The 71648-nt window shown below is 46.2% G+C and overlaps 4 protein-coding genes across 4 annotated transcripts; all 4 read left to right on the forward strand.

Moving 5' to 3' along the window:
- The first annotated feature begins 8437 nt into the window (after positions 1-8437).
- On the forward strand, positions 8438-9232 carry LOC129327682 (olfactory receptor 2T2-like). The gene has a single exon (XM_054976436.1). The coding sequence runs from the start codon at positions 8438-8440 to the stop codon at positions 9230-9232; it is 795 nt and encodes a 264-aa protein (XP_054832411.1).
- A 17795-nt stretch (positions 9233-27027) lies between these two features.
- LOC129327683 (olfactory receptor 2T2-like) lies at positions 27028-27963 on the forward strand. Its single transcript, XM_054976437.1, has one exon. It carries the CDS (start codon positions 27028-27030, stop codon positions 27961-27963), a length of 936 nt encoding a protein of 311 aa, XP_054832412.1.
- A 13302-nt stretch (positions 27964-41265) lies between these two features.
- Positions 41266-41853, forward strand: LOC129327684 (olfactory receptor 2T5-like). The gene has a single exon (XM_054976438.1). The coding sequence runs from the start codon at positions 41266-41268 to the stop codon at positions 41851-41853; it is 588 nt and encodes a 195-aa protein (XP_054832413.1).
- Positions 41854-49481: 7628 nt separating this feature from the next.
- Positions 49482-50345, forward strand: LOC129327685 (olfactory receptor 2T10-like). Its single transcript, XM_054976439.1, has one exon. The coding sequence runs from the start codon at positions 49482-49484 to the stop codon at positions 50343-50345; it is 864 nt and encodes a 287-aa protein (XP_054832414.1).
- The last annotated feature ends 21303 nt before the right edge of the window (positions 50346-71648 follow it).

Raw genomic sequence — 71648 nt, forward strand, 5'->3', positions numbered from 1 at the left:
CAATATGGGGTTAGCTGGTCATTGCAGGGGCAAATTTTGGGTTCCTTCCATGATTTGCCAATAGGAAGAAGAGGTTTTTTTGACTACATTAAAGAGATGGGGGAGGTATTTTGCAAACTAAATTATGAAAGTGCTGTTTAAGTCTTAACTAGGGTGATTACCAAGAGCAGCATGGACTTTGACAAAATGGTAAGGAAGCTGGTAAGGAAGCATCCAGTAATTTTACCTAAATCAGTATATTCCTTACCAGCTATAGAGAGCTGGGGAAGGGGCTTCACTGAGGCTGTGTTGATCATCTTTGAACCTAGAAGATTGGGGGTGGATGGGACTTGCGCAAACTGCATCTCACAATGCCACAATGGCCACCACTGAATCATTTAGCATAGTGGCAGCCAACAAGAGATTTAGATCTCCCCCTTGAAATGGTGACTGGTCTAAGTCCTGACCTACCAGCAAGTCCTATTTCCTCACGGAAACCAACAAAAGAAAAGGAAAAGGAAATTTTGTGTGCTGTGCTCCCCCTGCAAAAACAAAACAAAAAAAACCTTTCAAGTTGGCTTCAAATTTCTCACTTTGGATTTCTCAGCAAAAAATGAACAAAGGAAAATGAGCATTCTCCACAAAAAGCAGCATGGAAAGAACTCTTCATATTTGAATCACACACCACTGCCACTAAATTAAGATGAGCTGGGGGGGGGGGGGTGACTTTTCTTGCTGGAAATCTCCCTTAGACCCAAGGTTCCCTGGAAAACACATTGGTAATTGGTTGCTGCCATTCAGGCATCTCCTGAGAGCATCTGGACTGACCCGCCGAGAAGGTGCACTTCCAGTGCTGTACTAGATCAGTAACAACATAATAACAAAGTAACTATGGGGGTCCACCGAGAAAATTTTCATTATATCTTCAGGTCTTGGGCTTCAGAGGGAAATTTTTTACTGTGATTGCTTATTTCTGGGTAGGACATTATCAGTTTGGATTCAAATCTGTGTGTTTTCTCAGGTTCTGGAGTTCTCAGACCATTACTCCCAATGGCAAATGTATATAAGGGTCGAGGGCAGCTGTTTATGAAGATAATGGCACCAGATTTGCACAGAACACAGTCCTCCCTTTAAAGACCCCCTAAGTTTCAAGCAGATTGAACAGAGGGGGTTGATTTTACAGGCCACTAAAGTAGGTCTCTCTCTGCAGAGCTGCACTAAGTTCTCTCCACTAATTCCTAAAATGGCTTCAAGTAGCAGCCAGCAGGAGACCTCCAGTCAGCCAAAAGCATTTTCTTTTTGAAAAGCTCTGTTTGCATTCATTTCCCTACTATTATAGTGACTGATAATATTTTTACCTTTCACTGAAATCTCTGCATTTGCCACCCTTCCTTGTTGTAGTTAGTTGCCTGTTTCTTTTCTGAAAGTGAGAAAGGTTTCCATTTCAAACCACCCTCCTTTTCCATCAATCAGCCATTATTCTGTACTAGAAACAAAGCCCGTTGTGCAAATAAATACAATGGGATCTACAAAGCTGGGGCTGGGGAGGGCTGGCAGGGTGGGGGTGGGGTCTGGGAATGGCTGGCTGGCAGGCAAGGGTCTGGGAAGGGCTAATAGGCAGGAGGGGTCTGGGAAGGGCTGAGAGGAAGGAGGGGTCTGAGGAGAGCTGGCAGGTAGCGGGCAAGGGGAATTTGGGAAGAGGTGAGAGGCAGGAGGGGACTAGGGAGAGCTGGCAGGTAGGGGGGCAAGGGGGTCTACTGAGGGCTGAGATGCAGGAGGAGTCTTGGGAGGGCTGGCAGGTAGGGGGGCAAGGGGATCTGGGGAGGGCTGAGAGGCAGGAGGGGTCTGGGGAGAGCTGGCAGGAAGGGAGGGCAAGGGGGTTGGGGAGGGCTGAGAGGCAGGAGGGGTCTGGGGAGAGCTGGCAGGTAGGAGGCAAGGGGGTTTGGGGAGGGCTGAGAGGCAGAAGGAGTCTGAGAAGATCTGACAGGTAGGGGGCAAGGGGGGTCTGCGGAGGGCTCAGAGGCAGGAGGGGAGCTGGCAAATGGGGGCAAGGGATCTGGGGAGGGTTGTGAGGCAGAAGGGGTCTGGGGAGGGCTAGCAGGTAGGGGGCAAGGGGGGTCTGGGGAGGGATCAGAGGCAGGAGGGGTCTGGGGAGACCTGGCAGGTAGGGGGACAAGGGGGTCTGGAGAGGGCTGAGAGGCAGAAAGAGTCTGGGGAGGTCTGATAGGTAGGGGGCAAGGGGGTTTGAGATGCAGGAGGGGTCTGGGGAGAGCTGAGAGGCAGGAGGGGCCTGGGGAGGGCTGGCAGGCAGGGGGCAGGGATCGAGGTCAGGGAGGGCAGAGCATCCCAGCTCCAGTGGGGCTTGTAGAGCGATGGGTATGTCATTCTGTCCCCGTCGCCCTACGGCACGCCTTGGATCTGGCTGGGCTCGAAGGGCAGCGGGTGCCAATCTCAGAGGAGCTGGGGCTACAGGGCCAGAGTGACATGGCCGCTGTTAGAGCGGGGCCCGCTGCTCTTGGCCCCAGTGGAGTTTGCAGGGTGGCAGGCACGTAGCTCTGGCCCCATCGCCCCACGGTGCGCCCCAGCTCCAGCTGGGCTCGAAAAGCTGCTCCAGCAGGGCTCTAAGAGCGATGGCGAGCATGATGGCGGGCGCGTCAGTCTGGCCCCATCGCCCCAGCTCCTCCAAGAGCGGCGTGTCCCAGCTCCTAGCTTTGCCATCCACCGCCAGCAGAGCCCTCCAGAGGTCGTGTTCGACTGCGTACTTTTTATGCTGGTGCTCCAGTGCAGGCACACCAGTTTAAATGTGAGTCGTTGGAAACCCGCAGGGGGGTCTGGAGTTGTTTTTCAACCAATGTCATCTAAGTTGCAGCAGATCTCCCATGTTTCAAGCATATTAGACAAAGGATTTAAATTCTATGGGGCCCTGAGCAAGACCCCCTCCATCCATCATAATTGCACATCCATTATTCCTTATACGGGACTTTTTCAGGGTAGGGGAGCTGGATTTGAATTCTATGGGCCCCTGAACATGTATATTTTCTGTAGGAATTCTGTTGTGCACACCCTTAATTGAAACCCTGGAAAATACCGTCTAGCAAACTATGTAGCACCCAGGTGATCTGGCACATAGGGAAGAGATTCAACGAAACATCCCAGAAAAATGAATTGTATTAAGGAAGCCAAGAAATGTCTTCATAGAAAAAGGTTTATTATTGAAAAAGGGTTAAATAAAGGGAGGATTCAAAAAGGGGTAGGAAAGGGGACAAAACACTAAAAATGCAATTCTAAGAAGAGTGTTTCCAGTCAACTCTGTTTAGGATTGCACTGTTAATCAACAGCTGCTGGTGCACATGCTTTCTTTCTGGAGGCCCCAACTTACGGAATAGCCTGCCTGAGGAGGTCAGGAAAGCTCCCATTCTCCTGTCTTTCTGCAAACTATACAAAACTGAATTATTCAGGAAGACTTTCTGTTCAGATTATAGGTCTGTGTCCTAATAAATAGCTCGATGAGGTACCTTGGTAAGAACAGGAACTATAAATGATACTATTGGGTACTGTCTGCTGATGTAGATATGCTTATACTAAGTAGTTCCATGTTGCTAAAGATGTCATGTTAATGAATTATGCTTTGTTTCAAGAAAGGTTTCATTTGTCTGTTTGGCTTTATGCTTGTTTTCAAATTTTCTGCTACCATACCCTTCTGTATCTATTTTTGTTGAATGTCCTAACTGTTGATTGTATTGTATTTTGGTCTGTGAATGTCCTAGATATTGATTATACTGTATTCACTTGCAATGCCTAATGTAATCTACCTTGAGTCCCAGTGAAAAAAGTGGACTAATAGGAGGATTAGCAGCAGCAGCAGCAATAATAAACACAGGGAAGGGCACTCTATCACAGTATAATTTAGCCAAGTACACTTTACCTAGATGGTAGCAGATTCCTTAGAGCAGTACCAAGATAGTGGAGGAGTCCTTAACCCCCAGCCCACTGGTCTTGGGGGTCTCCAGATGTTTTACTGTTCCAAAGTGTGTATGTATATGTAAATGTTACAATAATGCTCACTGTGTAACCAGAATTTGTTATAGGTCTCCTGTGGGAAAATTTTGGTTTTTTAAAAATTTCTGCCTTTGTGTGTCCAAGGCATTGGGCTGGATCCAGCAATCTGCTGGTGCAAGAACAAGGGATGTTTGCACAAGGACTGCGAATATTCCACACTTCCCCCTCCCTCCAGAAGTCATTTGTTGTAGCATAGTGGTTAAGAGGTTGGACTGTGACTCAGCATTCTGCTGGCTCGAATCCCTCTACTGCCCTGAGTTCACTAGGTGGCCTTGGGTAAACCACTCCTTTCAGCCCAAGCTCCCTAGTTGTATTGTGAGGGATAATAATAACACTGGCTTTGTTCACCACTGAGTGGGGCACTAATCTGTCTAGAAGAGCAATATATAACTGCAGTTGTTGTTGTTTATTTATAACTCTAGGAAAGCTGATTTCACATGGAATAATGGCAGTGTATGTTGCTGGGCTGCAGTGAGGAAGGGGAATGGGGTAAAAACACTCCCTTCTCCCTCTTCCATCAGCTCTTCCATTAATGCATAAACCAGGTGGCTTGTGAGAAGAGGTAGGAAGTGTGATTTCATCTCCTTCCCTTCCTTACTGCATCCTATGGATTCACATCTCATGACTCCTGGAATCAACTTTCCTAGGGTTGGAAATGACTGCTAGGGGAAAGGGAGGTGGAGAAGATCCAAGACCACCTGTGCTTTCTGCTGATGGATTGCTGGATCCAACTCAATGAATATTACCCAAGACACCCATTATAAGAAAACTCTAAGCAAATTATTAATATTGTTATCAGGATGTTTTCCTTACAATTAGCAAGTGGTACCAAAATAGAACAAAACAGTGCAACACATGGGACATGGAACATAACATAACAGCAGCGTTTGCTTTTGTGCTGTAGATTTTCTTTGGGGAGTTTACCCTCCCCCCCTTGCTTTATATCTTATTCAGCTTCCAAACACGGAACTAGGAATGAAAAAACGCCATCTCTTCCTTGAAAGGTACTCCTGCTGTAGAAAGAGTCTCCTGAAGTCCTCTCTTTCTCTCTCTCTCTCTCTCTAGTGTTAACAGTATAGGTCAGTGTATCCTTTTCCTCTACCATGATCACTGATAGAAGAGTGCATTCTAGTACTACAAATTTCAATATGATCAGGGCAATAATAACTGCATTACTCTTTCCATTTCTATGCAGTTGTTGTTTAATAGATATCTGAGGGCTATGACTAACACATGCCTCTAGTTTTATGTTCCAGAAATTCCTTTCCAGACCAATGGAATTCCTTCCAGAGGGGTGAATGCAAATTTCTCTTGAAAAGGTATGTTACTTGCTTTTATTTTTTAAAAGCTTTTATTTAACTTGGTCCAGAGTTTAAACACAAGTATTTTATTTAAGTCCACTGGGACCAAATCGTTCCAGAATTGAGGCATAGGCCATTTTCTCATGTCCTAAAAATAGCGCCTTACTCACTGAATGCTGGGAGTTTTTCTGTTTGGTTTCTGATGTCACCATTTCCAAAATGGATGCAGGCAGTTTTGATTCTGTTTTTATGGCACCATGAACATGGCATCAAAACTGCCTGTGTCTGTTTTGGAAACAGTGATGTCAGAATCAAGCGGAAAAGCCACCAGCATTCAGTGAGTGGGCTGCTATTTTTAGGACATGTGGAAAAAGCCATAGACTTGATCTTTGAAATTTGTTGATATAAGCATCTCTTAGTCATATTTAATAATTTTACATCACTCTAGTTTCATTTTGATTTGACAGAAGGTTGAATTTTCAACAATAATTTGGGAGAATTTGCCACAGATTCATTCTCCAAATTCATTGGAGCCCAATATCATATTTTGATAATGAAGGTACATATTCTTTAGAATTTAGCTAGTCATTGCCAATTAACCATGCCCACACTGTCAAGATATTGACACTTTATCCTATCAAACAATTTATTTACTTCATTTATACCCTTCCTTTCTTCCCAATGGGGATCCAACATGGCTTACATAATTCTCCTCTCCTTCATTTGATCCTGAACAACCCTATGAGATAGGTTAGACTGAGAGGGTGTGTCTGGCCCAAACTTCTATGGTAGAATGGAGATTTGAACCCAAGTTTCCCAAATTCTAGTCAGAAACATTAACCACTATACTATATTGGCTCTCAATGTGATGATGTCAAAGCACAAAGAGACTGGAATGGACCCAATGGATCATTTCTGCTAAGTGAGGAACCGTCAGCTAGAGGAAAGAATTTTTTCTCCAGTGGAAGCCTGCTTAGTTGACGGGCATCTTTAGATCCAATCCTTTATTTCTCTGCAAAACTACTGAGAGTTTTGTATAAGGTATTTTTAAAAATCCAAAATTTCTAATCTTAACAGAACATTCAAGGACAGACAGGCCTAGTGTGGTGCCTGGTCTTGCTATTAATGTATCTTTTCTTGTTTTTACAATAAACCTTTGGTACTGGTTAAGATCTTCTCTGTACAGAGGTATTTGTCTACGTCAGTAGCTCAGATCAGTGCTAGGGAAAGGCAAGCTTAGCTTGAGGGTTACATCTACCCAGGCCTTGGTAAGTGGCCCCCCAGAACAAGGAACCGAGGTGCTGCTAACGGAGACCCAGAGAGAGAGAGGAGGAGGGGTCCCCCCAAAATATTTCCACAACAACTTGGATGCTCAGTTCTGGTTGCTATCACACATATTGGACAATGCACTTTCAAAGCAATTTAGCATATTTTCCTGTTGTTTCTCACAGGAAAAGTTGCAAATGATTGTTAAAGGGCATTGAAAGTGCATTATCCAATATGTGTAAAAGCAGCCTAGCCTGCACTCCTGGCAGATGAATGATTATTTCTGGGAGTTTCTTTGCTTGGGCAGCTCAGCTGCAGAATTTCTTTTCCAAGGAACCTCACTCGCCCCTCCCATTAGAAGGTTAGCAAACCCAATTTCCTTTGGTTGTTGTGGATTTTCCGGGCTGTATAGCCATGGTCTTGGCATTGTAGCTCTTGACGTTTCGCCAGCAGATGTGACTGGCATCTTCAGTGGTGTAGCACCAAAAGACAGAGATCTCTCAGTGTCACAGTGTGAAAAAGAAGTTGGCAGATAATTTATATCTACTCAGGAAGGTAGGGTTGGGCTGAGTCATCCTGTAAGAGTTTCCCAGGGTGTGGAATGCTAATGGAGGGAGGCCTCACTGTATCCTGAGGAGGTTCTTTTGCATATGGATTGGTGCTTGATATGCTAGCATCCAGACAAGAATAAAAGAACATGAAAGACACTGCAGACTTGGCCATCCAGAAAAATCAGCAGTGGCTGAACATAGCCTAACTCAAACAGGACACAGTATCCTATTCCAGGACACTAAAATACTGGACAACACTTCCAACTACGTCGTCAGATTGCACAGGGAAGCCATTGAAATTCATAAGCATAAGCACAATTTCAACAGGAAAGAAGAGACTTTAAGAATGAATAGAGCATGGTTTCCAGTCCTGAAAAACACCAGGCTAACTAAATACTCTATACCCGACAATAGCCCTGCAGAGAAGATTAGCATATCAAGCACCAATCCATATGCAAAAGAACCTCCTCAGGATACTGTGGATGAAACTAGACATGATGGTGCCCAGGGGTCTGACCTGTGAATGCATCCACAATTTAAAAGCTATTTAAAAATGCTGATCAGCACCAAGCGTTCGAGGCATTTTAAAATTGCTTTAAAATGATGGTGCCCTGACCTGGATAGCCTAGGCAAGCCTGATCATGTCAGACTTCAGAAGCTAAGCAGGGTCAGCCTTGGTTAGTAATTGGATGGGAGACCTCCAATGAAGACCAGGGCTGCAGAGGCAGGCAATTGAAAACCACCTCTGTTAGTTTCTTGCCTTAAAGACCCCGCTAGGGGTTACCATAAGCCAGATGTGACTTGAGGATACTTTCTACCACCAAAATGGCAGTAGTAGTAGTCACAGGTCAGACCCATGGATGCTGTCATATCTAGTTTGGCTCTGAGCTCCTTGGAAGTGTTGGCAATATAGGATAAATAACTATATAAGTATAGCAGAGCAATTCAGAGAGCATAGCTAATTGTGTGTGTGTGCATGCTGATGAGGCAATAAACTCACACAGAGTCCACTTACTTCAGTCAAGGAAATAAGAGTCCTTTTATTTATGAAGTCAGGAGAGGAAAAGAAAGCATAACATTAGTGTACTTCTCTCTCTTCATATAATTTTATTCACTTTTCAGATTGAAGAAACTGGAAAGATGAATGCAACATCCTGGACAGAATTTGTTCTCCTGGGGTTTCTCAGCCAAACAAAAATAGCCACCTTTGCTTTTGCTGCAATCTTCCTTATGTTCATTATAGCTTTGCTTGGAAATAGTCTCCTACTGCTGATAATCCGGATGGACTCAGCTCTTCAAACCCCAATGTACTTTTTCCTCAGTCAGCTGTCCTTTATGGATATGTGCCAAGTCCTTGTTATTGTCCCCCAAACAGCAGTACATTTGGTAACGCAGAAAAAAACAATCACACTTTTTCAGTGTGCTGCCCAGATATTTTTCATGCTGAACATAGGAGGAGCAGAATGTCTCCTTCTAGCTATCATGTCTTATGATAGATATGTGGCCATCTGTAGGCCCCTGCAATATCCAGTTCTCATGAGAAAAAGATTCTGTTTATTTATGTCAGCAGGTGCCTGGGTCACACCTTTTCCATATGCCTTGATAAAAGCCATTTATTTACTACTTCTCTCATACTGTGGATCAAATGTGATGAACCATTTCTTCTGTGAATTTCCCATTCTGGTCAAGTTGTCGTGTTCAGATACATCCTTCTTTGAAAAGGTGTCACTGTTCCTTGGTGGCAATTTATTTCTTCTCTTTCCCTTTTCAGTCATTGTAGCCTCCTATGTATCCATCCTTTTGCAGATCATGAAGGCACACCGTTTGGCTGAAAGAAGCCACAAAGCACTGGACACCTGCTTGTCACATCTATGTGTGGTAACCATCTTCTATGGGTCAGCCATTTTGAGACACGTAAACCCATCATCCTCTTACCCTGGTGAACAAGTGCAGATTTTTTCTGCCTTGTGTACAATTGCCACATCCACAGTGAATCCTTTCATATACAGCCTGAGGAACCGGGATGTGTTAGCAGCATTAGGAAAACTGTTTAGGAAGCGGAAAGTACTGAAATGATTTCAAGGGAATGCTGAAAGATAACCTAGAAATTTGAAATACTGCAAAATGTCATTACAGGAAAACTTTTCTATTTCCTTGTGCTATGACCCCCCTTAGATCGTTATGCTCTAGTTCATAGATGTTGATGTCTTCCTCTAGTAGATGTGTTTCAGTTTGCTGGCTGCTTTTATAATGTGATCATCTTAAATAATATTATTTTTCTGTAAGCTTTAAATGCATTCCATATCATTGGTCAAAATTAACTTCAAAAGTAACATTATGCAAAAAAAATTAAATCTATTAATTCATGAACATCTCTCTGAAAAAGACAAATTCAAGTTGGAGCAGCTCTGGGATTTTTCCAAAGTAGGCATTATGTCTGTCTGTCTGTTTGTCTGTCTGTCTGACTGTCTGTATTTATAGTACACCTTTCTCACTGTAACTCAAGGTGGATTACACAGTGTAATGCATCTGACGAAGAGAACTGTGATTCTCGAAAGCTTATGCTACAGTAAAGTTGGTTAGTCTTAAAGGTGCTACTGGACTCTTTACTATTTTGCTACTACAGACTAACACGGCTGACTCCTCTGGATCTATGACAGTGTAAGTCAATATGATCACAAGCTGGTGTACTCGATAAAAATATAATATGATGTGGATTACAGAAATTTTAAAAGAAGTAGTTGATCCCAGTAATTGATGGGCAACCAATTGAGTGACAGCAGAGTGAGAGTAATATGGTTGTTCTGCCTAGCTCCTGATAATAATCGAGCTATGATGTTCTGCACCAATTAGATTCTCCAAGTTGACTTAGAGGGGAGACATATATAGAGTGCATTTCAGTAGTCTAATTTTGATGTTACCAGGGCTAGGATCCAAGTGGCCAAATCAGAAGTGTCAAGGTAGAGGTCATCTTTTAGGCTAAGCATGTCTGGTTTCTTTTTTTCCCATTCCTTTAGATATCAGAACAAATCTGATAGCCATTGCATGTTTTCCTAAAAGTCATTTGAAAAAACTACTTTTAAATTGATCTGCGATAAAATTTACCATCAACAGTTATCTCAGATTTTTCACTATCCTTGATGGTTCATATCAGAGATCACAGTTCAGCCCCTACAAATAAATATATCATCTAACGTAGCTAATTGACCCTTGCATGTATCTACAAAACAATTATATAAAAGGCTAGCAATGTATCCACTGAAAATGTCACTGAATTAATAAAATATTATATGGCAATATGGGATTAGTTGGTCACTGCACAGCCAAACAGGAAGTTTTGGGTTCCTTCCAAGATTGACCAAAAAGAAGCAGAGTTTTTCACCTACATCGCATTTCAGGAGATGAGAGAGGTCTTTTGTAAACTAGATCTGGTAATAAGTGCTGTATTAATTCTAATTAGGGAGATTACCAGGAGCAGCATGTTGACAAAAATGGAAGAAAACTGGTAAGACTTGAAAGCATCCAACAATGCAGAGAAGTTTACCCAAACCAGTATCTCATTTCTGACCATTCTGAGAGAGGTGATGAAGGGGTTTCAGTGAGGGCTATGTTGATCATTTTTGAATCTAGGCTTGACATTGCCAGCCCTCAGCTGAAAACGCCCAGGAGACTGGGTGGTGGGTAGGACTTACAGAAACAAAATTTCACAATGCAATCACATCATTTACAGCTGCATAACCGGAAATGATGTGACCACTTGGTGGCATGTTGTAGGGTTTACCTGAAACTCTGTGGTAAAACCATAGGATTTCAAGTAAACTCTAGAGTGTCCTGTAATGCAGTGTAATATCTTCCAGTTAAGCAGCTAGAAGTGACATCATGGCATTCTGCATAACCTGACCAGCTTATTTGAATCTCAGTGAGTCATGGGGAGTATGGCCAAGAAGCCTTACCTTTCTAGGAACACAATTTTTGTGTTGATGATGAGAATTGGGTGAGCACTGATATCCAGCAGGCTACCTTCAGTTAAGGTAACTGCTCTGAAGAATAGGGTAAACATTAATGAGCTGCAGATGTGGATTAGACATGGGCACGAAGAGCATTACGAATGAAAAAAACCCACAAACAGCCCGTTTGTCTGTTCACGAACAAGCCGTTTGTGAGGCTCCATTCTAAACGAACAAGTGGTCTTTGCAAGCCTCGTTTGTTGCCTTCGTCAGCCATTCGTCAAGCCAGACAATCTGGGGCCTTTCAATCAATTCCCCTGGCAACAGCAGGGACTGAATTCTGTCTGAACTCCTTCTGGCTGTCCTTCTGGCTTTAACCCTTCAAAGTACTTCCAGCAGAGAGTCCCGTTTTTGCCACTGTGAACAGAAAATGACAACAAAGGGGGAGACCCATGCAAAATGCTTTTGCCGGGGTGCAATCTCTCTGAAACTTGGGGGGTCTTTGGAGGACAGTGAGGACTATGTCCCCCTGCAAATTTGGTGGGTATTGGACATTGGGAAGTTCAGTTTGTAACCCCTCAAAGTAGCTTAGAATCATAGAATCATAGAATCATAGAGTTGGAAGGGGCCATACAGACCATCTAGCCAACCCCCTGCCCAGTGCAGGATCAGCCTAAAGCATCTCTGACAAGTATTCATCCAGCCTCTTCTTGAAAACTGCCAGTGAAGGGGAGCTCACCACCTCCCTAGGCAGCTGATTCCACTTTTGAACTACTCTGACTTTGAAAAAGTTTTTCCTAATATCCAGCCGGTACCTTTGTGCATGTAGTTTTAGCCCATTGCTTCGCGTCCTACCCTCTGCTGCCAACTGGAACAGCTCTTTGCCCTCCTCCAAATGACAGCCTTTCAAATATTTAAAGAGAGCAATCATGTCCCCCCTCAACCTCCTCTTCTCCAAACTAAACATTCCCAAGGCCCTCAGCCTTTCCTCGTAGGGCTCAGTCTCCAGACCCCTGATCATTCTTGTCGCTCTCCTCTGCACCCTCTCGATTTTGTCCACATCCTTTTTGAAGCGAGGCCTCCAGAACTGCACACAATACTCCAGGTGTGGCCTGACCAAGGCAGTATAGAGAGGGGCTATGATCTCCTGTGATTTCGACGCTATGGACCCTTTGATACAACCCAGGATTGAATTAGCCTTTTTTGCCACCGCATCACACTGACTGCTCATATTCAGTTTACAGTCCACTCTTACCCCAAGATCCCTTTTAAATTAATTTCACATATACTACTGCCAAGAAGTGTATCCCCCATCCAGTATTTGTACTTCTCATTTTTGTGGCCCAGATATAATACTGTGCACTTGTCTTTGTTGAATTGCATTCTATTTGCAGCTGCCTACTTCTCCAGAGTATTCAGGTCTTGTTGAGTTTTAATTCTATCTTCTTGGGTGTTTTCTACCGCTCCCAATTTGGTATCATCAGCAAATTTAATGAGCAGCCCTTCCACTCCTTCATCCAGATCATTGATAAAAATATTGAAAAGTACCGGGCCCAAAACCGAGCTCTGCGGCACCCCACTGGACACCTCCCTCCAATCTGATGCTTCTGCCAGAGAGTCCCATTTTTGCCACTGTGAAGAGAAAATGACAACAAAGGGAAGGACCCATGGCTCATGCCTTTCCTGGGGTGCAATCTCTCTGAAACTTGGGGGTCTTTGGAGGACAGTGAGGACTATTTCCCCTGCAAATTTGGTGGGTTTTGGACATTGGGAAGATCAGTTTGTAACCCCTCAAAGTAGCTTCCAGCAGAGAGTCCCGTTTTTGCCACTGTGAAGAGAAAATGACAGCAAGGGGGGGCACACATGGATCATGCCTTTTCCGTGGTGCAATCTCTCTGAAACTTGGGGGTCTTTGGAGGACAGTGAGGACTATGTCCCCTGCAAATTTTGGTGGTATTGGACATTGGGAAGGTCAGTTTGTGGAGTGTTTAAAGGGCCCTGCCCCTTGCATGTGGTAGGAAAGGGCCCTTTAAACTATCAGCTGGCAGGCGGCAGGGGGGAATTCCCCCTGCCACCTGCCAGCTGATAGTTTAACGGGATCTTTAAGGGGCCACGAACACAACGAACATGTTTGTAAACTGGGTCATGTTAGTTACTGTTAGTTGTATGTTGTTTGTGGATGGCAACAAACAACGAACAGCTTGTTCGGAGTTTTTTTTCCATTTGTGCCCATGTCTAATGTGGATTCACTATAACAATCATTTATTGCCTGGATTGTCTTGTTCACAGAGGAAAATTCTGTTGCAAGTAATTGCTGTAGCACAAAAATAGGACAATGTACGGATGCAGTCTAAGACTATGTAGCCAGAATTTGTTATATATCTCCTAAGGAAAACTTCCAAGTTATTTTGATTTCCATTTTTCTGTGTTTAAAGCATTGGGTTGCCTTCAGCAATCTGCTGGTCCAAGGATGACGGATGTTTACACAAGGCCTGCAGATCTTCCATACTTCCCCCTCCCTCTAGAAGCTATTTACAACTCTGGGAAAGCTGATTTCACACAGAGTAATAGCAGTATATGTTGCTGGGCTGCAATGAGGAGGGGGAATGGGGTAAAAACACTCCCTTCTCTCTTTTTCATCAGTTGCGGGGAGGCTGTCAAAAGTGGTAGGAAGGGTGATTTTGCCTCCTTCCTGTCCTTCCTGCCTATCGATTCAGGTCTTCTGACCCCTGGAACCAACTTCCCTGGGGTTGGAAGTGACTGTTTGAGGGAGGGGAAGTGGAGAAGATCCATGATCACCTGTGCTTTCTACTGATGGATTGCTGGATCCAACTCAATGAAAGTTACCCAAGATACCCATTATAAGATGTTTCCGAGCAAATTACTAATTTAGCTTTCAGGATGTTTTCCTCACAATTAACAAGAGTTACCAAAATAGAGCAACACAGTGCAACACATGGGACATGAAAAATAACATGGATTGCAACAGAGTTTGTTTCTGAACTGTAGGTTTTCCTTGGGGAGCTTAACCCCCCCCCCTTTATATATTATTTTGCTTTCTAACACTAAACTAGGAAAAATCTCCACTGTCTCTTCTCTGATGCATCTGATGAAGAGAACTGTGGTTCTCGAAAGCTTATGCTACAGTAAAGTTGGTTAGTCTTAAAGGTGCTACTGGACTCTTTTTGATTTTGGTACTACAGACTAACACGGCTAACTCCTCTGGATCTATGTCTCTTCTTTGAAAGATAGCCCAGCTGTTGAAAGCTTCTCGTGAACTCCTATTTTTATATTCAAGGAATTTCTTCAGAGTGTATGCACTAGTACACAGTACTGGCACCTTTGACACAGTACCAACACCTCTTTATGAGGTACCAGCACTTCTTAGGTACCTCTGGCATCCAGGACTTGTGCTGAGAGGGGAAAACATCATAAGCACTGGTGCCTTTTTTTAAAGAAAAAAAAAGCACTGGTTATATTTAGATTGTATTAACAGTATCGTTTAATGTATCCTTTTCCTGTGCCATGATCACTGATAGTAGAATGCATTCTAGTATTACAAATTTCGCCATGATCAGAGAAATAAAGAACTGCACAGCCCTTCCCATTTCTATGAAGTTGTTTAATAGATGTCTGAGGCCTCTAGCTTCATGTTCCAGAAATTCCTTTCTAGAGCAATAGAATTTCTTCCAGAGGGATGAATGCAAATTTCTCTTGAAAAGGTATGTTACTTTTAGTTTTTTCTCAGTCTTTTACTTTTCTTGGTCCAGAGTTTAAACACAAGCATTTTATGCAAATCCACTGCTATCAAATCAATCCAGAACCAATGTCATATTTAATCATTTTATATCACTCTGTTTTCTTTTTAATTGAACAGCAGGTTGAATTTTCAATAATGACTTGGGGGAATTTGCTTGAGATCATTTCTTTTAATATCATATCTTCATAATGGAGATACATAGAATTTAGCTAGTCAGTGCCAATTAACTAAGACTGACCATGTCCACATTGGCATTTCATCCATCCACCCACCCATCCGTCAGTTTGTCTACTTCATTTATACCCCTCCTTTCTCCTCAATGGTGACTAAAGCAGCATACACCATTCTCCTCTCCTTTGTTTATCCTCACAGCTACCCTATGAGGCACATTAGGCTGAGAAAGAGTGACTATCCCAAGGTCACATAGCAAACTTTTATGGCAGAATGGAGATCGAATCTAAGTTTCCCAGCTCCTAGTCCAACACTTTAACAACTACACCATGCTTGCTCTCAATGTGATAGTGTAAAAGCACAAAGAGACTTTGGAAGGACCCAATGGATCCCTTCTGCTAAATGAGGAACCATTCAGCTAGAGGAAGGAAATTTTTTCTCCAGTCAAAGACTGGTTAGTGGAAGGGCATTTTTGGATCCTATCATCTAGTTTTCTGCAAAATTAGTAAGACTTTTGTATAGGAGTTATTAATATTTTGAAAAATCTAAAATTTCATAACAAAACTACATTCTTTCTCAGTTCTGGCTGCTTTCATATATGTTGCATGATGCACTTTCAATGTACTTTATCAATAATTTGCAAGTGGATTTTCCTGTTTCCCATAAGGTAATCCCATCACAAATGATTTCTAAGGGTCACTGAAAGTGCATTATCCAATATATGTGAATAAAAACCTGGCAGATGAATGATTATATCTCCTCTGTTAGAAGTTTAGGAAACCCAGTTCCTATTCATTTCTAGTTTGCCATCTATCTATCTATCTATCTATCTATCTATCTATCTATCTATCTATCTATCTATCTATCTATCTATCTATCTATCTATCTATCTATCTATCTATCTATCTATCTATCTATCTATCTATCTATCTATCTATCTATCTATCTATCTATCTATCTATCTATCTATCTATCTATCTATCTATCTATCTATCTATCTATCTATCTATCATCTATCTATCATCTATCTATCTATCTATCTATCTATCTATCTATCTATCTATCTATCTATCTATCTATCTATCTATCTATCTATCTATCTATCTATCTATCTATCTATCTATCTATCTATTGCAACTGTGTTCTTCAGCCACTCTCCCATCTTTATCTTTCTCCTGCCTTTGTCAGCCCACCTGCCTACAATGTAAGAGTGAAAGAAAGAACTTCCCTTGTGAGAGGAATTACTTTGCACCCATATTTTTTTCACATTTCTGAGCTGCTTCCAACAGCAAATATTTTCTCTCTCTCTCTCTCTCACTCGCTCTTATTTTCCCCAGCCATCTACTGCTTCAAAGGGTGGACTCTGTGGAATTATATCTGAGGTCCTTTCCCTTCCCAAACCCTGCCATCTCCAGGCTTCATCCCCCCAATCTCCTGGAATTTCCCAACTTGGAAATGGCAACCCTACCCCCCCAGTAAGAACAGCAAGAGGAAATGGAAAGTTTTTCTTTCTATTTTACTGAGTAGTAGAATGAGCAGGAGTCCAGTAGCATCTATAAGACTAACAAAATTTGTGGTAGGGCATGAGCTTTCCTGAGTCAGAGCTGTGATTCATGAAAGAGACTCTTTCTCTTTTCTACTGCTACAGACAAACTAATATGGCTACTCATCTTTTACTGAGTAGTTTGTCTTAAATTTAGGTCAAGTATTGATTATCTTTTCAGGCTGATCTTGCACAATCTTTGCTCTTTCTCTCTGTCTCTTACTTATGCACATCCCTTTTTCTACCCCTTTCTCCAAAATTGGTACTCATTTTCAAGAGTTGCTTCTCTTTCTCCCTCTCTCTTTTAAATCCTGGAAAGGTATTCCTTCTCCACTCCCAGGCTCTCTTGGATTAAGTGGAGGATCTTAAATGCTTGGAAGAAAATATTCTTTTTAGTGATTTTTTAAAAAAGAATTCCAATGGAACTGCGGCATCCTCTCAAAAGTCTTTGCTTTTCTGCCTGCTCCTTTAACTGTCCTTTAACCCTGGATTCCAGAGTGTGATGCCTCTGGGGAAAGTTTGGGGTTTCTTGGTGGTCAGAGATTCATCTTTTGCTTTTGATGCATGGGGTGCAATTGTTTATGGGACAGGTGGGCCCCTCTGTGTGTGTATGTGCGCGTGCATGTGTGCTCTCTTGAGAATTGGGATGATGTGTTTGGGGTGAGGGAGTGAGAACTGGGGTGATGCCCAAGAGGCATACTGCTTGCTTTTCTGTGGGTCTCTCTAGATGATATGTTTCTGCATGGGCAAGCAGTGGTTTTAACATGCTCCATGCAGTCAAACATCAGCTGAAGGGAACTACTACTACTACTACTACTACTACTACTACTACTACTACTACTACTACTACTACTACTACTTTCTTCTTCTTCTTCTTCTAAAAAAACTCAAACAAGCTCAGAATGGCACCCCAAGGGGAGGGAGTGCATCTGCCTTCCCTCAAGACATTTTCTTTCGTGAAAACAGCACATGGGAGGGGGGAGATATTTTGCCAACTTTGTTGTTCCACATGGAGAATCGAAGCACAAATGCTCTACATGGAGCTACAAAATCAGTGAAAATGGCATTGTGGGAGAGCAGGAGCCTTTCCTCCCACTGTGGCACTGTTCTGAGCTTGTTTGAGCTCTCCTTTAAAAAAAAAAAAAGCAGTTCCCCTCAGTTGATGTGGGACTGCAGGGAGCACATTAAAACCTGTGCATGCCTATACAGAAACAGATTGTCTAGAGAGACCCTCAGTTTCCAGCATGCTGTACCCTGCCTCAAGCCCTAACTGATCTGGTTATATTAAAAGATCGGTGTGTGTGTGTGCGTGCAATTTCATTGCACCACAGCCAGAAATTATAACAGCTTATAGTTCGCTTGTCTCACTTAACGTATCTTTGCTTATTGTTGATTTATTGACTGCTTTTCTCACTGAGTTGTGATAAAACGTATCTTTTTATTGTCTGTTCATCTCACTGAAAACAGACTTATGAACCACTGACTCCTTAAGTTGTTCCATGGATTTTGAGTAATATAAATAAATGTACGTATACAAAAAAAATTTACAATATAAAAAGGACTGTTTTTTAACTCGCTCATTCTTTAGATATTATTTATTTATCTAAAATATTTCTGTGTTGCTTAGAAAATGAATAGGGTCTCCAAGGCAGTGAACATTCATGAGAATTTTTTAAGGGAAAAAAGAGCATTGCATGTGTGCATGTTTGCATGTACAAAAGAAAAATGTTGTTTGTGAATCAGTCCATAATGAGACAGAAGATATAAGGATTCATACATACATACACACACACACAAACAATGGCAGAGAAACTGTTGTTTTGGGGTTGTTGTGTATGATGCTCTGAGAAATAAACACCACCACCACCACAATCAATTCATTCTAGGCTATTCCTTGTTATTGTCATAGTTATTTCTAATTCCATTAACTGTTTTCAGGAGAAGAAAGCTGAACATGAGTGGAAATATTCAATACTTGATTCAGCCACTGCTATTATTCACCTTGCAACTTTGCTACCCCCGCTGCTATCCAGTGACTTAGGCAGTGTGATTTCATAGTCAAGAGTTTTGGTCAGGGAAAACTGAATCCAGGACCCCTCTCTTTGCAGGAACTCACATTACTTGTTTTCTTTGCTAATCTTTGCCACAGAATTATTGTGAGGATACAATGAGCCGTACCATGTATGCTACTCTGAGGCTCAAACTAGATGTGATGGTGCCCACAAGTCTGAGCTATGGATGTCATTGCCATTTTAAAGCTATTTAAAGCTGCTGATTAGGACTGAGCCCTTGTGGTATTTTTTAATTGCTTTAAAATGGTGGTGATGATGTCCCCTGGTCATACTGTCTCATCTGGTTTGGCTCTGAGTTCCTTGGGGAAAAGGATAGGATAATAATGAAATGCATAAATCAGGGGTGGAGAGAAAAGAAAGTATAACATTTGTGTACATCTTTCTCTTCAAACCATTTCACTCTTTTTTCAGACTGAAGAAAGCCAAATGAAGCAGAAACTGGAAAGATGAATGCAACATCCCGGACAGAGTTTGTTCTCCTGGGGTTTCTCAGCCAAACAAAAATAGCCACCTTTGCTTTTGCTGCAATCTTCCTTATGTTCATTATAGCTTTGTTTGGAAACAGTCTCCTTCTGTTGGTAATACGAGTGGACTCAGCTCTTCAAACCCCAATGTACTTTTTCCTCAGTCAGCTGTCCTTTATGGATATGTGCCAAGTCCTTGTTATTGTCCCCCAAACAGCAGTACATTTGGTAACACAGAAAAAAACAATCACACTTTTTCAGTGTGCTGCCCAGATATTTTTCTTGCTGAACATAGGAGCAGCAGAAGGTCTCCTTCTAGCTATCATGTCTTATGATAGATATGTGGCCATCTGTAGGCCCCTGCAATATCCAGTTCTCTTGAGAAAGAGAAACTGCTTATTTATGTCAGCAGGTGCCTGGGTCATGCCTTTTCCATATGTCTTGATAAAAGCCATTTATTTACTACTTCTGTCATACTGTGGATCAAATGTGATGAACCATTTCTTCTGTGAATTCCACATTTTGGTCAAATTGTCATGCTCAGATACATCCTTCTTTGAAAAGGTGTCACTGTTCCTTGGTGGCAATTTATTTCTTCTCTTTCCCTTTTCAGTCATTGTGGCCTCCTATATATCCATCCTTCTGCAGATCATGAAGGGACACCGCTTGGCTGAAAAAAGCCACAAAGCACTGAATACCTGCTTGTCTCATCTGTGTGTGGTGACCATCTTCTATGCGTCAGCCATTTTGAGACACGTAAAGCCATCATCCTCTTACCCTGGTGAACAAGTGCAGATTTTTTCTGCCTTGTGTACAATTGCCACATCCACAGTGAATCCTTTCATATACAGCCTGAGGAACCGGGATGTGTTAGCAGCATTAGGAAAACTGTTTAGGAAGTGGAAAGTACTGAAATGATATCCAGGAAAAGACAATACAGGATGTTTATTTTATCTAAGGCCCCACCTTTTTTTGAATTGGAGCTTGCAATCTCATGAAAACATTTCTGTTTTCATATCCTGCAGTCCCTTTAGATCATTAAACTCCAGTTCATAGCTGTTGAGGTCTTCCTCTGGTAGATCTGTCTCAGAATGCTGGCCAGCTTTATTGTGTGATCATTTAAAATAAATATTCCTTTTATGTAAGCTTTAAATGTATTCCATATCATTGGTCAAAACTAACTTCAGAGGTAACATATTGCAGAAAAATTCATCAATATTTAAATTTATATATTTATTTCTACCCCATCTTTCTCACTACGATTCAAGGCAGATTACACAGTGTAAGTCAATATGATCAACTAGCAACAAAGCCCGTTGTGGGAAAAAATATAACGGGCTCTAGAAAGGGGAGGGAAGGGTGGGCAGGCAGGCATTCCCTCCTTCTCCATCACTAATCCTGGCTGGATAAAGGCAGGGGGGTGGGCATTGCCACCTGCCCTGCACCTGATCCCAGCTGGGTGATAGCAGGGGGCAGGCATTGCTTCCTGCTCTGCTCCTGATCTTGGCAGGTTATGGGAGGGAGTGGGCATTTCCATCTGCTTTGCTTTTAATCTGAGCTGGTGAAGAGGGGATGGGCATTGCCACCTGCTCCACTCCTGATCCCAGCTGGGTGATGGTGGGGGGCAGGCATTGCTACCTGCTTTTCTCCTGATCCCAGCTGAGTGAAGGCAGGGGGTGGGCATTGCTTCCTGCTCCGTGCCTGATCCCAGTCAGGTGAAGGTGAGACGGGCATTGCCACTTGCTTTGCTCCTGATCTCAGTTGGGTGAAGACAGGGGATGGGCATTGCCAACTGCTTTGCTCCTGATCCCCACTGAGTTAAGATGGGGGCTAGGTGGGCATTGCCACCTGCTCCACTCCTGATCCCAGCTGGGTGAAGGTGGGGGGAAGGCCTTTTATATAGTAGGATGACTGGAGCATTCAGTAAACAATACAATAGGTTATAGATTGCAGAAATTTGAAAACATGCAGAAATCTGATACAGAGCTGAAACCATGCTGAAACAGAACACAGGCAATTTTACATAACATATAGCAGAACACTGGGGTGGGGTGGGGGACAGTTACGTGACTTTAATGAATGGGAAGCAGTTGGTGAGTACATTTACTGAGGGTTGGCGGAGTGCAAAGGAAAGGGTGCCTCCCACAATGATGGTGTAGGAATGGGAGGGAGTACTCAGAGCACCTATCTGGTGCCCTCTTGAGCTGCTGCCAGGTAGAAAGAGTTAGTGCTGTGTGCAATGCTGTGCTGTTAGTGCAGGTTAGGTTGCATGGCACTGCACCATCCACTTGTCTAAGCCAGCAAGTGTCTTACAGAAAGTGAACACTTTGCTTCAGTTCATGTTATCTTTATGTTGCTGCTTCAAGTGGACAAATTCCAAATCTTGTGTGAACCAACAGCTTAGGGTTGCCAATCTCCAGGAGAATTATAATTGACCTCCAGGACATAGAGATGCATTCCTGTGGAGAAAATGGCTCTTTTGGAGGGTGCACTCTGTGGAATCATGTTCTAGGGTATGAGCTTTCAAACGTCAAGACTATTTCTGAAGAAAGGACCTTTCTATGGTTGCTAACCTCCAAGTGGTGCAGGCAACAAGTCTGGGAATACACAATAAGCCAACAATTCTTTTTCTTTTTTCTTATAAACAGTATATTAGTGCAAAAGTGCAAAAGTGCACATCTGGATTTCTCTTCAGCTTGGACTGGGGTCACCCCTACTTCTAATATTGTGACTCTCCGTTTGTACATTGCTGAGTCCCCATTGTGGGTTTTCATGGTATTCCCTATTGACACTGCTTTCATTTCATAACGACTTGGACAGAAGACTCAAGAGATCTTATTGTATTTATTGTATATTGTATTTATTCATTTGCACTTTGCACTTTTGCACTAATATACTGTTTATAAGAAAAAAGAAAAAGAATTGTTGGTTTATTGTGTATTTCTGGACTTGTTGCCTGCAGTTCTTACTATCCGGGTGTTTTCCCTTGTTGTGTTCGTAACCTCCAAGTGGTGGCTGGAGACCTCCCAGAATTACAGTGCATCTCCAGATGACAGAGATCAGTTTCACTGGAGAAAATGGATGATTTTGAGGGTGGACGTTTGGGTATTATACCGTGCTGAGGTCCCTCCCTGCTCCAAACCCCACCGTTTCCAGGCTACACCCCCCAACTCTCCAGGAATTTCTCAGTCCAGAGTTGGCAACCCTACAACAGCTTCAATCTTTCATCCTCCTTTGTACAGGCCTCATAGAGGGACTGTGGGGGGGGAGTTCTGTCTCATCTGTCTCTGAAGGGTCTGCACTGTTACTGTGGGGCTGCATCGGTGGGGAGCTCTAGTGTGTGCGGTTTCTAGTGAAAAAAGGATTGTGTCAAACTTTCAGATAGGTTCCCCTAATTAGCAGCTTAGGTATGAGTAGTTCCCCCCTCCTGGTGTCTTTTCTTCAGTAACTTCTAGCAAGGAGCAACCAGTTACAGATAACTGAGCTTACTACATTTGAAGTGCTGTTTCCCCACCTTTAGTAGATAGGAATAAAAAACACCAATAAAATTTTAGCTGCGCTCAGCTTAGCAGCATCACCCAAAACAGTCTTCCTGTCTCAGGTAAGATTAGCCGGAGTTTAAAACAACCCTAGGTTGCAGTTGGTCTAGGATATGAGTGGCAAGCCATTTAAGAGGGTCCCTGAGGTACAGTCATTGAAGGGCATAAGGAGAAGATGGGGTGAAAAAAGGGAGAGGGGGAGGCCTCTGGTTCTTCTCCCATCTGGAGAGCAGCAGCAGAGCAGCAGCCCAGTAGCAGCAGCAACCCTCCAGTAGGAGAGTACAGGGTGGTGCTTCAAAAGGCACTCACTGCTAAGGCTGCTACTGTCACTGCACCTCCTCTTCTGCTCTGCTAGCTGCTAAGGGTCTGCTGCTTCCCCCAAAACTCCAGCATCCATGACTGAACAGTAGTGGAGGACAAGAGGAGAAGTCTCCTGGGATGACCACCCCTTAGAGGTGGTGACCCGAAGACCACCCCTTAGGAGCAGAAGCTTGTGGAGGGGCTGAAGAAGGGGATTGGCACCCATTTTCACTTGCCTCCAGAGTCTAGCAGTCTTCCTGAGGTGAGGAAGGAGGGGCGCCCAGGGTGTGAGGAAGAGGTGGTGCTTATAGATGTGAAACCTCAACCCCTTCCCCCAAAGGAATCTCCTTATGCCCTGACCAGACACTGTATGTCTCCCAGCACCTCATAGGAGATGGCTGAAGAGGCACCCATGCCTGGCAGATAGCAAGGGTCCCATACACCCCCATTTGTCCTCGCTAAATATTGATTCCCAGAAATTTGCTATAAGTGGACAGGACCACCACATATGTAGAAACATGCTTAATTCACCACAACCTCTCCAGCAATTTGTATTTCTACTTTCATTAAGTGGGCTATCCTAACTGGGGTCAGATACCACCTCTGAAACATAGAGCTCCAACTTATTAAAAAAAAATCTTTATTTTATTTGCTTCATTTGCACCCTGCCTTTCTCCCCAATGATAACCCAAAACAGCTGACATCATTCTCCTCCCCATCTTATCCTCAATAGACATGGGTACGAACAGAAAAAAACCCCCGAACACCCTGTTCATCATTCGGTGCCATCCACGAACAACGAACAATGAACATGGACTGTTCCTGGACATGTTCGTTGTTCATTATTCGTGGGGGCCAGAACCCCCAACCCCCCCCACTTAGCCCCCCTCTCCTCAAACCCACTTACCTGGCCCTTTAAAGATCCCTTTAAACTATCAGCTGGCAGGCGGCAGGGGGGAATCCCTGCTGCCTGCCAGCTGACAGTTTAAAGAGCCCTTTCCTGACATGTGCAAGGAGCAGGGCCCTTTAAACATCCCACAAACTAGCCTTCCCAATATCCAATACCCACCAAACTTGCAGGGGACATAGTCCTCACTGTCCTCTGAAGACCCCCCCAAGTTTGGTTGGCAGATTCCCCCCCCAAGATGGTGACGAAAAGCAGAGCCCCGCTATGGGCAAATCCATCTCGGCTGCCTTGCAGGGAAAAGGAGAGTCTCTTGAGGAGCTAGTAAAGCGGTCGGTCATTGAAGCCATAAAGCCCTTTGTTGACAAGCTAAACGAAACGGATCAAAGGGTTGGCTTAATTGAGAGCGAAGTGAAAACCATTAAGGAATCAGCGGTGGGGGCGGAGAAGTCTGCTCGGGAAAACGCAGCACTCATGAGGGCAACAAACAAAGAAGTAAAGCTGTTGGAGAACCACCTGATCGGGCTGCAAGTGGAGCGTGCTCAGACAATACTGCGTCTCCAAAACGTGAAAGAGGAGGAAAATGAGAATTTAAAGGATCTGGCATCGGAACTTTTGGCGGCACCCGCGAAGGCAACTAAAGAAGAGTTAAAAAGCGCCATTTTGGAAGTCCGCCGGGCTTCTTCAAAATATGCAACGAAGCGTCAGCTGCCTCGCGAGATTATTATTGACTTTTCATCTAAGAAGATTCGGGACACCATCCTATATAATTCATACAATGCGGACTTGGATTTTCTGGGCAATAAGGTTAAGATATTGAAGGACGTTCCATTTTTAGCTCGGAAAAGAAGATTTAAATATAAAAGGTTTGCAGCTCTTCTGAGGAAACGTGAAATAAAATACAAATGGTTATTTCCGGAAGGCATTTGGTTTAGCTACAAAGATCAAACCTACAAGATAACATCAGAAGATCAGCTAAGGGACTTTGAGTGTAAACATCAAGAGTTTCAGCAAGAAGAGGATTTTAAGCCTGAAGGGGGAGGGGAGAAGGGAACGAGCACAGCGACTGTAACTGTTCAGAGAGAACTGCGACCGAGACCCAGGGTGGGGAAGAAGACTTAATCCTGATTGTAATCTGTATTTTATAAGGTCTACCAATTTAACAGCATTTTACAAAGTTTTAATTTTAAACAATTGCAGTATGAAGGGAATGCATTAATTGTAGATGTAGTGTCTGTGTTGTTATGTGTTGTTTCTTTTCCTTCCCTCTGTTCCCTTTCCCCCCCTTCTGTAGTGTTAGTAATTAAAAATAAAAAAAATTAAAAAAAAGACCCCCCCTAGTTTCAGAGAGATTGTACCCCGGGAAAGGCATGATCCAGATTTGGGTCTGTGAGGGGCTAATGTGGGGATTTGGGTCTGTGTGTGGCAGCTGGGGGGGAATTGGGTTTGTGTGGGGCTGTAAGGGGTGGACTTTGGGGGCTGAGAGCACCTACTTGGGGAGGCCATGAAATGGCCCCCCCAAGTGGGAGCAGGCTGAGCCTTGGTGGGGGGTGGGAGGAAAGGTGGGAGAAGGGCCCCTGAGGGTAGGGGGCATTTTGCATGCAAAATGCCACCCCTGGCAAGACAAGCCTCCCCCAGCTGTAGTAGAGAAAAGAGCACCTACTTGGGGAGGCCATGAAATGCCCCCCCCAAGTGGGAGCAGGCTGAGCCTTGGTGGGAGGTGGGAGGAAAGGTGGGAGAAGGGCCCCTGAGGGTTGGGGGGCATTTTGCATGCGGAATGCCACCCCTGGCAAAGGTAGCCTGCCTCTTCATTTTTCCCCATAGGAAAAAATGAATGAAGATCAGCAGCAGCCTAAAGCTATGCCCTTTTTAAGGTGAGGATAGGGGGACCTGATTTGGGGGGGAATAACATGGCCCCCCAAAGTCCAATCGTTCTGAATCTTGGGGGGTTGTTAGGGAGGAGTTAGAGGAAGGTCCCCACCAATTTTGGCTTGATTCGGTGGGAAAATGTTTCCCCCAGGCGTCCGGGAAGACGGAGGCATTTTCCCATTGAAAAACCCGAATCAACCCGAATCAACCCGAATCGATTCGGGTTATGGCGATTCAGAAAACCTGAATCGATTCGGGTTTCCCGAATCGATTCAGGTCTCCCCGAATCAACCTGAATCGGGGTGATTCGGGTTTTTTTCAGGTTTCCAAAACCCGAACTGCACACCCCTCGTTTTAGCTCTTTTCTTTTCTGGAGAACGTCAGTGGGTAGATCGTTGTATACGTGAACTGGAGTGTCATTAAATAGTAAAGAGCCTTTTGATCTTGCTTCGCTGATTATTTTTTTTCTAATGATGGGATCTGGCACCTCAATTATGATGTCTCTCGGCGTGCTCCTTTTTTTATGCTGGATTGCGGATCCAATGCAGTAAGCTTTAGTTACAAATTGAGATGGTCCTTCTTTAATGCCCAGTAGTTTAGATAGCCAAAAATTTAGTGTTTTGGCTATATTCTCGTTTTCCATAGCAGACTCTTCAATTCCACGAAGCTTGAGATTTTTATAACGAGCTGACACCTCCAGGTAAATAATTCTTTCCTCCTGGTGTTCTAGTTTGCTGCAAATGTCTCTCACGTCTCTTTGAGACATGATGCTGAGTTCCATAGCATTTTCAGCTGTTTGATTTGTCTTTAGCAGTTCCAATTTGATTTCAGCTAGCTGTGTAGTCAGTGGCTGAATGAGCAGCGTCATTTGTTTGAGCAGATTTTGTTCCAGTTTTGCGAACTGTGCTTCTAAAGAGTGATCAGTGGGTTTTGCTGCTGCGTTTGCTCCCAAAAGTTTTCCGTCGGCCATTTTAAGTAGCTCGGCCTTGCTGTGTTCTTGGAGCTCGATCTGTGCTGTGCTGCAAAAAAACTGCTGGAGATTTTTTGCTGATTTAGGGTAGTTCTTCTTTTCCCCCTGCATCTGTTTTCTCATAATATGTTAAAAGGTGAGCGTTATCAGCTGTTTTCAGGGTAAAAAGGGAGGGAGAAGAGGGAGATCTTTCAATGTGCATCCATACCCAAAGACTCCGATGCCACGCCCCACGAAACTGTTAGCGTAGCTTGGATTTTTGTGTAGCATTTTTGTTACCTCCTTATAAATGCTGTCGTTCTACCTTTAGGTGAAATCCAGACAAAGAAGTGATGGAAAATGAGAATATAACATCTTGGACAGAATTTCTTCTTGTTGGGCTTGTACATCAAAAATCACCCAGCATTTTGTTTGCCATGGTTCTCTTCATGGCTTCCGTTGCTGTTCTGGGAAACTGTCTCCTCCTGTTTCTAATCCAAATGAATTCTACCCTACATACTCCCATGTACCTTTTCCTTAGTCAACTGGCCTGCATGGATATGGGTCAAGTCTTCATTGTTGTCCTTAAGATGTCAGTGAACTTTTTAACCCAGAGAAACACCATTTCACTCGCAGGGTGCGTGGCCCAGATTTTCCTCACTCTGACTATGGAGAGCTCAGAATGTTTTGTCTTGGCTGTCATATCATATGACAGATATGTGGCCATCTGCAGACCCTTGCAATACCCAGTCCTCATGAAGAGAACAATCTGTCTTGCCATGACAGTAGGAATCTGGTCTTCATCATCCCTTCTGATTATGGTTGTGACTATTTATGTAAGATTTTTGCCTTACTGTGGGTCCAATGAGATCGACCATTTTGTCTGTGAGTTCCCAGCTCTGCTGATGTTGTCCTGTGCTGACACATCTGCCTTTCAAAAAGTAACATATCTTGGCAATGTGTTGACACTTCTTCTACCCATTGCTGTTATCCTATCCTCATACATAGCTATCCTTGTGCAAGTTTTGAGCATGCGCTCAACCGAAGGAAGGTACAAGGCTTTGGGAACCTGCTTGTCTCACTTGTGTGTGGTGGGCATCTTCTATGGGGCATCCATGTTGACATATGTCACTCCTGTAACTTCCTATTCAGCACAAAGATCCATGATTTATTCTGTGTGCATCACTATCGTCCCGCCAATGCTGAATCCTTTTATATGCAGCCTGCGGAATCGAGATGTGCTAGCAGCCCTGAGGAAACTATTGATGAACTGTGCATCTGAAAAATAATTTTTCATCATTGATCTTCCATATAAAACGCAGTTTGGCCCAACAAACAAAATGTCATACAAGTTCTAAATTGGACAAATAATTCAGGGCCTCATTTTGAATGTCTGAACTTTTAAAAGTTTTATGTTTTGTTTTGGAAAAATGAATATAATATACTTTTAAAATGATGGCTGCACTGTCAAGAGAGAATCCAGGTGTCTGGGTGAGTGGGAAACAGAAGAACAACAAAAGGTGAGAAAGTGGCCTTTAAAAAAATCTTGTAGCATCTTGGATTGCTAGACTGCAAACTCTTCATGCCTGATTGACCACGTTCCCTTATCAAGCACTGTCCCCATGGGATCGTCCCTGGGATAATTAATTGAAATACACTTGCAGATACAACCTTTCTGCATGAAAGAACTTACAAGATGCATTTATATATGAAGCCAGCTTTGCATCCTCATTCTGCCATGGAAGCTCAATGAACGAACTTGAGTCAGCCATTCATCATAACCTACCTTGCAGGGTTGTTATGATAAAATGTAGGGAGAGTGATGTTGTAAGCCCCTTTTGGGCTCTCATTGGGGAGAAAAGTGGTATACAGGTTATCCATACATCTTTTAAAAAGCTACTTCACCCAACAGATTTGCTTGTTGATGCATAACTTTAAATTTCTTTGGCCTTTGGGCCAAACTGTGTTTTATATGGAAGATCAGTAACCAGATGCCCAAACATTTTCATTAATACTAAAAACCAGATGTGCAAGGAGTTGTAAGAGATATGGCACTGATGGAGAAGTGTTTAACTCTTTAACCTTTCTCCATTTCCCCTGTGAAAATCTCTTCCCCTCCTCCCAAGTGCTATTAGCTGCAGTGGTAAAGAAGACAAGCATCCTATGGATTTTCACAGCATAAAGCTTCATATTACATTGCATTCAAATGCACAGCCTTTCTTGTGCAAAAAGCCCCCCCCCCAAATAATGCAGCCCCTCGTTTTTGAGGATGTCTTCTTATGCTATCTGATTTTGCATTTTGTAATACACCTTGAGTATCAGTGAGAAGAAGACTCACCCTGCGGCTGCTCACAGCCTCGGCAGGGAGTCTCCGTTTGCCGCCCCGCCCGGAGGAAAGGAGGCAGGCTCCCTTCCTTCCCGGGCATCCGGGCATTGGCCAGGGGGCGGAGCCAAGGGCCGTTTTTCGGCGGCTCTGTCTTCCCCTGGCCGCAGTTTTGCAAGAGCTCGGATAGGAGAAGGACGCGTTTTGCTTCCTCTCCTCCCGAGCGCTTTGGGGGCCGCAGCTGAGATTGCTCGCTGGGGAGAGGGAGCGCGTTTCGCCCTGCTCTCTCCCGGGAGTTGGGAAGGCCTGGGTGTTGTTTGCTCGGCCTTCTTTCCGCCGCGGTTTCTTTCTGGCCGCGGTGGATAGCAGCGCCCAGGTTTTTTTTTTTTTGGCCAGTTGCGGCCGCTTTGAAAGGGCCATAATCGGCCCTATTGCGCACCATCGCGGCGGCTAGGGGAGCTTGCGGCGGCGGAGGAGTCTTGGCGGCGGTGGCAACGGAGCCTTTTTGGCAGCGGCGGTAGCTGTGTTTGGGGGCAGCAGCAGCGTTTGCTGCCCATGGGGCGGCCCATTTGGGCGGAGCAGGGGTATTGGGTGTTATCCCCGTGCACCTTCCTGCTCCCCTAGTGGGCCGGTTAAGCCCCCCCCTTTTTGTGATCCACGTTGTATATGTAAAAAAAAACAAAAAAAAACACGCACACACGCGCACACACAGATTTGCCTGCACCCCCCCTCCCCTCCATCCCGCTCTTCTGGCCTGGGTGGTGGTTGGAGGGCTGTGGATTCCCATGTTTGGGGGCTTTAAGAGGCCTCTTCCCATACTTAGGGGTCACTGTGCCTTCTGCCTGCCTTATTACTTGTGGCAGTTGGTGGCATCCATTTTGTCCCTGAGCTTCTGGCTGCTGTGGGGGCATCCATCTTATTACACTGGGAGACTAGGCAGCGCCACCTGGTGGCTGTTGGGGAGCAGTGACCTGCTGAAGTAGTCAGCATATAGGTTGCTGCCTTTAGCTGTGAGCCTGTGGCATTGAATAGTGGTTAAGAGGGTAGGCTGTGAGCCAGTGAGACATAATTAATTCATTAATTGGGTTGGGACGTTTTCTGGCGCGTACACAGTTATAATGCCTTCCAAAAAGGGATCTGGCCCATCTAAGGGCAAGCAGCCGGCTAAGCGCCCTGCAGTTAGGAAGCCCCCGCCTACCATTTCCTCATCAGATGAGGACGACAGTGGGCCCACTAGGCGTGAGCTACTAGAGAGGCTTGCAGCCTTGGAGAGGGTCAAAGGACATGGGCTGTTAGCGGCGCCGGTGCGATCACGGCGGGCCGCTAAGAAAGTGCCCAGGAATGAATTTTATAATGATTTCTTCTCTCGTCTGTCTGCTCTGGAGGGCTCGTCCAGGGAGGCGGCTGCAGAGGAGGGTCCTTCGACCGCGTTACCCGAGGGCACTTTGGAGGTCGAGGCGGAGGTGACGGATGATGTAGGTCAGGTGGCCATAGCCGTGGAGCCGCCTTTTCCTGAGGGTAAGTCGGCCATGCCTCAACAGGTGGCCAGTTGGCCGTGGGGTGTTGTGGGGCAGCAGGAGGCGGCTGGGGCATCCCAGCCGATTTCCTATCCCTTGCATACGCCTGGCTGGCCTGCTCATGATTCTCTCGGCCAGGGCGCCCCTCCTGCGGCATTTCCTATGGGTTCGGGTTATGCCTCGGGCCATCAACCTTATGGCTTACCGACCTATGGGGGGCCTACCAGGCTGGGCAGCCACGGTATGCCTCTTTCCACCCTGGGGGGGTATGGGGCTCATTTTAGCTCCCTCCCTTTGGGCTTTTCCCCATATGGCACTGTCCCGTATAGTGCTTTGCCACCCGGGGACACTGCATTGCCGCTGGGTGATCATTTGACCCAGGCAACCCGGGAAAAAATTATACGGGGTGAATATGTGGACGTTTTTACCCTTCTCTTCAGGGAACTGGAGAAGAAGGATAAAGATGACATAGATGACAGGGATAAGGAAAAGATCCGGCGCAGGCGGATTGACAGGTCCTGGGGTCACTGGCTGCCTGGGTTCCTTATCTATGCGGGGGTCTTGGCCAGGGTGCAGCCTGCTCGGGCTCTCCCCCTGTTTCAATATATGAATATTGTATACAGGGCTTATACTGACTTCGAGGGGGTGGCTTGGCTACGCTATGATGAGGAGTTCCGCATGCGTGCGGCTATGACCCCGAGCCTTCCCTGGGATCAAATATTGATCCAACTTTGGGTCCAGGTGATGGGCCCCTCCAAGTCCATTATTGAGGACAGGAACGATAGTGGTCACGTGATTATTCGGCCCACACAGGGTACAGGTTCCCGCACCTCCGCGGGGCAGCAGGTTCAACCACGGCTGCTCTGCTGGGACTTCACGTCCAGAGGAGTGTGCAACCGGCGTGTGTGCAGATTTAGGCACGAGTGCCCCAACTGTGCCGGCCCCCATGCCCATTCTGCCTGTCCGAGGGGACGACAGGGAGGTCAGGGGGGAAAATGTTTTGGGGGCGGCGGGGGTAAGCAAGGGCCTGGAAAAGGGGCCCAGCCCGGTAAGGCTGAGGGTACTTGAGCGGTTGCTGCAAGTATATCCGAGGCGCAGGGACGCTGACTATTTACTTTTAGGTTTTAGGTTTGGATTTCGCATCCCTTTTCAGGGCCCCAGGACACCTTTCATGGCAGCCAACCTTAGGTCAGTGGCTGGCATGGAAGAGGTAGTCCGACGTAAAATTTTGAGGGAGTGTGCTGAGGGCAGGGTATTAGGGCCTTTTGATGCCCCACCTGTCCCGTCCCTGAGGGTCTCTCCTTTGGGGGTGGTGCCAAAGAAGGCGCCGGGGGAGTTTCGCCTCATTCACCACTTGTCTTTCCCCAAAGGGAGATCGGTGAATGATGGCATCCCCGATGAACTCTGCTCGGTGCACTACACTTCCTTTGACCAAGCAGTCAAGGTTGTGCGCCAGTGTGGGGTGGGAGCTGAGATGGCGAAGTGCGATATCAAGTCTGCCTTTCGCCTGCTCCCTGTTCACCCAGAAGACTTTGATCTTTTGGGTTTTGCATTTGAGGGCAAGTTTTATATGGACAGGGCCCTTCCTATGGGGTGTTCCATATCTTGCTCTGCTTTTGAGCGCTTCAGTTCCTTTCTGGAATGGGAGTTGCGTCGCCGCTGTGCCTGCCCAGACACCGTTCATTATTTAGATGATTTTATGGTATCTGGGCCTGCTGGCACTGGGCAGTGTGCCAGGCTACTGGCAGGGTTCATTGAGCTTGCGGAGGAACTGGGGGTTCCCCTGGCTCATGAGAAAACGGAGGGACCAGCTGTTGTCCTGACGTTTTTAGGCATTGAACTGGACACAGTTCAACAGACCTTGAGGTTGCCACTGGAGAAAGTGGTAGACCTTAGAGCCAGGTTGGAGGACTGCTTGAGTAGAGACAAGGTATCTCTCCTTGAGTTACAGCAATTGGTTGGCCATTTAAACTTTGCCTGTAAGGCAGTAGCGCCTGGGAGGGCTTTCCTCAGGCGGCTGTGCGATGCTATGGGGAACTTGCGGTTGCCCCATCATCGACTGCGTATTAACAAGGGGATGCGGGAGGATTTATTGGTGTGGAAGGAATTCCTTGCCACATTTAATGGGGTGACTTTTTGGAGGGAAGATCTGCTGTTAGAGGCTGAACTCCAGGTCACCTCGGATGCCTCCGGGTCTACGGGCTTTGGAGTCTTTTTCAGGGGGCATTGGTGTGCTGACCAATGGCCTGCAGATTGGGTAGCCCAGGAATTGTCCAAAGACCTTACGTTTTTGGAGTTCTTTCCCTTGTTAGTGGCCGTGTGGTTGTGGGGGTCTCAGCTGGCAAACCAAGCGGTCCACTTTTGGTGTGACAACTTGGCTGTGGTGCATGTGGTCAACACCATGGCATCTCGGTCCCCCAGGGTGATGCGGCTGGTAAGAGCCTTTACGTTGAAATGTTTACAGATGAACATTTTGTTTAGGGCCAGGCACGTTCCAGGTGTTAACAATGGTGTGGCAGACGCTTTGTCTCGCCAACAGATGGAACGATTCTGGCAGCTTGCCCCTTGGGCCGACAGGCAACCAGCAAGGATGCCCCAGGAGCTGTGGGAGCTTGGACGGCGGAAGTAAATAGAGCCATCCAGCTGTCCATTGCCCCCAGCACACGCCGGGCCTACGACCGTGCGGTAGGGCAGATCTACAAATTCAGGGCGGCAGAGGGGCTCCAGCAGTCGTGGCCCATCCCTCCTGGACACCTGATGCACTTTTGTGTAGTGCAGCATGGGAGGGGTCTTTCTGTTAAAACTATCAGGGGACAGTTGGCGGCTTTGGCCTTTGCCAGCAAGGCACACGGCCTCCCTGAATTCACAGGTGTTTTCAGGATTAGAAAAATGTTAGAGGGGTGGGCCAGGGAAGTTAGAACGCCAAGTGACCCCAGGCAGCCCATCTCCCCTTCTGTTCTGAGGGGGCTGGGGACCGCTTGGGGCGAGGTATGTTCCTCGGCGTTTGAAGGGAAGCTGTTCCATGCAGCTTCCTTGACAGCCTTCTTTGGAGCTCTGCGAATCAGCGAGTTAGTGGCCTCGTCCCGTGAGGATGCTTCTGGCCGTGCCCTGGCTGCCAAAGATGTTAAATTTGTAGGGGATACAGTCTCTCTTTCAATTAGGCGGTCCAAGACGGACCAGCGACAGCGAGGGAGCACTTTGCTTCTCGACTCTTGCGATGAGCAGGAGCTATGCCCCGTTAAGGCCCTCAGGGAATATGTCGCACTTCGTGGGGATGACCAGGGGGTCTTGTTCCGCCACGAAGATCAGTCCCCACTGACTAAATACCAGTTTTGGGTGGTGACAGAGAGGGCGCTTAAGAGAATTGGCCTGTCAGGGGTCAAATTCGGCACCCACTCCTTCCGGATTGGGGCAGCCTCGACACCTGGGCCAAGGCAGCCCAGAAGTGAGAAGAGTGGTGACTAGCCCAGAGAAGGAGGCATGCAGCCTGTGAAAGATGATCCTTGGTCTAGTTGAGCCACGTGGCAAGGGAAAGGCAGTGTCTGGCCAAACCACACATCATAGGGGAAGAGATGTCTGGCCTTCTAAGCATGAGGAGGAGGCACCCAGACCACCAGTTGCCAGCCTTCAGGTGGGGCCTGGAAATCACCTAGATCAGAAATAACCGATATTCAGAGAGATCAGTTCCCCTGCAGAAAATGGCTACTTTGGAGGGTGGATTCTATAGCATTACACTCTTCTGAGGTGTCTCCCCTACCCAAACCCTGCCCTCCCCAGGCTCCATCCCCATAGCTCCAACAATTTCCTAGTCTGGAGATGGCAACCCTAAATATTGCCTATTCAGCAGAAGTTGGGCCTTTCCTTGCAGAGCCTCCATTAGCTGCCCTGAGCCTTTCAATGACATGTAGCTATAAGCATTTTGATTTTTTTTAAAAAGTGGATGAAGCAGTAGGGCCAAAGCAAAGGCTAAAGGGGCTGGCCACATGGCCCATGAGCCACAGGAGATAACGAGCACAGGAACAGCAGACATGTATTGAACAAGTGAAAACATTTATACTTCATAGAGAATGAAGGAACATCATGAAGGGGACAAGGTAAATTGGGGAAAGTTTAAGCAAAGAATATGCAGTATAGCGGGATGAGGAAAAAGCAGATCCCTCAGTTGGCAAGGACATGTGCTCCTAGCATATCCTGGCAACTAGTGGAAGATTTAGGGGCAGGGACATGGGGGGTGGCTGTTGGCGAAGATGTGCCATCACTTCTAGGAACAATATCAACCTCTCTAGGAACTGCTGGAAATTCCATAGTAAAACTATAAAAACTCCAGCAATTCTTAGAGAAGACTGACATCACTTCCAGGTTTTCCCTGGACGTGATATCACACTGTTGGGTTGATGGTCATTTTTCAAAAAAATTCTCCCGCTGCTGCTCTGAGCCATCACTCTGAGTGGTTGCAGGAAATAAGTGTGGGGTTGGGAGATCCTCTACTCCCACTGTGGGCTGGTATGCCTAGCATGCATCAATTACAGCCTCAGTCCATGTTTCAGGTGTGCCTTGACTCTTGAGGTCTGATGCTGCAAGTTGAATCTACTGATACCAGAACAGAATAGATGGTTTTCTGTGGGGCACATTCTGGGCTGTTTTCGCACGCGCCCGTAAGATCTCAAAGTGAATATGCTAGGTTAAAAAAGTGGGTTAAAAATACCATATTTAATGTATTGTTGAAGGCTTTCACGGCCGGAGAACGATGGTTGTTGTGGGTTTTCCGGGCTGTATTGCCATGGTCTTGGCATTGTAGTTCCTGACATTTCGCCAGCAGCTGTGGCTGGCATCTTCAGAGGTGTAGCACCAAAAGACAGAGATCTCTGTCACTGAGAGATCTCTGTCTTTTGGTGCTACACCTCTGAAGATGCCAGCCACAGCTGCTGGCGAAACGTCAGGAACTACAATGCCAAGACCACGGCAATACAGCCTGGAAAACCCACAACAACCATCAATACCATATTTACTCGAAAGGAAGATTTCCCTGAACTTACGACACCTTCCCTCTCAAATGTTGTACACCTAATTTTATTATTGAACATAACTTATGGGAAAATTTATTTATTTTATTTATGTCAGTTATAGTCCGCCTTTCTCACTGAGACTCAAGGCGGATTACGTAGTGTGAGAGTAGTACAATCAATATCAAGGACATTTCCATACAGTGTCAAGGATATTTCCATAAACGATGCTGTAGGGTAAATAAATACAAGTTTACAAAGACAGAGCATTAGCAAGGATCCAATACCGAGTTGAAGAAATGCTGAAACAAAGCACAATCAATTCTAGAGCTGACTTTAGACAACATGAAACACAAGTAGCGTTTTTTAAAAAATAATTTGGTTTTGCATCGTTTGTGGAAAGTCAGGAGGGTGGGGGCTCTCCTGACCTCCTCAGGCAGGCTGTTCCACAGAGAGAGCCTGTGCATGGGCCGCTGTTGATTTCGCTCATGTGCAGACTGGTGAAGCTGCTGTGGAGGAACATAGGGAGGGAGGCAGTCCTGTAGGTATGCTGGGCCAAGGCTGCCCTCTCCTTTTTTTGATGGCATATCTGGAAGAAAACTAGTCTTACATTTGAGCAAACACAGTAAATGAAACCAAAACAAGGGTATAGTGGGGAGAGATGGTGGGGGAAAGTGGCAGGTGAGGAAATAGTTAATGTTCCCTTCCATTCCTCTCTTTTCATACATCATTCTTCATGTTATACAGCAGGCACAGAGTTGGAACCAGTGTACTGAAGAAATGTATAGGTCCACAATTAAAACACTAATATCTGACAGGAAAAAGGCGAGGAATTTCCATAAGAAAAATTTACTGAACAAGAAAGTAGAGGGGTGGCAAATTCAAACTTCTGTAACTGCATCTTAATTAAAATCTTGGCATAAATTCCCTCAGGGTGGTGAAAGCCAAGAATTTGTCACTGGAGATTTTAAAAAGGAGGTGATGGAAGTGGTGCTACTGATTTGGATGCAACAAAATGAAAAGACACTTTCTGTGTTCTTCTACAACTCGTAGACTCTCTTCTTTGCAACATCTCTCCCACCTTCTGACTGGGATATAAAGGCTCAGGGATCTCCATTCCTATTAGTATCTGACAGAGGTGGACTCTCGAAAGCTTATATGCTGAAAATCTTGTTGGTCTTTAAGGTACTACTGGACTCAAAGCTTGCCCTACAAACAGTGAGTTAGAGTAGCTAAATAAAACTTTCAAAGTACAAACTTAGAAAATGTCAATTAAGAGACAATTTTTTCCAAGTCAGAAAATCTACTGTTTTTGCTAGTGATCTGAAGTCAACAAGTTTAAAGTTTATTATTTTAGATATTTTAATCTGTAAGAAGGAGTTTTAAAAAATCCTTCAGCCAGGAGTACTGGTCCTAGTACTTTTCATGGTTTGCACTATTAAAACATTTTAAATTTTTCAAAATGAAGTACAGCATTTTAACATAAATATTTATATTTTGCAGCAAATTGCATTAGAAAAACACACACACATATATATGCAGTATCTGGGAACCTATGATAGAGGTGAAGCTTTAATAAATTAGAACATTTAAACTTTTCCTCTGATTATTTGCAGATTTGCCAGTTAAAAATCTAGAACGGGTTTTCTGTCTGCTCTTGTGAGCATATGCAATTGGCTCAAATACATGATTCTAAAATTCTGAAGCACAAAAGAACCTGTGTAGTACAGCAATTAGAATCTTGGCCACAAAAGATCTGGGTTCAAATTATTGCTTTGCCATAAAGCTCAGTGGGTGTTCTTCTGCCATCACATTCTCTTAGCTTAATCTACTTGACAGGGTTGTTGTGAGGATAAAATGGAGGAAAGTATCATGGATACTTTCCTAATCTCCTTAGAGAAAGGGTGGAACAAAAAAAACATGAGTTTTATAGAAGGCATACCTTCTTTGTAATTTGATGTTCTGTAATGACAATGCCATTTTTTATATACACACACAAACGATGACTTAAGGGCAGACAAAGCAAACATCATCAAACAAATGATTTGCTAAACAAGCAAATGTATAGACTTGTTTGAAGGGGGTATTTTATTTACTCATACTTCTATGTGGCATGTTAAAATGTGGATAAAACGGGTAAGCTGTTAGATCTGAAGGAGAATAGTGGTTATGTGGCTGGGCTGCAAGTCAGCACTCTGCTGGTTCGGATTCCAGTATTCAGCAGATGGCCTTCCACTCCTCTCAGCCCCAGCTCCCCAGCTGTATTGTGGGGATAATTATAGCTCTGACTTTGTTCACCAGTCTGAGTGGGCACTAATCTGTTTAGAAGTGTGCTTATATAACATTAGTATTATTATATATTAAATATTTTCAAATTAATGAAAATTAAAACATTTGTTATTCATCGGATTTAGGAAATACACAGGTTTAAAACTTGTCTCTAAAGCTCACTTTAGTCATTTTCTAATCCTTGTTTTAATGTTACAACTTCCAAGGCAGAGAATAAAAATAACATGAAGACACAAGTTAACACATCAGTAGATTCACGGAAAGAGACAATAGTCAGGAAATAAACCAAGTAAAATTTAATAGGAACATAAACGATTACCATCTTAACAAAAAAAAAGACTTTAAATGAGCCAGAGTACTAAATCTGGAAAACTCAGTAGCCAATTGGCTCCATAATTTGGGATCTATGACTGAGCAAGCTTTCCCCAAAGGAGAATAAATAGAAGGTGAAACTTCAGGAGTTTTGTCTGTATTACACTATTGAGGAAAGATTCATCTAGGAGAAGGCGTTCTTTCATGTATTCTGGACCCAGACCCATAAAAAGCTTTAACGGTAAGCAATAATATCTTGCTTTCATTTCAGACATAAACTTCCAGTTGTTAGAAATATAAATGTGTATGAAATCAGGATTTTGTTTCATGCCATATTCTGAGTTATGGGCAGAGTATAAAGTTATCAGAGCCTTGCAGAATTTTGAGTTATGCCCCAAATTTATTATTTTTAGTTGAATATAACTTCAGGGTAATGTGCATGTTAATAACAACAACAACAACATTCAATTTATATACTGCCCTTCAGGATGACTTAGCACCTACTCAGAGCAGTTTACAAAGTATGTCATTATTATCCCCACAACAATAATTACCCTGAGAGGTGGGTGGAGCTGAGAGAGCTAGAAGCTGTGATTGACCCCAGGTCACCCAGCTGGCTTCAAGTGGAGGAGTGGGGAATCAAACCCGGCTCTCCAGATTAGAGTCCCATGCTCTTAACCACTACACCAAACTGTTGTCCCCACACTTTATATAACTGTTGTCCCCACACTTTATATATCAACACTGAGAAGTAGATTAGGCAAAGAGGCAGTAATTGGTCCTTTCCACCAGTATTTTATTGTTTTGTTAGTTCACGTAGATAACTACAGCAAAAGCTGCATAGTCTGTTGATAAAAATAGCATCTAATCCTATGCCACTATTAACTGCATTATAATGCAATCTACGCAAAACCCAAAGGTTTGTCATTGTGAAGGTAAAATGGAGGAGGGAAGAATGGTGTTGTGACTGCTTTGGCTCCAGTGTGGTGTGAGTATAAAAATATAAGGGAAAGCTTTCGAACAGTTTTTCTCTCAAATCATGGGAGAGGATGCAAGATGGCACTTGGAGCCATATCCTGATTCACTGACACTATCATCTGCACTTTTTCATAACTTTCTGTTCATTGCCCTTTTTCTTTTTCCTTAGCTCTCCTCCTTTAATAATTAATAATTAATTTTAAAAATGTATTATTTTAAAAATAATTTTAAAAATGTATGTACCTGCCTTTCTCCTGAGCATCTCAGGACCCAAGGTGGTTTCTGTCAGCTGCAAGAAATGAAAGCACTGGGCAGAAAATCTGAGAGAAATCTGTATTATTTAGGAGTTGTCCCTGCTCCAAGACCAGGTCAGGCCTTGGTAGCAAAAGGAGAAAAACCGGACCATTATGTGTGGAATACCTGTGTAACATCCATCCAGGTGGTGGATCACTACTACTAGTGTCCTAACATTGCAAGGATATGTTCTTGATGCCGGTATCACATTTAAAGCACACCATGGGCTACAGGACTGAAAAAGGTCTAATGCCTGGACATTTCTTCATCACTACAGAAATAGAAATTCTGAATCGTACACAGTCCTACCACATCTCAGCTTTAAAAAAAAATGGTAAAAGACTTCAGTAATCTTGTTTGCGGAGGGAAGGCAGCATGGCATATTCTGATCTTGTCAGATCGCAGAAGCTAAGCAGGGTCAGTACTTGGATGGGCAACCAATAAGAAGTCTCTGCAGAGAAAGGCACTGGCAAACCACATCTGCTTGAAAGCCTTGAAAACCTAAAAGCCCCTTGCTGGGGTTACCATAACTCAAGCAGGAAAAAGTGAAGATATGGATTTGCTAGGAGGAAGGAAAGGGGGGAAAGTGGGAGAGGATACAAGGGGAAGTGAGGTACCCCCTGCAAGTCCTTATGGGTTCTACACTGCACAACTGGGCTAGGCTCAGCTAGCACTGCACAACTTGGCCAAAGGTTTCCTGGAGAGAGGATGCCAAAGGGAGGGAAGCTCAAAGACAGGGGGCAGACATAGGTAGGTTGGCTGGTGCTTGGGAAGGAGAGAAGGAAACAGAAAAAGAGAAGAGGCTATAGGGGCTTTCAGAGAAGCTAAAAAGGACATTGGGGGATTATTTACCACTTGATGTAACTTACCTCCGTGCAATGTAAAACTTTACCTGCCCATTTCCACATGTTAAGCCTCTATTACAGGGGCAAGACCCAGATGCAACCATCTGACCCAGCAGCTGAGGATTTTGAAAAAATAATTTAATAAAAGAACATCCTTATAAAATAATTCAGTGTTCAGGATAATCTGAGATGCATTGATTCTCCTCTGCTGCCGCTCCCCTTTACTGTGTGATGGTGAATGCCCTCAAGTCATCGCTGACTTATGGCAACCCCTGGTGGGGTTTTCTAGGCAAGAGATTAACAGAGGTGGTTTGCCATTGCCTGCCTCTACAACCCTGGTCTTTGGTGGAGGTCTCCCATCCAATTACTAACCAAGATTGACCCTGCTTAGCTTCAGAGATCGGACAAGATCAGGTTACTACCAAACTACAAATCAATAGGATTCTAGTCCCAGCCACCCAATTTGAGTTCAAATGAATTAGAGTGTCACTCTGCTAACCTACAGCTGAAAGCTTATTGCGAGGGAAAAAAACAAAGACTTCTGTAAGGATTTTTTAAATTTTAAATGCAGTTTTTCAGAGATAATATTAATAACATTTTTTCTTGAGTTTTGTCACAGCATTTAATGAGTGATTCCATTATCTTGTTATTTTGAGGTGAAATCCTGGCAAATGATGTTACAATGGGAGAGGAGAATACAACGTCTTGGACAGAATTTGTCCTTGCTGGTCTTCTATATCATAGGACACCCGCCATGTTTCTTGGAATGAATCTCTTAATGTTCCTCATTGCTTTGATTGGCAATAGTCTCCTTCTGATTCTAATTAAAATGGACTCCGGACTACAGACACCAATGTACTTTTTCCTCAGCCAGTTAGCCTTCATGGACCTATGCCAGGTTCTCTCAATTGTTCCTCAAACAATAGTGAATTTTGTAACTCAGAAATACACTATTTCACTCTATGCATGTGTCGCACAGATTTTCATCACATTGGCCTTGGGAGGAGCAGAATGCCTCATCCTGGCTACCATGTCATACGACAGGTATGTGGCCATATGCAGGCCTCTGCAGTATCCAGTCCTCATGAGGAGACAAATCTGCTACATCTTTTCTATGGGGGTCTGGTTTTGGTCTTCTGTACAGGCTTTGACGTGTTCCCTTTATGTACTGCCTCTTCCCTACTGCAAGTCCAATGTGATTAAACATAACATGTGTGATTATCCAGCCCTTGTTCAGCTGTCCTGTTCTGACAATTCTGCCTTTGAAAAAGCAATCTACCTTGGGGATTTCCTGGTATTTCTCATCCCAGTCACGGTCATCCTTGCTTCCTACATAGCCATTCTCCTGCAAGTCTTAAGGTCTCGCCCGTCAGAGAGAAGCCACAAGGCCTTGGGCACCTGCTTGTCTCACTTGTGTGTGGTGGGGCTCTTCTATGGGGCATCCATGGTGACGTACATGACACCTGTATCCTCCTACTCAGCACAAAAGTCCATGACTAATACCATATTTAATACTGTTGTGCCTGCCATGATGAACCCTTTCATATACAGTCTGCGAAACCGGGATGTGTCAGCAGCACTGAGAAAACTCTTTGCAAAATGTTCATTGCACAAATGATTTGGCAGGGCAAGGTAGACCAAAGAAGCTCTTTTTGTAATCTTTGAGCCTGCAGCAGAGCTCAATGTAATAGATAGCAACGTATGATAAATGTAATAGATAGCAAATTTTGCCAAGCTTTAATTACCATTACAGGCAATGCTAAAGACAAATGTATCCAGGATGGTGGTGAACTCACATTATTTCAATTGTCGACTAACATAATGATATATGTGGCCCTAACCAATAGGGCTAGTCATATAGATTTGTTGCAGCAAAATCAAACAAAACTTCAGTGTCATGTCAAAGATTAACAAATGTATTCCAGCCAAATCTTTCATGAGTCAGGGCTCACTTCATCAGGGGATGGAAGTTTTTAAGGAACCACTGGATTAATAAAATTCTAAACCTTACATAATTTCTAATAAAATTTTATTTTGATTATAACCGTCATATCCTGGTGGATAGCTTTTGAAATGTACTTATTGGATGGAGCAGGACACAATGTGGTCCATATACTCTCCCCTAGGAACCCAATGTTCAATAGTGGAATGGATCTGGGTTCAAGGAGACTAGGGTTGCCAACTTCTAGATGGAGTCTGGAGAATCCAGTCTACAGAGATCAATTCTCCTGGAGAAAATGGCTGCTTTGGAGGGTTGACTCTATAGCATTATACTCTGCGAAGGTCCTAGCCCTCCCCAAACAGTACCCTCATCAGGCTCCATCCCCCATCTCCAAGAATTTCCCAACCTGGAGTTGGCAACCCTAAGTATTGTCCATTTACCATCCACCAAATGTTGTGCCTTTCCTTATCTGTTCCCGTTATCTGCTCTGAGCCTTTCAATGATATGTGGTTATAAACATTTTGAAATAAGTTCCTTTAAAAATGGATGAAGCAGTAAAGCCAAGGCTGGCCACTTGGCCCATGCGCCACAGGAGACAATGAGCACAGGAACAGCAGACATGTATTGAACAAGCAAAAACATTTATACTGCACAGTGGATTAAAGGCTGCATGAAGGAGACAAGATAAGTTGAGGAACGTTGAAGCAAAGAATATGCAGTACAGTAGGATGGAGAAATGGCAGATCCCTTGGTTGGGAAGGGCATGTGCTCCTACCACTCCCTAGGATTGCCAAGCACAGCCTGAAAACTAGTGGAAGGCCTGGGGGCAGGGACATGGGGGGTGGTTGTTGGTAATGACGTGACACCACTTCTGGGAATGACATCACACCTCTCTAGAAATTGTTGGAAACTGTATAATACAGCTATAGAAACTCCAGCAATTCCTAGAGAGGATTGACACCACGTCCAATGGCTATTAAAACATTTTTTCTCCCACCACCACGTTGAGCCACACTCTGAGGATCAAGCTAGACATGTGGGTTTTTAAAGATTTGGCTCTAGGAAAGAGGTCCCCTCCTCCCCCGATTTTTCTGTTCCATGTGGAGAATTCTGTGCATGTGGAGCAGTAAAAATAAGAACCCTCCCCCTGCTATTTTAACACGGGCACATGGCTTGAGAGAGGAGGGAGGAGCCCCTCCTCCTCCCTTGGAGGGTCTCCTTTATTTTTTAACAGCCATTCCCAAAAGCTGCTGTGCGGCTGCAGGGAACCCGAGTTGGATTTGAGGAACCCAGACCCAACTTTTTAAAAACCTGCACATCTAGCTTGACCCATAGTGGCCGCAGGAAATGAGTGCGGGGATAGGAGACACCCTGCCCTCAATGAGGGTTGGTAAGCCTAGCCCTGCCAATAACGTTGTTTGCACCAATCACAGTCCCAGTCATTGTTTCAGGTGTGCTTAGACTCTTGAGGTTTGATGCTGCAAATTGATTCCAATGATAACATTACAGAATACAAGGCCTCTTGCAGGGCACATTCTGGTTGGTATGGTGGATTAGGAATCCCAGAGGAGCATTTGGAATTTCATACTAAACGTGGTGCTGGGACCTCAATAAAGTGCAGTCCAAAATCTATTCTACGGGGAGAAATAAAAATAACAAAGAAGGACATTGGAAGGTGCACACAGATGCCCTTGGGGTTGAGCAGCATTAACCAAAACTTTAGGATAGGAGTATGACACATGGTGCCACTGAACACAGGCCGTGTGTTGGTAAGGATAAACCAAGGCCAGTAGAATCATTGAGTTCAAAGCCAAGGTGATATTGCCCAAATAATGGTAGAGCATCCCACCCTTAAATAAGTTAAGAACTTATGACTTAGATCTGCCGTTTAAATAAACCACTTAAACCCAAGTCTGGTTGTCTTGTATCTTCATTTAGGGAGGGTACTAATATGAACTATCCCACCCTATATCATAAACCAGCTGAGGCTTAATCCATGTAGGAAAGGTCTCATGGTCAGGGACACAGCTGATTGAAAATTAGGTGTTTAGCTTGTTTTGAATGTGGTTGGACTCTCCATAACACTCAGATTCACATTGTTGGTATATTCCTAAAACTAGTGCTGCTCTTAAATGTTCAGGTGGCACTAGTGGTGGGTCAGTAGTGTTTTTTACTAGCTAAGGATCAACTATACCATTTCCTTGCTGAGAAAATTTTGGTCTCACAAACCAGGTATTCTGATTTATGTGGGGTAGCTCTTGAAATGTGTTCAGGAGCTAAGGATTATCCAAATCCAAGCCTTTTTGTTCACATTATATCTCCTTATGGATAGGCTAGGCTTAAAAAGTTGGTTATAAATACCACATTAATTTGAAAGGAAGATGACCCTGAGAACCATTTTGGTGTAGTGCTTAAGAGTGTGGGACTCTAATCTGGAAAGCGGGTTTGATTCCCCACTCCTCCACTTGAAGCCAGCTGGGTGACCTTGGGCTAGTCAGCTCTCTGGAGCTCTCTCAGCCCCACCCACCTCACAGGGTGTTTTGTTGTGGAGATAATAATGGCATACTTTGTAAACTGCTCTGAGTGGGCATTAAGTTGTCCTGAAGGGCGGTATATAAATTGAATGTTATTGTTTATTGTTTATTTATTGTTTATTTATTGTTTATTTATAGTTTATTGTTTATTGTTATTATTATTATTATTATGTAAGACACCCTCTCTCCCAAATGTTATACCCAAAAAGACATTTATTATTGGACATAACTATAAATTGTACGCAAATTTAAGCTGATTCCCTCCTTTTGTTGTTGGAATATTTGGGAAAAAACTAGTATTACATTTGAGTAAACACAGTAAATAAAATCAAAATAAGTGTATAGTGGGGAGGGTGGGGTAAAATGGCAAGTGAGGAAATGGTCAAAGTCCCCTTCCGCTCCCCTCTGTTCACACACCATTCTTCATGCTATGCAGCAGGTGCAGAGTTGGCACCAGTATACTGGAGAAATGTCTAGGTCCACAGTTAAAACGCCATTATCTGACAGGAAAAAGGAGAAAAATTTCCATAAGAAAAATTTACTGAACAAGAAAGTTGAGGGGAGGCAAATTCAAACTTCTATACCTGCATCTTAATTAAAGTCTTGGTGCAAAATTCCCTTAGGGGGTGAAAGCTGAGAATTTGTCATTGGAGATTTTAAAAAAGGGGCGATGAAAATGCTGCTACTTATATGGATGCAGCAAAATGAAAAGGCACTTTTTATGTTCTTCTACAAATAGTAAACTTCCTTCTTTGCAACACCCCTGCCACCACCTTGCTGGGATATAAAGGCTCAGGGATCTCCATTCCTATTAGTATCTGATGGAGCTGGATTTGCGAAAGCTTATATCCTAGGAAATCTTGTTCGTCTTTAAGGTATTACTGGACTCCAATTTTGCCCTCCAAATTGTAAGTTAGAGTAGCTAAATAAAAATTTCCAAGTAATAACTAAGAATGTAACTTAGAAAATGTCAATTAAGAGACAGAATTTTTTCCAAGTCAGTGAATATCTACTGTTTTTGTTAGTGTCAAAAAGTTTAAAGTTTATTATTTTAGATATTTTAATCTGTGAGATGGAGTAAATTAAATCCTTCAGCCAGGAATACTGGTCCTAGTACTTTCTATGGTTTGCATTATTAAACCATTTTCAGTTTTTCAAAACAAAGCACAGCACTTCAGCATAAATATTTCTATTTTGCAGCAAATTGCATTAGAAAAACAGATATAAACATTTTTGAAAGAATCCAAGTAGATAGTTCAGGGAACCTCTGATAGCATTGAAGATTTAATAAAATCTTCTACAAATAGTATACTCTCTTTTTTGCAACATCCTTCCCATCTTCTGGCTGGAATATAGGGGCTCAGGGATCTCCATTCCTACTTGTACCTGACAAAGGGACCTTGCCTCTCAAAAGCTTATACCCTGGGAAATATCATTGGTCTTTAAGGTGCTACTGGACTTAAATCTTGCTTTTCCAATAGAATAGCTAAATGGAGATTTCAAAGTGATGACTATAGATGTAACTTAGAAAATGTCGGTTAAGAGACCATTTTTTCCAAGTCAGTGACTATCTACAGTTTTTGCAAGTGACATGAAGTTAAAAAATTTAGAGTTGATTATTTTAAATATTTTAAACTGTAAGGAGTAGTAAAGAAAAATCCTCCAGCCATGAATTCTGATTCTAGTATTTTCATGATTTGTACTATTAAAATGTTTTCAATTTTTCAAAAAAGTGCAGCATTTTAGCATAAACATTTTACAGCAAATTGCATTAGAAAAACAGATATAAACATTTTTGAAAGAATCAAAGTAGATGTTTTGGAGAACCTACGATAGAGGTAAAGATTTAATAAAATGAAAACATTATAACTTTACCTCTGATGATTTGCAAATTTGCTTGTTAAAAATCTAGAGAGCCAGCTTGGTGTTGTGGTTAAGAGCGCGGGACTGTAATTTGGAGAATCAGGTTTGATTCTGCACTCTTCCACTTGAAGCCAGCTGGGTGACCTTGGGTCAGTCACAGCTTCTAGGAGCTCTCTTAGCCCCACCCACCTCACAGCATGATTATTGCTGTGGGGATAATAATGACATATGGTTGTTGGGGGTTTTTCGGGCTATATTGCCGTGGTCTTGGCATTGTAGTTCCTGACGTTTCGCCAGCAGCTGTGGCTGGCATCTTCAGAGGTGTAGCACCAAAAGACAGAGATCTCTCAGTGTCACAGTGTGGAAAAGATGTAGGTCATTTGTATCCGAAACGTCAGGAACTACAATGCCAAGACCACGGCAATATAGCCCGGAAAACCCCCAACAACCATCGTTCTCCGGCCGTGAAAGCCTTCGACAATACAATAATGACATACTTTGTAAACCGCTCTGAGTGGGTGTTAAGTTATCCTGAAAGGAGGTATATAAATCGAATGTTGTTGTTATTATTAGTTTTTCTATCTGTTCTTATGAACATGTGCAGTAGACTTAAATTCTTAAATTCTGAAGCAATAAAGAGCCTGTGCAGTACAATAGAAACTTGGCCTTAAAAGATCTAGGTTCAAATTGCTGCTTTGCCATGAAGTTCATTGGGTGATCTTGGGCCATCACATTCTCTTAGCCTTAAACTACCTGACAGGGTTGTTGTGAGAATAAAGTAGAGGAAAGTACCATGTAAACTGTCCTAATCTCCTTAGAATAAGAATGACACAAAAATAATTGTTTTATAGGAGGCATACCTTCTTTGTAGCTTGTTCTGTAATGACAATACGTTTTTCATACATACACAAAAATTGTGACTGAAGGACAGGCAAAGCAAACACAATCAAATCGACAAGCAAATGTATAGACTTACATTGAAGGGTGTATTTTGTTCACTTACTCTTCTGTGTGGCATATTGAAATGTTGATAAAATAGCTAAACTGTTATATCTGGTCTTGCAGAAGTATTAAATAGTTTCATATTCATGAAAATCAAAACATTTGTAGTTCTTTGGATTTAGGAAACATACAGGTTTAAAAACTGTCTCTAAAGCTCACTTTAGTCTTTCATTTTGAAACGTTATAATCCTTGCCTTTAATATCACAACTTTCAAGGCAGAGAATGAAAATAAAGTGAAGAAACAGTTTAAAACATCAGTAGTAGAGCTATTGAGAAGAAACAAGAAAAACTTAATAGGAACATAAACTATACCATTTTGTCACAAAATAAGACTTTAACCATGAGCCAGAGTCCTAGATCTGGAAAACTCAGTAGGCAATTGGCTCCATAATTTGGGATCTATGACTGAGCAAGCTTTCCTCAAGGTAGAATAAATAGAAGCTGAGACTTCAGGATTTTTGTCTGTACTACACTAATGTGGAAATATTTCTCAAGAGGAGGCATTCCTTCATATATTCTTGACCAAGACCTATAAAAGGCTTTAACGGCAATCAACAACATCTTGCTTTCATTTCAGACATAAATTTCCAGTTGTTAGAAATATAAATGTGTATGAAATCAGGATTTAGTTTCATGTCACATTCTGAATTTGCACAGAGTACAAACTTCTATATACTTACCAGAGCCTTTTGAACAATGGCCCATATTGATTATTTTTAGTTGAATTTTCCTTCAGTGTAGTGTGTCTGTTCTCCCCAGGCTTTATAGTCATAACAATACTGGGAAGTAAATTAGGCTGAGAGGTGGTGATTGGTCCTTCCCCCAAAGAGTTTATTGTTTTGCTTGTTCATGCAGATAACTTTCTGGCAAAATTTATGTAGTCTTAAAGTATCAGATTATATGCTGGAGACTCAGGTTCAAAGCTCCATTCTATCATGGAAGCTCATTAGGTGACCATGGGCCAGTAACTCTCTCAGACAAACCAGCCTCACAGTGTTAGGGTTGGGAATTACTGAATATTTGGGGGTGGAATATGGGGAGGGTAGAGTTGGGAGAAGGAAGAGGGCTGAGCAGTAATGTGATGCTCTTCAATCCATCCTCCATATCTGCCGTTTTCCCTGATATCTATATTCTGAAGATCAGTTGTAAATCTGGAGGAACTCTAGACCCCACCTGGACGTTGGCAAACCTGCTGAAACTGAGTGGAAGAGACAATGAGGGTCTCATAATCACACATGATGTAGTGTCTCTTCCAGTGAAAGCTGGAAGTGGCATCACACCTCATGAGGAAGTGACATCACACCTCATAAGGGGAAAAAAACCCTGCCGCCTGCCAGCTGATAGTTTAAAGGTACCTGCTGCTTGCAAGGCAGGAAAGGGCCCTTTAAACTGTCAAATACCCCTATCCCTACCACTGCTAAGTGGCCGGAAAGGAGCATTTAAACCCCATGAACAACGAACCATGAACTGGTTCGTAAACTTGCCCCAGTTCATGCCAGTTTGTGCTTCCTGGTTCGTGAAAACCCATGAACCATGAACGTCATGGTTCGGTTTTTTTGTGGTTCATGCCCATCTAGTCACCACTCCCCTTTACTACCAAACCACAACCAGATAGGATTCTAGCCCCAGCAACCCCATTTGTGTTCAAATGAATTAGAATGCCGGTCTGCATACCTACAGCTGAAAGCTTATTGTAAGAAAAGATTTTTACATTTTAAATGCAATTTTTCATAGATAATATTAATAATGGGGGGGGGGGCTTGATATAGCCTTTAATGACTGATTCTGTTATCTTGACATTTTAAGGTGAAATCCTGGCAAATGATGTTACAATGGGAGAGGAGAATACAACGTCTTGGACAGAATTTGTCCTTGCTGGTCTTCTATATCATAGGACACCCGCCATGTTTCTTGGAATGAATCTCTTAATGTTCCTCATTGCTTTGATTGGCAATAGTCTCCTTCTGATTCTAATTAAAATGGACTCCAGACTACAGACACCAATGTACTTTTTCCTCAGCCAGTTAGCCTTCATGGACTTATGCCAGGTTCTCTCAATTGTACCTCAAACAATAGTAAATTTTGTAACTCAGAAATACACTATTTCACTCTATGCATGTGTCACACAGATTTTCATCATACTAGTCTTGGGAGGAGCAGAATGCCTCATCCTGGCTACCATGTCATATGACAGGTATGTGGCCATATGCAGGCCTCTGCAGTATCCAGTCCTCATGAGCAGACAAATCTGCTACATCTTTTCCATGGGGGTCTGGTTTTGGTCTTCTGTACAGGCTTTGACGTGTTCCCTCTATGTACTATCTCTTCCCTACTGCAAGTCCAATGTGATTAAACATAACATGTGTGATTATCCAGCCCTTGTTCAGCTGTCCTGTTCTGACAATTCTGCCTTTGAAAAAGCAATCTACCTTGGGGATTTCCTGGTATTTCTCATCCCAGTCACGGTCATCCTTGCTTCCTACATAGCCATTCTCCTGCAAGTCTTAAAGTCTCGCTCGTCTGAGAGAAGCCACAAGGCCTTGGGCACCTGCTTGTCTCACTTGTGTGTGGTGGGGCTCTTCTATGGAGCATCCATGGTGACGTACATGACACCTGTATCCTCCTACTCAGCACAAAAGTCCATGACTAATACTGTGTTTTATACTATTGTGCCTGCCATGATGAACCCTTTCATATACAGTCTGCGAAACCGGGATGTGTCAGCAGCACTGAGAAAACTCTTTGCAAAATGTTCATTGCACAAATGATTTGACAGGGCAAGGAAGACCAAAGAAGCTCTTTTTGTAATCTATGAGCCTGTAGCAAAGCTATATGCAACAAAAAGCAACTTATAATAACAGAAAGAAAGATTTCTTAGCTTTCATTACCATTACAGGCAATGTAAAAGACAAATGTATCCAGCGTGATGAACTTGTTGACTAACATAGTGCTGTATGTGGCCCTAAATAAAATTTTAGTGGGCCAGCCATATTGGTTTGTTGCAGCAAAATAAAACAAGACTCCAGAGTAATAAATGTATTCCAACAGAAACTTTCATGAGTCAGGTCTCACTTTATCAAAGGATGGAAGTATTTAAGGAGCCCATTGGATTGCTAAACAAAATATTAAACCATATATAATTTCTAATAAAATTTTGTTTTGATTATAACCCTTATATTCTGGTGTATAGCTTTTGAAATGTACTTTCAATTGGATGGAACAGGACACAGTTGGTTCATATACTCTCTCCTAGGAACCCAATGTTCAATAGTGGAATGGATCTGGGTCCAAGAACTAGGGTGTGAGGCCTGGAGAATTACAACTGAACCCCAGACTAGACATGGGCATGAACTGCATTACGAACTAAAAAGCCCCACAAATCACCTGATTGTCTGTTTGCGAACTGGCGGTTCATGAAGGTCCATGGCCAATGAACCAGCATTTGCCACCCCAGTCGGAATGAAGAGACAGACGTCACTGTTTGGTACTAAGGGCCACTTTTATTAAGATAACAATATTTATAACCATAACTATCAAACTGCGGCAAGGGCAAACTAGCGGTACAGGACGAGCCACGTGGTCGCACCTTGGACCTCCGCCTCGACCTGTCTGGGCGAGCCCCGAAGCCCCAGGCTTAAGCCATCCACCGGATGGCAGCTACCTGGACAGCCAGGCAAATTTGGTTCCCCCAATCAAGCTCCCACACCTCAGCCGTACAGCAGTGAGGTAGGACTTGCACACAGGGTTCCCCAAGGCAGTCTGCCCATGCAGCATGGCAGCCGTCACAAGCAGTACCATCCGCTTCAGGCAGACCCCTCTTCCCCAAAATGGAGAAGCGCCAAGGGTGCTCACCGGCCCGCTCCCTATTTCCCAATTCTATCCTGCCAAAATGATTTATCTAAACAGCACCACCGTGCCAATCACCTCAACCACAATATCGGTACAAGGTAGGCGAAAAACCTCCGGACCTGGGCCAATTAGGTGACCGGAGGAAAAAATTCCTACCTGGCTCTGACTACCGCAACCGGCTAATCCTGCACCGATACAGGGAGAGGAGGGTGGGCCGAGCTCTTTCCCGGGCGACTGACGCTGGCGGAGGAGCGGAGCAGCCTAACGGCCAACAAGCTCCGCCCCCGCGCAATCCCCGTATGTCCGGGGAAAGCGCGCCTTTTCCTCCTCCTTCCGAGGAGGCAAATGACGACCCCCCGCCCCACAGCCAGGCTGGCGGCAGAAGGGGTCGTTTTGCCACCCCAGTCGGAATGAAGAGACAGACGTCACTGTTTGGTACTAAGGGCCACTTTTATTAAGATAACAATATTTATAACCATAACTATCAAACTGCGGCAAGGGCAAACTAGCGGTACAGGACGAGCCACGTGGTCGCACCTTGGACCTCCGCCTCGACCTGTCTGGGCGAGCCCCGAAGCCCCAGGCTTAAGCCATCCACCGGATGGCAGCTACCTGGACAGCCAGGCAAATTTGGTTCCCCCAATCAAGCTCCCACACCTCAGCCGTACAGCAGTGAGGTAGGACTTGCACACAGGGTTCCCCAAGGCAGTCTGCCCATGCAGCATGGCAGCCGTCACAAGCAGTACCATCCGCTTCAGGCAGACCCCTCTTCCCCAAAATGGAGAAGCGCCAAGGGTGCTCACCGGCCCGCTCCCTATTTCCCAATTCTATCCTGCCAACGCCAGGCCAAGCCTCTGCTTAGGCCCTGGCGCCCCAGAGATGGCTTAAGGCCAGCCGAAGCCCCTGCCGCAAGTCATCTAAAAACACCTCGTTGCCGGACGCCGAAAGGTGTACCCCGTCACCTCGGTAGAGGTCGGCAAAAGTGGCCCTGATCCGAGGGTGAGGTAAGTAAATACCCAACCCTTCACCCAAAGCTTTTTGAATAGCCCTATTGGCCTTCATTCGAGCCCTTTCAATAGCCGGACGGTGCAAGGCCTCCCGCCAAACCCGCCGAGGCAACATGGCGGACCAAATAATGAGAACACCAGGCCACCGCCGAAGAATGAACTGCAGGTCCTGTTTAACTTGCAAGGACAATGCCCTGCCTTGCATGAGCCCCAGATCATTCCCACCTAGGTGAATGACTAACACGTGGGGCGGGAGGCCACTCCTCTGGCCAAATAACAAAGGCAGCAGGCCGGGCCACCGAAGGCCCCAACGGCCCTGCCACTCAACCCGGGCCCAGTCACTCAGACCCAACTGCGACCCAATCCTCGTCCTCCGTGCTTGGTGGGCCGCCCAGAAAACCATACTGTGCCCGCAGATCAGAATTCGTTGCTTCTCTCGGCAGGACACAGCACCTAAAGAAAATTCAATTAGTAATGGCTTAAAATTTAGACAAGGGCCTAACATAAGCCCGATACGCTGAAGAATACGATACGGTGCAAGGCCTCCCGCCAAACCCGCCGAGGCAACATGGCGGACCAAATAATGAGAACACCAGGCCACCGCCGAAGAATGAACTGCAGGTCCTGTTTAACTTGCAAGGACAATGCCCTGCCTTGCATGAGCCCCAGATCATTCCCACCTAGGTGAATGACTAACACGTGGGGCGGGAGGCCACTCCTCTGGCCAAATAACAAAGGCAGCAGGCCGGGCCACCGAAGGCCCCAACGGCCCTGCCACTCAACCCGGGCCCAGTCACTCAGACCCAACTGCGACCCAATCCTCGTCCTCCGTGCTTGGTGGGCCGCCCAGAAAACCATACTGTGCCCGCAGATCAGAATTCGTTGCTTCTCTCGGCAGGACACAGCACCTAAAGAAAATTCAATTAGTAATGGCTTAAAATTTAGACAAGGGCCTAACATAAGCCCGATACGCTGAAGAACGCCACCTGCCAACTCTTTGGATGGCTACAGCCGAGTAACCCATTGCGGCCGCCGTGGAAGCCGCCCCAATCCTGAAAGAATGTGTCGCGAATTTAACTCCCTTCAAACCCAGCCGATCAAGGGCTCTCTGGGTAACTGCCCAGAACTGATAGCGCGTTAAAGGCCGACCATCACCGTGCCTGAACAAAAGCCCTTGTTCCTTGCCCCGCACCCGAAGGAAGCGTCGGAGAGCCCTCACCGGGCACAACTCTCCATCTGCGCAAGGCCCCAGCCAAATAACAACCCCTTTACGCCAGTGATCCGTCTTGGATTGACGTAACTTAATAATGACTGCATCCCCGTCCCACTGTAAATCACTAACCAAAAGAGCACGGTCAGACCGGTCCAAACTGGACCGAGCCACTAATTCACTAATGCGAAATGCCCCAAAGAATGCGGTCAATGCCGCCGCGTGAAACAGCCGCGTCTCATACCCAGAACTGCAAACCTCGGCCCATACCGCAAAAAGCCCCTTGAGCACCGAGGGAGAAATAGGCTCCCTGATGTCAACTCGAGCCCCTGCTTCCCTGGACCAACCTTCCAACATCTTCCTCACACGGAAGTCCCCCGTGGCCTCAGGGAACCCCCGTGCCTTGCTTACATACGCCAACGCTGCAAGCTGACCCCGAATCGACTTAACCGCAAGACCCCGCAACTTCTGATGCACACAAAAGCGCATCAAGTGCGAAACCGGGATAGGCCAGCGCTGCTGCAAGCTAAGCCTGTCTCTGAACCCTGTAAACTGTCCTACCGCTCTGTTGTAGGCTCTCCTGGTGCTCGGGGCCACTGCAAGCCAGATGGCCCTGAATGCCTCGGACTCCCAAGCAGCCAAAGTTCCTGCGGCATCTGCACTGGATGGGGGTCCGCCTCCGGGGCAAGCCGCCTGAAACGATCCATCTGTAGGCGAGACAATGCGTCTGCCACCTCATTATCCACCCCTGGAACATGTCTGGCCTTAAACAATATGTTCCAATGGAGGCAAAGAAGGGTGAAGGCTCAAACGAGCTTCATAACCCTAGGGGACCTAGAGGTCAATGAATTAACCACTTGTACCACAGCCTGGTTATCACACCAGAAATGCACAGTCTGGTTGGAAAACTCACGTCCCCACAAAAACACGGCTACCAGAATTGGAAAAAATTCCAAGAACGTAAGGTCCCTGACAAGACCCCACCTATGCCAGTCACTAGGCCACTGACCCACACACCAATGTTTCCTAAAATAGATCCCAAAACCCAAAGAACCGGAGGCGTCGGACGTAACCTGAAGCTCCGCTTCAAGTAATAAATCGTCCCGCCAGAACGTAACCCCGTTAAAGCCGGCTAGGAAGTCCGACCAAACCTGCAAGTCCTCCTGCATGCCCGTACTAAGCCTCAAGCGATGGTGAGGGGCCTTCAAGGACGACATTGCATCGCAAAGTCGCCTTAAAAAGGGCCTGCCCGGGGCGACTGCTTTACAGGCAAAATTTAAATGCCCCACTACTTGCTGGAGCTCAAGGAGCGTGACCTTACGCTGTCCCCTAAACTCCTGAAGCCTGGCCCTAAGGTCCTGAACCTTTATCAAGGGAAGCCTGAAACACTGTCTAACCGTATCAATTTCTATTCCCAGAAACGTGAGAACCTGCGAAGGCCCCTCCGTCTTCTCATGTGCCAATGGCACCCCCAGCTCCTCAGCCATATTAATGAAGGTGTCCAGCAGGTGGGCGCACTGTCCAGACCCCACCGGCCCACAAAACAAAAAATCATCTAAATAGTGCGCCGTGTCGCGACAATGTGCCCGGCGCCGCACCTCCCATTCAAGAAAGGAGCTGAAAGTCTCAAAGGCAGCACAAGAGATGGAGCACCCCATCGGTAAGGCGCGATCCATGAAAAACTTTCCGTCAAAAGCAAACCCGAGGAGCTCAAAGTCCTCTGGGTGCACTGGGAGCAGTCTAAAGGCAGACTTAATATCGCATTTAGCGAGCTCCGCTCCCACCCCACACTTGCGCACCATCTTAACCGCCTGATCAAACGAAGTATATTTTACAGAACAAAGATGCTCTGGGATCGCATCGTTGACTGACTTACCCTTAGGGAACGACAGGTGATGAATTAAACGAAATTCCCCTGCCGCTTTCTTGGGAACTACCCCTAACGGGGAAACCCTCAACCTAGGAACTGGCGGAGAATCGAAAGGGCCCAAAACTCTCCCTTCTGAATCTTAGCTCTAACAATGTCTTCCTTACCTAACACTGAACGCAAATTATCCGAATGAAAAGAGGAACGAGGGCCAACAACTGGGATCCGAAAACCATAAGTAAACCCCTGCAACAGATACCGGGCCTCACGAGCCTTGGGATAAGCCCGTAACAGTCCCTCAAGGACCCTCAGTCTTATTGGACTGGGGCCCTTTACCAGCAGACTGCTGGCTACCACCGCCTGATCCACCGAACTTCCTACCTCCAGAGCCCTGTCGGGACTTGGGACAGGCCGTGTAGGAGTGGGGGCCTGAACAGGACGGGCACTCATGCCTAAACCTACAGGGTTTACGGCTGCAGCCTCCTTTAAAGGCGAACTCCCAGCACAGCAGCCGGGGTTGAACCTGCTGCCCCGCGTTAGCGCGGGTGCTGGGAGTTGAGGAAGAGCGCTGAACAATATGACCGCTGTCCGACCGGTCACCTACACTAGGCCTCGCAGGGGACATCACCGAAAGCCACAATTGCTGATGAATGCGATCCCAGGGAAGGGCCGGATTCATGGCAGCACGCATACGGAATTCCTCGTCGTATTGCATCCATGCCCCTCCAAGGAAGCCCGTATATCCTTTGTAAATAATATCTAAATACTGGAACAAAGGAGCCGCCTTATGTGGCTGTGCCCTCGCTAACACCCCCACATAAATCAAGAACCCAGGGAGCCAATTGCCCCAGGTTCTATCGACCTTCCTACGCTTTAGCCTTTCTTTGTCACGGTCATCCAAATCGTCTTTGTCCTTCTTCTCCAGCTCTCTGAAGAGAAGGGAAAAGACATCCACATAGTCCCCTTTCAATATCTTATCACGTGTCGCTTGTGTCAGGTGATCACCCAGGGGAAGGGCTACATCGCCAAATGGCAGGGCACTAAAAGGAACATTGCCGTACGCCAAAGCTGGAAACGGGTAATACCCCCACGGACCAGCCATCATCCCAGGCCAACAAAATAGAGCAACACGGTAATGTAATTGTCACAACAGAGAATCTCCCGTGTGGTATTATGTCTTCACAATTGTTTTAATAAAGGATATATTAATTGAGTACTGTTTCACAAATTTGTTTATACAGAGTAAGGGATGTAATAAACAATTTGTATATTGTTTTGTTTCTCTTGACACAACCATATACTACACCATATATTGCAACCTCCCTAGACCTCAATTTTACAGGCATCTTATGCGTTCTAAAAACAATTACTTCCATGGAAGTAATTGACAAATCAAAGAGGGATATGGAAGGTTAACTATGATGAATCTTTGACATCTGTGCTCTTTGAGAAAGAAGCTTGGAAACGGACCTTACAAGGATCTGGACCGTCCGTTAGAGAATGCAGTCACAGAACCAACTACGTGAACCTATGATTATAGGTCCTTTTGATCTGTGACATTCACAGTGTCTGGAATTACCCTTATACTGTACCTGTATTGTACCTGTATGCAAGGCAAATCGAGTTCTATATGAGAAATAGTGTCATAAGATGCCAAAAGCAATTGCACTTTAATAACATCCATGATAGCACTTTGAGCACGGGACACTTTAATGAATTGTTTTTAGAACGCATAAGATGCCTGTATAATTGAGGTCTAGGGAGGTTGCAATATATGGTGTAGTATATGGTTGTGTCAAGAGAAACAAAACAATATACAAATTGTTTATTACATCCCTCACTCTGTATAAACAAATTTGTGAAACAGTACTCAATTAATATATCCTTTATTAAAACAATTGTGAAGACATAATACCACACGGGAGATTCTCTGTTGTGACAATCATCCCAGGCCAGCCAAAAGGCTGCCCACCTGCCAAGCTTGCCGAAGGTACAGAGGAGGGCAGCGAAGCAGCTCCAAAACCCTGACCTGACCAATGTGGCTGCGCTAGAGGAGGCCAAGCTGGGGAGAACTGGGGGGGAACCCCGAGCTAGCCCCCTGAGCTCCACCAAGAGGCCCTTGACCACAGGACCCCCAAGGCCAGGGGAATCCTGTTTGTGTAGGTGCAGCCTTACCAAGGTCCTCTTCAGGCTCCACCGCCAAGGCCACGGGCGCCGCAACCACTTCAGCTCCCTGATCAGCTTCGTCAGCCGCTGCACCAACTTCCTGAGTCGAAGACATCTGAGCAGAGCCGGCCGCACCTGTCGCTGAACCTTCCAAAACAGATAAACGCATAAGAATTTCTCTGTTCACCGCATCCCTGGAGGCCAGGCGCCTAGACCTCTTCCTACCTCCACCGTCCCCCAAAGGAGCAGGCACCCCCTTGGCCGACTCAAGGACCTGCAGCCGACGCAGGATGTCCTCCTGCCCCAAAACATCGGCCTCATCCTCAGATGAAGAAATAACAGGAGGGGGCCGTTTAGGGGGCGGACGTTTAGCTCGCTGTTTACCCTTAGAAGGGCCACTACCTTTCTTAGGAGGCATGGCCAGCCCTGTGCGCCAAGCAACAGTCTTATAAAATATCCTAACTCACCCAGCCAGCCAAAAGGCACTGTGGCCGGATAGCCAATGGGTATCAGGGAATACCAAAGGAGGGAGCCACCCTGACTCACGGCTTCAAAATGGCCACCTGATTCAGCAGACTGGTAAAGGCCCCTCAAAATGGCCGCCCTGTAACCAGGCAACCGGGGGGGGGTTAAGGGAAGAAAGAGGGGGGGGCAAAGACGAATACCCCAACACCCCCTCCAAACAACAACACCCGCAAGGCGTAGCAGGGACTATGGAGCAAGGAAGCACGGGCAGGCCTGAATCTAGCACACTGCACCCCCACTCCCGGTCGCCAACCCCGCTGCGGTCCCTAGCCGAGAAAAGGCAGCCACCCGCGCCGACAAACACGGCCCCCGCCGCGATCCCTCCGAGCGAAGGCCACCAGTCGCCTAGAAAATTGCTGCCGGGACCGCCGCCAAGGCAAACGCTGCAGCCTCCGCCGCGCCGCGAGGACCTCCGACGGGGCCGCCGCCGAGAAGCCTCCACAGCCGCCGCCGATCCGCTGCCGAGGCCGCCGCACCACAGACGCGCCGCCGCCGAGGCCTCTGCACCGCCGACGAGGCTACTACACGGCCGCCTAGGCAGAGCTCGCAGCGACCCACTCGCCGAGCTCTTTCCCGGGCGACTGACGCTGGCGGGGGAGCGGAGCAGCCTAACGGCCAACAAGCTCCGCCCCCGCGCAATCCCCGTATGTCTGGGGAAAGCGCGCCTTCTCCTCCTCCTTCCGAGGAGGCAAATGACGACCCCCCCCCCCGCCCCACAGCCAGGCTGGCGGCAGAAGGGGGCGTTTTGTTGGAAGCCCAGTTCATTGCGTTCGCCCATGGTTCATGAAGACAGACAGTCAGGCACCATCAATCAATTCCCTTGGAAACGGAGCTGGGGGAATGCCTGAACTCTGTCTGCACTCCTTCTGTCGCCCTGGAAACCCGAATTGAAGCCCAGCTTACCTTGACTGTCAGGTCTTCCTTCCAACCATGGAGCTGCAAATTGGTTAGAATTGGTTACATGGGAGAAGACACCTGGGGGGGAGGGGGAGTGTTCTGTAGCCATGGGCACTCCAATCTCATCCATGCAAACCCTGATAGGCAGCTCTGACAGCCAACCCCTTGTACATTGGGCCAATGTCATCTGGTGGCTCTAATGGTATCGAGTGGGAGTTTCCTGGAGGCCTCGGATTGGAGAGGGTATAACTCCAAGATCCCTATTACAATCTTGACCAAACTTGGGTGCTGGCTGGAGGAGAGGCTGCTAAGCACTCCCTGTGAATATCGGCTCTCTAAGTGCAACAGGGGCCGTTCCGACACCCATGAACCACAAACTGTGAACCAGTTCAGTAACGGGAAATGTTCGTTACGGTTCATTTGTTTGCATTCATCAGTGGCACCGAACCATGAACCGCAGGTTCATTAATTTTTTTTTGGTTTACGCCCAAGTCTACCCCAGACTACAGAACGCAGGTCCCCTGGAAAAAATGCCAGATTCTGAGGGTGGATTCTATAGCATCACATCCCTGATGAGTCCCCTCCCCTTACCAAATCCCACCCTCTCCAGGCATGTGTGTGTGGGGGGGGAGAGTTGCAGCTCCTGAGCCCAGCATGGTGGCAGGAGGGGCTTCAGCCTTCTTTTCCTTCCACCATGCACCTCTTTCAACAGAAACATGGCTGTAGGGTGGCTATGTAAAAAACCTCTAAGTAGGGGTGTGCAAAGGCACACTGTTTCGTGTTTCTTGTTTCAGGTTTACCCGAAACAAGAATCTGTTTCGGAAACAGCAAAATCCGAAACGGCTAGCCGTTTCGGGTTTAGTGTTTCGTGTTTGTTTTGGGTTGTTTCGGGTTTCTTTCGGGTTTTTCAAAGGGAAAATGCCTCCATCTTCCCGGACGCCTGGGGGAGGCATTTTCCCACCGAACCAAGCCAACATTGGTGGTGACCTTCCTCTAACTCCTCTCTAACAATCTCCCAAGGTTCAGACCGATTGGACTTTGGGGGGCCATGTTATAGCCCCCCAAACCAGGTCCCCCTATCCTCGCATTAAGAAAGGGAAGGTGAGCATATTGTTAGCTTGCTGCTGCTCATCTTCTTCATTGTTTCCTATGGGGAAAAAATGAAGAGGCAGGCTTCCTTTGCCAGGGGTGGCATTTTGCATGCAAAATGCCCCCCAACCCTCTGGGGCCCTTCTCCCACCCTTCCTCCCACCCCTCACCAAGGCTCAGCCTGCTCCCACTTGGGGGGGCCATTTCATGGCCTCCCCAAGTAGGTGCTCTTTTCTCTACTACAGCTGGGGGAGGCTTGTCTTGCCGGGGTGGCATTTTGCATGCAAAATGCCACCCCTACCATCAGGGGCCCTTCTCCCACCTTTCCTCCCACCCTCCACCAAGGCTCAGCCTGCTCCCACTTGGGGGGGGGCATTTCATGGCCTCCCCAAGTAGGTGCTCTCAGCCACCAAAGTCCACCCCTTACAGCCCCACACAAACCCAATTCCCCCCCAGCTGCCACACAGAGACCCAAATCCCCACATTAGCCCCTCACAGACCCAAATCCACCCCCAGCTGCCCCACACCCATAACCCCAGGGACAGGCTGGCCAGCCCTTCCCCTTTGTTCCGTATGCTGGGAACTTCTAAACTCTCTTTCCCAGGGCAATTCCGCACAGCCCAGGAGTGCCACAATGGTGGGCACACTCCTGAGTGCCAACTTGTCCCTGGGAAAGAGCACCTTACACACAGACAACCCCCCCTGAACCCCCCACCTACAGAGAAGGCTGTCCAGCCTGCCCCATTGTTCCCAATGCTGGGAACCAAACTCACATCAAAGAAGGGAACACAGACACACAATGATTCAAGTTTGAAAAAACTTTATTTTATCACTTTCAAAGTACAATAGGTCAACAAATCACATCAAATCACACTAACCGTCTCCCACACAAAAGAACACAATTCACTATACATCAGAGAATCTTAAAAAAATTTTTTTTGAAAATGACAAACTAAATTTTTGAACATATTCAGGTTACATAGTAGGAGGGCACAACAGGGCATGGAAAAAGAAGCCCACTAGACAAGATTATCATAACTAGTAGCTTCATACAACCCTCCCTCCATAACCAAACTTAATGGGGGGGAAACCACTGCAACAAAATGCCCCCCAACCCTCTGGGGCCCTTCTCCCACCTCTACTCCCACCCCCCACCAAGGCTCAGCCTGCTCCCACTTGGGGGGGCATTGCATGGCCTCCCCAAGTAGATGCTCTTTTCTCTACTACTTACAGCTGGGAGAGGCTTGTCTTGCCAGGGGTGGCATTTTGCATACAAAATGCCCCCCAACCCTCTGGGGCCCTTCTCCCACCTCTACTCCCACCCCCCACCTCATGCATTCCTTAACAATCAAGAAATCTGGAGTTTACTATCACGTGCATGTCAATCCCTCAAAGACTGAAGCACTATGGATTTAATGAACCATTCACACTTTGAATTCTAGATCCTCAGGCACAATTAGGGATCCATTTCCCCTGGTGGGGGATCCCCCACTCCCACCTTTTGCCCCCTGTCACTGCTTACCTGGCTGGAAGGGGGAAAGGCAGGGAATGAGCCTTCTGGGTACGCTCCTGGGGCTGATGCGATGATGTCACTGATGTCATCTTGCTGCCCTGAGAGTATTCCTGTGCTTTGCAGCGGGCTGATTTGGACCCTAAACAGGCTGAAACAGGATCATTTGTGGTCCAAATCAGCCTGCTGTGAAGTATGTGTGCTCCCCAGCCTTGCGTGATGACATCACTTCCTAGAAGAGACATCATCATGCCAGTGCAGTGCCATGAAATGATCATGCATGTGTGAACAGACCCTAAGGATCCTCTAGGCTTCAGTAATGGTGTAGTAATGTTAACAATGTTTTCACACACATTATATAGAGAGGGAGACAGAGAAGGAGGGAGGCACTGAACCAAGATTATTGCATCTACTTTACTGTCCCCTTCCAAAGCCAGGGCAGCATTAGAGCAATGCCCCTCCCCCCCGACCTGAGCCTTAGAACCAGTTTGCAGTGACTGGCCTATGCATCATATTAATTTTTGAGCCACAGCCAAGTTGTGTGCTTTTTGGAGAAGAATGGTTAAGGTGGTGGGGTATACCCATTTAAAGATATCCAGCGTAGTGCAATGGCTAGAGTGTTGGACTAGAATCTGGGAGACTCTGATCCTGTGGCTTGGAGGCTTGCTGGATGATCTTGGCTCAGCTAATGTAACACATAGGGTTGTTGTTATCAGAGGCAGTCTTAGTGATTCTGGGGCCCTGAGCAAATGTTCAGGACGGGGCCCCAGAATCAGTGCCGCCCCACCACTGGCTCCTTGCCAAGGCCAAGCAATGAAAAATACAAAAGGGGGGGTAGAGAGCTTAACCACAATTCAGCCACGCACCACACAACAAAAAGAAGCTCACCCCAGGCGGAAATTACCCAAGGCAAATATACAACTTTCTGCAATTTTAGTGTGTAATACAAAAATACAAGGAACAATAAATAATTCCAAAGACCAGTAAATGTACAATATTATTGCCAATAATAGCTATAGCTGGTATAGTCCCCAATTGCACGAAAAGGGCAATGGCCCTAGTAGATGTATATAACAGCCGTAGTCCAACAAGCTGTCCCGATCCAATATGTGTAGAAGCCGCTGAAGGTAAGCAAATTAAAGCAACTGAGGCAAAAAACAGCAAGACGTCCCGGTCCGACGCTTGTAAAAGCCGCTGTAGAATGAGCGGGAACGGATAAATAAGGCACTGAGGCCAAACACAACAAGCCGTCTCAATCTGACGCTTGTAAGAGCCGCTGTAAGGTGAGCGGGAACGGAGAGCTGAGGCAACGAGCGTAAGCCGGCCAGATCGTTCTCTTTTTCTCGTTTCAGACCTAATTACGTCTTTCATCAGGCCATAATATCTAAGGAGTAACATAAAGCAATAATATGCGTCGGTATATGAGAAAACATGCTATAACATGAGATACCCTCCCCCAAGAGGACATTAAAGTAGTACTTACATCATAAATCACAATTTTAAACTCCCAGGAATTTATCCAACATATGCGGAGTAAAGGGGGATGGGGCAATACAAACACTTAAATATATCAGGGTGGGACCATAGTAACATACACGCGTTCATTTAAAGACACAGTACAGCAAGTTAATATTCACAAGGTAGGTAACAATTTATATACAAGATATTATTCAGTAGTGTTTATTTCGACCATCAACCAGAGGATGGGGGGGGAAAGGGGGGGAGGAGGGGAAGGACTGAATGGAAGGGTACTGACAAACCGGGGGAGAGCGGGGATGGAGGATCATAAAAAAGAGGAAAGTTCCAAATGGTTATTAAGGCCATGCGGGATCATGGACCGAAGTCTGACGATCCACCTAGTTTCAGGAGGAAGTTTTGCGTCAACTGGCTGATAGTGAATTCTATCGCCCTATAGAATATGATCCTACACAAGAGATCGGGCGCGTGATTAAACTAATAGTAGTATTTTTGTATTACACACTAAAATTGCAGAAAGTTGTATATTTGCCTTGGGTAATTTCCGCCTGGGGTGAGCTTCTTTTTGTTGTGTGGTGCAAGGCCAAGCAATGGGCGCCCCTTGCCCTTTGTGGAGTGGGCAGGAGCTCCTGCTGCCGCCATTTCCAGATTGTTGCCTAGGCCCCAGATAGAGTAGGCTGGAGTGTGTTGTCTCCCCACCCCACCCCCTTCAACCACCAAGTAGGCCATTGGTGGATGAAGTCACTCCCAATGTGGGGCCTGGAGCAGCTGTCTATTGTTATAGCCTGTTTGTTATGATGAGGGTAAAACAAAGCAAGGGAGAACAATACTGTGTAAACCACTATAGGTTTCCAGGGGGGAGAAAACCAGGGAATAAGTAACTAGACAAGTAACTGAATAAAATACAGCCCAGTGCCACTGCTGTTTAAAAACCTTTTTTGATGATGGATTGACCTACATTGGCATCACTGAACTTGGAAACAGGAACCTGAAAGTGTTCCATGGGGGCTACACCTACCGTCCCAAGGCTATGAGTGAAGAAATGGGATCTCTGTAGGGTTGCAAACTCTGGCCTTGGAAGTTCCTGGCAATTTGGGGGTGGGACTTGTGTAAAGGGAAATCTGAATAGGGATTTCCCCTAGAATCCATGGTCAACTTTTGCCCTCTAAAGAGTTTGCCCTTGGAAGCTGCCATTTTCTCCAGGGAACTACTCTCTGTTACCTGAAGATGGGTTGTGATTCCAGGAGAAATCCAGGCCCTACCTGGAGTTTGGCAACCCTGGGCCAATTCCAGAGAAAGCTGGCAAAGGAGGGCCAGCTACTGATAGAGGCATGGAAGCCCTCACCAAGACAGTAGCCGGGGCCTACTTGGGAACAAAGGACTACCAGGGAATAAAGTCCCCAAGTAGGTGCTCTCAGCCCCCAAAGTCCACCACCCACTGCCCCACACAAACCCAATCCCCCCCAGCTGCCACACACAGACCCAAATCCCCACATTAGCCCCTCACAGACCCAAATCCACCCCCAGCAGCCCCACACCCATAACCCCAGGAACAGGCTGGCCAGCCCTCCCCCTTTGTTCCCTATGCTGGGAACTTCTAAACTCTCTTTCCCAGGGCAAGCCCAGGGGTGCCACAATGGTGGGCACACTCCTGAGTGCCAACTTGTCCCTGGGAAAGAGCACTTTACACACAGACAACCACCCCCTGACCCCCCCCCCCACCACCTACAGAGAAGGCTGTCCAGCCTGCCCCATTGTTTCCAATGCTGGGAACCAACCTCACATCAAAGAAGGGAACAGACACACAATGATTCAAGTTTGAAAAAACTTTATTTTATCACTTTCAAAGTACAATAGGTCAACAAATCACATCAAATCACACTAACCGTCTCCCACACAAACAGGACAACACAATTCACTACACATCAGAGAATCTTAAAAATTTTTTTTTTGAAAATGACAAACTCTAAATTTTTGAACATATTCAGGTTACATAGTAGGAGGGCACAACATGGCATGGAAAAAGAAGCCCACTAGACAAGATTATCATAACTACTAGCTTCATACAACCCTCCCTCCATAACCAAACTTAATGGGGGGAAACCACTGCAACAAGGTCCAGCAGAACCAATGACATTTCCTGCGGCTATGCTTTCAGTTCAGCCACAAAAAGCTGGACTGGGCACTGCCAAGGCACTGGACAGTGGTATTTTTGAAGCAGTGTTGCAGAGGTTTCCCCCCACCCCCACACCAGCCTCAGCATTTACCTGGAAACATCTGTGAGAGATCATCATTGGCTGGTGCCCATCCCCAACTCTTCCCGGAACCCCAGCAAACCAAACATTAACATTTTTCAACTTTTTGGGGTTTTTTTTTAACATGAACATTCCATCAACTTTGAAAAAACACTATTACAACTTTTTTTTTAACATGAACATTACATCAACTTTGAAAAAACATTATTACAACTTTTTTTTGGTTTTTTTTTTAACATGAACATTACATCAACTTTGAAAAAACATTATTACAACTTATTTTTTTGGGTTTTTTTTAACATCAACATTCCATCAACTTTGAAAAAACATTATTACAACTTATTTTTTTTGGTTTTTTTTTAACATGAACATTACATCAACTTTGAAAAAACATTACAACTTTTTTTTTTACAAAGATTTCAACAGTGAAAAACATTTTAAACATTCCCAGCAAGATCTGATATTTTCCCATTCCCTAATCCCCACCTAAGCAATCCCCATCTAACCTATTTCTCCCTCCAGTGGCAATCCATGTTTCTGGGGCATTATTTTTCAGAATAAATTTGGTCCCACAGGGTCTGTCTCAGTGCTGGGAGATGTTTTGAATTCCCTTGGGGGGGGGGCTTTCAAATTGCTGGGTGGATTCCCTTTGCCACTGGTTCCTAACCACCCTCCCTCTACTGGCCAGTTTTAACTGTGTCTACAGGGTTTTATATAGGGGAGAGCACGTTTCCAAAGGATTGGACATGCAGAGGATGCAGGCCACAAGTTGGGCTCACCTCAGTCACTCTGGAAGTCCAGTCCTGAGAAATAGAAGAGGCGAGAGTTGACCTTCAAGAAGGTCAACTGCTCGACTCTCCATGGAAGAAGGTGAGTGCGATGTGGGCCGACAATGTCTCCCGCATGAGAAAAGAAGTGCTCGCTCTCCACGCTTGTCGGAGGGCATGAGAGCAGCTGCTGCGCCTCGAGGGAGAGGTCTGGCCAGACCGACTCCTTCCTGGCCCAATAGCTGAGCGGATCGGTGGAGAGCAACTCGCAGGGCTCCGCGAGGTAGTCCCTGACCATTGCCTCCACCGGATCCTCTCTCACGGTCCTCACGACCCCAGAGGGGACGAGGGCCCACCGGAGCAGCTCCATCTCCATCGGCACTCCGGTGGTGGCCGTGGGGGGGGGCTGTGCAGAGGGGGTGTCAGACGTACCCGCACGGCAGGGCCCCTCTCGCGTCCCCCCTGTCGACAGGTGTCCCCTCTTGGCATGCCTGCACCTTACCCAAGAGCAGAGCCCGTCTCTGGCTTGGGTGAAGTTCCCGTCCCGCTGGGCAAAAGTGCCCTTTATGCGCGGGTCACACATGGTCGCCAACATGTATGACTCGTCCTTAGTGAGAGGAGTTAGCCTGGGAGCTATGCCATGCTGCAGCCTTCTCACTAGTGCGCGCACCGCTGGAACAAGGTCAGCACGGGGCGTGACCCGGTCTGCAAGGGTGGCCAGATTCCTCTAGAGCGTGTGCACCAGGGGAATGACCAGACTGAGGGTCGCCGTGTCTGATGAGACCGCCACAGTGAAGTCCTTGAAGGGCTTCAGGACCTCCACTGTCTGGGTGATGGTGAGCCAATCCTCCCAGCTGAATTCACCCACCTGACTCGCACCGCGGTTCTCGGAGAGCCACGCGTGGAGTGCGGCCTGCTGCTCCACAAAGCGCTCAAGCATGGCGCAGGTGGAGTTCCAGCGAGTGCTAACGTCAGTGATCAGAGCGTGCTCTGGCACACCAGTCCTGACCTGTGTCTGGCGCAGTTCGTGCGTGGCTTTCACGCTGCGCGAGAAGTGACCCGTGAGCCTCCGACATTTCTGGATCAGTAACTGGAGTTCACGAGTCCGGGTATCAAAGGGTTCCTTCGAGGAGCCCAACCCCAGTGCATCTCTCACCACTAGGTGAAGCTTGTGAGCCACACAGTAGATGCGCACTCGGCTCACTAGATGCGCCACTGCCCTCATGTTCTTGCCACCGTCCGTCACCATGCATCCCACGGTGGCAGGTCCCTGGCCTACCCATTCCTCCAACTGTCTTCTCAAAGTGGCAGCGATGTTCTCCGCCGTGTGGGACATGTCGAGCACCTCAGCGTGAAGCAAGGCCTTGCAGTAGCCGGCCCGGCGGTCTCCTATCCTTCCCTGGCTAGCTGTGCTAGGCACCTCCCCCTGGCCCCCACCCAGAACCACCTCAGGTTCCCACCAGTGGGCAGTAAGCGAGAGGTACGCTTGCTGCACACTTGGGCAGGTCCAGATGTCTGATGTGAAGTGCACAGTTCTCCCGGCAAATCAGGACAGCTGTGCCTTCACATGATTCCTGGCAGCCCTGTAAAATGAGGGCACCACCGATCTGCTCAACGTCGTGCGAGCAGGGATGGCGTACCAGGGAAAGCAATCTCGGAGCAGCCCTGAGAAGCCGAAGTCTTCAACTATGGAATACGGTCTCCCATCCACCGCTACCATATTGACGATGTGGCGCGTGATGCGCCGGCTTGCCCTCCGGATCCCCTCTCTGGGCACACTAGGGCCCTGCATACCAAGCATCTCCGGGAGAGAGGCTTGGCGTCCCTTTCCTGCAGGTACCCTTGGGGGGAGAGCACCAGAGGAGCCTGCCTCCTTCTGGCTAGCTGGCGGCCATGCAGCGCCACTTGAACCCTCCTCCCGAAGAAGCAACGCCTGGTGGTGCCTCTTCATATGGTACCTCATCCCAGATGTGGAGAGATGCCGCACATCTTTGCCACGGCTGACGCGCTGCCTACAATGCAGGCACAGGGCTGCTCGGGGATCCTCCGTTGTCTGGAAGTGCTTCCAGATTTCGGAGGTAAAGGGCATCCCACGCTTCCCAGGAGAAGCGCTTCCGGGACCACCCTGAGGCACCTCCTGTGAGGTGCTCTGGCCAGACACACCATGTCCCACTCTTGGCCGGGCAGGTGGGGATGGACGAGGCTGAAGGGGCAGAGATGTGGGCTCTTCCACCACTGTCTCTGCCTCTTCCTCCCGCATCCTCTCCTCCTGCACAGCCGCGAGAGGCCTGCTGCTGGCCTCAGAGGAAACTGGGGTGGACCGCCCCAGGGGGAGTCTCACGGGCAGTTCCTCCAACATCCTCCGGGTTCCTGGGGTGATCGTGAGGGATGGAAAAGTCACATACCCCACGTCCATCCCAGGAGACACCACATGCTGCCCCTCCTCCAGCAGCTGGCTCGCAACCACTGGAGGAGGAGGAGCCTCAGCAGCAGGCCCCTGCCCAGTGCCAGCCCCTGCCTCACACCTCTGGGTTGGGGGTGGCCCTCCAGCAGCTGCCTCAGGAAAGAGAGCCTTGCGCACCCTCTTCTTGTCACCAGAAGCCAGGCTGGTGAACGGCAGCAGCGCAGGGGAGGGCCTCCCCCGCTCAGATGGGGGGGCTGCTGCAGCAGTCCCCCTCTCCCTCCCCTCCTCCCGTCTAGATTTCTCCCTAACCTTTCCCCCAGGGCCCCTCTCTGCTTTCCTGTCTGACATACTTTCCCCTCCCGAAATCTACCCTAACTAATCAGAAAAGCTTTGGAAAACAAAGGTCAACTTTGTTTTCGAGACCTAACTCACCTGCTCTAAATCTGTGCTTCTAGTGGCTCTGTGACTTGGAGATGAACAATCAAGTGCCTTTTTAAGCAACCCTATTTATGTCAGGGAACCTGAGCCTGCCAATCAGCTGAATTCCTCCGGAATTGAGCTGGCCCTAAACCCCAATAACAGGTGACAAAGCCTTAGACACTCACACACTAGTATGCCCGGGCCGGCCTGGCACCACCACGGGTGCCAGAGATGGGCAGTGGAATCCTAGTTATGGGGGCACTAATGGGAAGCCTATTGACAGCTATTCCAAATTTGTTTATATATATATATATATATATATATATATAATTCAAACCTAACACTCACTCACTAATGCTTTTCCTGCTGAGTCCCTATTTAGTTTTTTTTAAAAAAACTAGGCTTGGTTTCCCTAACGATTACTTTGAGGGCAATTAGCCACTGAATACCTACCAACTGGCCTACCTACCTAAGACACTATTTAGCGGGAACAATGTATCTGTGGTGTGTCGGTGTGGGGTGTGGATGTGGTGTTCTGAAGATGAGCCTCCCCCCTCCCAAGCTAGCAAGAACCCACCCCCAAGCCCACCCAAATATGAACCCGGACTCGCTCACCAACACCAGTCCTGCAGTCCAGCGATGTTCAGGCAGTCTTGCAGCTGGTCCTCCTCTCCTCCGCGATGCTGTCAAGAAAATTGGAAAAGTTAACAGAGTCAATACCACATGCCGCACACGCAACCCCCAAAAGTCAAGGCCCCGTTGCACAAGTCAAGTCAAGGCCACCCCCCCCCCCGAAAGGATAGGGTCAACCAGTGGTAAAACAAAACACATCCACCCAGCAGAGCTTCTGGCCTGTGGAGGCCCGAAGCTGGCACATTCATTTTTTAGTCCTGGGAAACAGTAGATCAAGCCCACCCCACACTCAAGCATAACAAAGGAAACATCAAAGAAAGCAAGCACGGCAATCAATACTTAACCCCCCAACCCCCAAACAATGTCCTCTTGCCCAACTAGAAAATGTCCCCCCTAGCCCAAGCCATAAAGACCAAGCTAAAGCATATGCTAGCAGATTGCCACAGCAGCAGACATACGCTCAAAAAACATTTTTTGACAACCCTACCAGTCCTCCTCTCCAGATGTCCAGCAATGTTGATCCTCCATACGCAGAGGTCTCCAGGCGGATGTCCTCCAAGTGCAGTCCAGTCCAGAAGAGGTCCACAAACAGTCAGCAACCTGTTTGTGAAGCATAACTGTGAGTGCCAGGCCAGCTAGCAGAGAGGGTGACCAAAGCCAGAGCAGCAGGCCTGTGTGTGGGCCAGAGGCTGGCACACTTGTTCAAGAGCCTGGTGGGAAGCCTTGGAAGAAGGGGACCAGACACAGCAAAGCAACCCCACACCATTCCAATTTGTGAAGCATGCTTGTGAGTGCCAGGCCAGCTAGCAGAGAGGGTGACCAAAGCCAGAGCAGCAGGCCTGTGTGTAGGCCAGAGGCTGGCACAGTTGTTCAGGAGCCTGTTGGGAAGCCTTGGAAGAAGGGGACCAGACACAGCAAAGCAACCCCACACCATTCCAATTTGTGAAGCATGCTTGTGAGTACCAGGCCAGCTAGCAGAGAGGGTGACCAAAGCCAGAGCAGCAGGCCTGTGTGTGGGCCAGAGGCTGGCACACTTGTTCAAGAGCCTGTTGGGAAGCCTTGGAAGAAGGGGACCAGACACAGCAAAGCAACCCCACACCATTCCAATTTGTGAAGCATAACTGTGAGAGCCAGCCAGAAGAAAGGCACCAAAGCCACCCTGCAGAGCTTCTGGCCTGTGTGGGCCCAAAGCTGGCACACTCATTTTTTAGGCCTGGGAAACAGTAGATCAAACCCACCTCACACTCAAGCATGACAAAGGAAACATTAAAGAAGGCAAGCACAACAACCAATACTGAACCCCCCCACCCCCAAACATTGTCTGCCCAACCTGTCCCCCCAGGCCATGCCAAGACAGACTAAACTGAAGCATCTTTTTGCAGAGGCAGGCCACAGCAGCACATTGCCCAGCATCAAAAAATTTACTAAAATTTAAAAAAGGCCTACCAAGTCTCCTCTCAGGATGTCCAGCACAGTTGTTCCTCCAGGCAGATGTCCTCCAGGTGCAGTCTCTTTCCTCCTCTCTTGGTCAGCAGCAGCAACAGAACTGTTCCAGACCAGTCTTGCCCCAAATTTAAATCCCCTGCTGCAGCCTCAGCCAAAGATTTGAATCTATTGGCTGGCAGAAGGATGCAGCAGTGGGATTGGTGACTCCTAAAGTCCCCCTCCCTTGCCTTTCCCCACCCACACTCAAACAGTCACCCTCCTCCTGCTCCCCCTCCCCTACGTGTTAATTTTGGCGGGAATCTCTGCTTCCACTGCTTTGCAAATGCAAAGTGCAATGCTAGCAATGCATCTTGCATTTGCAAGGCAAAGCACAGGATTCCTTTCCCTCCTTTGCAAGAGGGGTGGGGGTGACAGAAGGAGTGAGTGATTCACTCCTTCTCCCCCCCCCTCCCCTCTTCTAAGAGCCTGCAGGAAGCCTTAGCTTCCAGCAGGATTTTGCTAGACGCTTGCAAAGGCAAACGCCTAGCAAAAACAAAATGGCGATTCTTGA

Source organism: Eublepharis macularius, chromosome 4 (genome assembly GCF_028583425.1).
Source record: "Eublepharis macularius isolate TG4126 chromosome 4, MPM_Emac_v1.0, whole genome shotgun sequence".
Taxonomy (NCBI): Eukaryota; Metazoa; Chordata; class Lepidosauria; order Squamata; family Eublepharidae; genus Eublepharis; species Eublepharis macularius.

What these genes read in the sequence shown, in the direction of transcription:
- LOC129327682 (XM_054976436.1), top strand. Translation starts at nt 8,438, where the DNA reads ATGGACTCAGCTCTTCAAACCCCAATGTACTTTTTCCTCAGTCAGCTG.
- LOC129327683 (XM_054976437.1), top strand. Translation starts at nt 27,028, where the DNA reads ATGGAAAATGAGAATATAACATCTTGGACAGAATTTCTTCTTGTTGGG.
- LOC129327684 (XM_054976438.1), top strand. Translation starts at nt 41,266, where the DNA reads ATGTCATACGACAGGTATGTGGCCATATGCAGGCCTCTGCAGTATCCA.
- LOC129327685 (XM_054976439.1), top strand. Translation starts at nt 49,482, where the DNA reads ATGTTTCTTGGAATGAATCTCTTAATGTTCCTCATTGCTTTGATTGGC.